At 32.9% G+C, this 72089-nt stretch overlaps 1 protein-coding gene across 1 annotated transcript; it reads left to right on the top strand.

The window, feature by feature from the left end:
* The first annotated feature begins 24759 nt into the window (after positions 1 to 24759).
* On the top strand, positions 24760 to 52169 carry LOC143042060 (uncharacterized). Its single transcript, XM_076214299.1, has 7 exons — positions 24760 to 25239; positions 45563 to 45734; positions 48040 to 48143; positions 48839 to 48964; positions 49974 to 50156; positions 50903 to 51015; positions 51487 to 52169. The coding sequence occupies exons 1-7, from the start codon at positions 25173 to 25175 to the stop codon at positions 51703 to 51705; spliced, it is 984 nt and encodes a 327-aa protein (XP_076070414.1). The 5' UTR covers positions 24760 to 25172; the 3' UTR covers positions 51706 to 52169.
* The last annotated feature ends 19920 nt before the right edge of the window (positions 52170 to 72089 follow it).

The raw sequence follows: 72089 nt of genomic DNA, 5'->3' as shown, positions 1-72089 counted from the left end.
TATTTATGTTGCTAGGTTGCTTTCTCATTTACGTTTAACCCATATTTCATATTGATGCACAATACACATGTAAATAATATATATATTTAAACATGAAGTTGAGGTGTTATGTCATGCGTAAATAAGCCAGAGAAAGAAAAAAAACAAAAGAGAGACTCAAAGAACTAAATAGAAAAAGACGAAATGATCTGATGTTAAGAATGACCTGTTTGGTCGCTCGTAATCGGTTGTCTATGAATATAGTTCCTGTCATTTTTTATGTAGGTAAGCTATTTTTGCTGTGTTTTTTTACACATACAAATCTACAATGGCTAAAAGTATTATTCGTGTTATTTCTTTAATAGTGAACTTTATGATATTTGTATTATGCTTTAGATCATTGAGCCATTGTGGAACTACATGTCAAAGTTGTACGAAGGGCAACTCTGCCTATTCAAGCAGCGACTTTTCGCATGTGTCTTGTGACTTTATTTCATATGTAACCAGTTCCGAATAAATACATTTTTGAGTATACGCCAAGACGAGCATCATCTTTTCAACTTTTGTTTCATTCTACAGACTGTGTACCTTAAATGTTTTAACTGGGAAAAAATATGTCTTCACTGGGAACCCCAGAGCTGAAACATGCACACTTCAGTTTAGCGGGGACAATACTCTGTACCCCCTTTTTTGACATTTTCGCACATTGGATCTTTATAGACATGTCAGTGGTTCACAGTATTGCTTGTCAAAGACATGTCTATTAAGATAGTGAATGCTGCATTTGAATAGGGACTGCTCGATTCATTCTCGGAAAATTTGCAATCGTCAAAAATATAAAACACCCTTTTCTATTAAAGAAAGATATTCTACATTATAAGGTGTCGACTTTAAGTTGGTAACGGAACTTAAATATAACATATATTTAACTTAGTACAAGACTTTTACAAAAGGTTGCCACATATGTAATATGATGGACACACCAACCTTCAAAAATAGGTCCCTTCTATGTTGCTTGGTCCTTGCAATTTTAAGGTATTTTTTAAATACTTAGCTTTCCTCTAGAATGTTTGATTAAAGTTGAAAGCTAAGTTGTTTTAACTTTCTCCCCATTCTTCTAGGTATTACAATGTTATAAAGATTAATATTCATGTCCAGTGGCACATATTACAGTCATATCGAGATTCATCATTATACGATGCTGGAAAATTCCTATTGTCAAATTCAATTTCAAATGCATAGATTCTGCTTCAATAAGGATAAGATCTGTGTGTGAAACGTGTGATATATACAATGATTGATTAATTCATTATATTGGTCTTAAACGACACTTTTATTATTATGTGCTATTTCATGGCGACCAGTTATATAATGGCGAAGAAAGCTGGTGCACCAGGAGAAAACTACGGACATTCGGCTGGAAAATTGTCAAACATAGTTTTTGAGTCGGACCAAGCTTCGAACTCTGAAATAAGCAATGAAGCAATAATTTGAACTACTGAAAGAAGCTTCTTTCTGACTTGATCCAGTTTTCGTTTGATAGATAGTTTTGTTTTTTATCTCTCAAATGGAATATAGCAAGAGGTTTTAAAAAGAGTTTAAGAAAAAAAAAAACAGTTGCCGAGTGCATAGTTCGTTTAAATACATTTTTGTCGTTGCGATGCTATCTCGTTGCGTGAAAAAACCTCGCATATATCTGGCTTCCATTCAAACCAAACATATATCTTTGGTTATTTATGTTGCTAGGTTGCTTTCTCATTTACGTTTAACCCATATTTCATATTGATGCACAATACACATGTAAATAATATATATATTTAAACATGAAGTTGAGGTGTTATGTCATGCGTAAATAAGCCAGAGAAAAATAAAACAGAAGAGAGACTCCAAGAACTAAATAGAAAAAGACGAAATGATCTGATGTTAAGAATGACCTGTTTGGTCGCTCGTAATCGGTTGTCTATGAATATAGTTCTTGTCATTTTTTATGTAGGTAAGCTATTTTTGCTGTGTTTTTTTACACATACAAATCTACAAGGCTAAAAGTATTATTCGTGTTATTTCTTTAATAGTGAACTTTATGATATTTGTATTATGCTTTAGATCATTGAGCCATTGTGGAACTACATGTCAAAGTTGTACGAAGGGCAACTCTGCCTATTCAAGCAGCGACTTTTCGCATGTGTCTTGTGACTTTATTTCATATGTAACCAGTTCCGAATAAATACATTTTTGAGTATACGCCAAGACGAGCATCATCTTTTCAACTTTTGTTTCATTCTACAGACTGTGTACCTTAAATGTTTTAACTGGGGAAAAAATATGTCTTCACTGGGAACCCCAGAGCTGAAACATGCACACTTCAGTTTAGCGGGGACAATACTCTGTACCCCCTTTTTTGACATTTTTGCACATTGGATCTTTATAGACATGTCAGTGGTTCACAGTATTGCTTGTCAAAGACATGTCTATTAAGATAGTGAATGCTGCATTTGAATAGGGACTGCTCGATTCATTCTCGGAAAATTTGCAATCGTCAAAAATATAAAACACCCTTTTTTATTAAAGAAAGATATTCTACATTATAAGGTGTCGACTTTAAGTTGGTTACGGAACATAAATATAACATATATTTAACTTAGTACAAGACTTTTACAAAAGGTTGCCACATATGTAATATGATGGACACACCAACCTTCAAAAATAGGTCCCTTCTATGTTGCTTGGTCCTTGCAATTTTAAGGTATTTTTTAAATAATTCCTCTAGAATGTTTGATTCAAGTTGAAAGCTAAGTTGTTTTAACTTTCTCCCAATTCTTCTAGGTATTACAATGTTACAAAGATTAAGATTCATGTCCAGTGGCACATATTACAGTCATATCGAGATTCATCATTATACGATGCTGGAAAATTCCTATTGTCAAATTCAATTTCAAATGCATAGATTCTGCTTCAATAAGGATAAGATCTGTGTGTGAAACGTGTGATATATACAATGATTGATTAATTCATTATATTGGTCTTAAACGACACTTTTATTATAATGTGCTATTTCATGGCGACTAGTTATATAATGGCGACGAAAGCTGGTGCACCAGGAGAAAACTACGAACATTCGGCTGGAAAATTGTCAAACATAGTTTTGGAGTCGGACCAAGCTTCGAACTCTGAAATAAGCAATGAAGCAATAATTTGAACTACCGAAAGAAGCTTCTTTCTGACTTGATCCAGTTTTCGTTTGATAGATAGTTTTGTTTTTTATGTCTCAAATGGAATATAGCAAGAGGTTTTAAAAAGAGTTTAAGAAAAAAAAAAGAACAGTAGCCGAGTGCATAGTTCGTTTAAATACATTTTTGTCGTTGCGATGCTATCTCGTTGCGTGAAAAAAACCTCGCATATATCTGGCTTCCATTCAAACCAAACATATATCTTTGGTTATTTATGTTGCTAGGTTGCTTTCTCATTGACGTTTAACCCATATTTCATATTGATGCACAATACACATGTAAATAATATATATATTTAAACATGAAGTTGAGGTGTTATGTCATGCGTAAATAAGCCAGAGAAAAAAAGCAAAAGAGAGACTCAAAGAACTAAATAGAAAAAGACGAAATGATCTGATGTTAAGAATGACCTGTTTGGTCGCTCGTAATCGGTTGTCTATGAATATAGTTCCTGTCATTTTTTATGTAGGTAAGCTATTTTTGCTGTGTTTTTTTACACATACAAATCTACAATGGCTAAAAGTATTATTCGTGTTATTTCTTTAATAGTGAACTTTATGGTATTTGTATTATGCTTTAGATCATTGAGCCATATTGGAACTACATGTCAAAGTTGTACGAAGGGCAACTCTGCCTATTCAAGCATGCAGCGACTTTTCGCATGTGTCTTGTGACTTTATTTCATATGTAACCAGTTCCGAATAAATAAATTTTTGAGTATACGCCAAGACGAGCATCATCTTTTCAACTTTTTTTTCATTCTTCAGACTGTGTACCTTAAATGTTTTAACTGGGAAAAAAATATGTCTTCACTGGGAACCCCAGAGCTGAAACATGCACACTTCAGTTTAGCGGGGACAATACTCTGTACCCCCTTTTTTGACATTTTTGCACATTGGATCTTTAAAGACATGTCAGTGGTTCACAGTATTGCTTGTCAAAGACATGTCTATTAAGATAGTGAATGCTGCATTTGAATAGGGACTGCTCGATTCATTCTCGGAAAATTTGCAATCGTCAAAAATATAAAACACCCTTTTCTATTAAAGAAAGATATTCTACATTATAAGGTGTCGACTTTAAGTAGGTAACGGAACTTAAATATAACATATATTTAACTTAGTACAAGACTTTTACAAAAGGTTGCCACATATGTAATATGATGGACACACCAACCTTCAAAAATAGGTCCCTTCTATGTTGCTTGGTCCTTGCAATTTTAAGGTATGTTTTAAATACTTAGCTTACCTCTAGAATGTTTGATTAAAGTTGAAAGCTAAGTTGTTTTAACTTTCTCCCAATTCTTCTAGGTATTACAATGTTACAACGATTAAGATTCATGTCCAGTGGCACATATTACAGTCATATCGAGATTCATCATTATACGATGCTGGAAAATTCCTATTGTCAAATTCAATTTCAAATGCATAGATTCTTGTTCAATAAAGGATAAGATCTGTGTGTGAAACGTGTGATATATACAATGATTGATTTATTCAATATTGGTCTTTTACGCCACTTTTATTATTATTTGCTTTTTCATGGTGACCAGCTATAAAATGGCGAAGAAAGCTGGTGCACCAGGAGAAAACTACTGACATTCGGCTCGAAAATTGTCAAACATAGTTTTGGAGTCGGACCAAGCTTCGAACTCTGAAATAAGCAATGAAGCAATAATGTGTACTAATGAAAGAAGCTTCTTTCTCATTTGATCCAGTTTTCGTTTGATAGATAGTTTTGTTTTTTATCTCTCAAATTGAATATAGGAAGAGGTTTTAAAAAGAGTTTAAGAAAAAAAAAAAGAACATTTTGGAACTACATGTCAAAGTTGTACGAAGGGCAACTCTGCCTATTCAAGCAGCGACTTTTCGCATGTGTCTTGTGACTTTATTTCATATGTAACCAGTTCCGAATAAATAAATTTTTGAGTATACGCCAAGACGAGCATCATCTTTTCAACTTTTTTTTCATTCTACAGACTGTGTACCTTAAATGTTTTAACTGGGAACAAAATATGTCTTCACTGGGAACCCCAGAGCTGAAACATGCACATTGCAGTTTAGCGGGGACAATACTCTGTACCCCCTTTTTTGACATTTTTGCACATTGGATCTTTAAAGACATGTCAGTGGTTCACAGTATTGCTTGTCAAAGACATGTCTTTTAAGATAGTGAATGCTGCATTTAAATAGGGACTGCTCGATTCATTCTCGGAAAATTTGCAATCGTCAAAAATATAAAACACCCTTTTCTATTAAAGAAAGATATTCTACATTATAAGGTGTCGACTTTAAGTTGGTAACGGAACTTAAATATAACATATATTTAACTTAGTACAAGACTTTTACAAAAGGTTGCCACATATGTAATATGATGGACACACCAACCTTCAAAAATAGGTCCCTTCTATGTTGCTTGGTCCTTGTAATTCTAAGGTATTTTCTAAATACTCAGCTTTTCTCTTGAATGGTAGATAAAAGTTGAAAGCTAAATTGCTTTAATTATCTCCCATTCTTCTAGGTATTAAAATGTAACAAAGATTAAGATTCTTGTCCAGCAGCACATATTACAGTCATATCGGGATTCATCATTACACGATGCTGGAAAATTCCTATTGTCAAATTCAATTTCAAATGCATAGATTCTTGTTCAATAAAGGATAAGATCTGTGTGTGAAACGTGTGATATATACAATGATTGATTTATTCATTATTGGTCTTTTACGCCACTTTTATTATTATTTGCTTTTTCATGGCGACCAGCTATAAAATGGTGAAGAAAGCTGGTGCACCAGGAGAAAACTACTGACATTCGGCTGGAAAATTGTCAAACATAGTTTTGGAGTCGGACCAAGCTTCGAACTCTGAAATAAGCAATGAAGCAATAATTTGTACTAATGAAAGAAGCTTCTCTCTGCCTTGATCCAGTTTTCGTTTGATAGATAGTTTTGTTTTTTATCTCTCAAATGGAATATAACAAGAGGTTTTAAAAAGAGTTTAAGAAAAAAAAAAAGAACAGTAGCCGAGTGCATAGTTCGTTTGAATACATTTTTGTCGTTGAGATGCTATCTCGTTGAGTGAAAAAAAAAAAAAACTCGCATATATCTGGCTTCCATTGAAACCAAACATATATCTTTGGTTATTTATGTTGCTAGGTTGCTTTCTCATTGACGTTTAACCCATATTTCATATTGATGCACAATACACATGTAAATAATATATATATTTAAACATGAAGTTGAGGTGTTATGTCATGCGTAAATAAGCCAGAGAAAAAAAGCAAAAGAGAGACTCAAACAACTAAATAGAAAAAGACGAAATGATCTGATGTTTAAGAATGACCTGTTTGATCGCTCGTAATCGGTGTCTAAGAATATAGTTCCTGTCATTTTTTATGTGGGTAAGCTATTTTTGCTGTGTTTTTTACACATACAAATCTACAATGGCTAAAAGTATTATTTGTGTTATTTCTTTAATAGTGAACTTTATGATATTTGTATTATGCTTTAGATCATTGAGCCATTGTGGGACTACATGTCAAAGTTGTACGAAGGGCAACTCTGCCTATTCAAGCAGCGACTTTTCGCATGTGTCTTGTGATTTTATTACATATGTAACCAGTTCCGAATAAATAAATTTTTGAGTATACGCCAAGACGAGCATCATCTTTTCAACTATGTTTTCATTCTACAGACTGTGTACCTTAAATGTTTTAACTGAAAGAAAATATGTCTTCACTGGGAACCCCAGAGCTGAAACATGCACACTTCAGTTTAGCGGGGACAATACTCTGTACCCCCTTTTATGACATTTTTGCACATTGGATCTTTAACGACATGTCAATGATTCACAGTATTGCTTGTCAAAGACATGTCTATTAAGATAGTGAATGCTGCATTTGAATAGGGACTGCTCGATTCATTCTCGGAAAATTTGCAATCGTCAAAAATATAAAACACCCTTTTCTATTAAAGAAAGATATTCTACATTATAAGGTGTCGACTTTAAGTTGGTAACGGAACATAAATATAACATATATTTAACTTAGTACAAGACTTTTACAAAAGGTTGCCACAAATGTAATATGATGGACACATCAACCTTCAAAAATAGGTACCTTCTATGTTGCTTGGTCCTTGCAATTCTAAGGTATTTTTTAAATACTTAGCTTTCCTCTAGAATGGTTGATTAAATTTGAAAGCTAAGTTGTTTTAACTTTCTCCCAATTCTTCTTAGTATTACAATGTTACAAAGATTAAGATTCATTTCCAGTGGCACATATTACAGTCATATCAAGATTCATCATTATACGATGCTGGAAAATTCCTATTGTCAAATTCAATTTCAAATGCATAGATTCTGCTTTAATAAGGATAAGATGTGTGTGTGAAACGTGTGATATATACAATGATTGATTAATTCATTATATTGGTCTTTAACGCCACTTTTATTATTATGTGCTATTTCATGGCGACCAGTTATATAATGGCGAAGAAAGCTGGTGCACCAGGAGAAAACTACGGACATTCGGCTGGAAAATTGTCAAACATAGTTTTGGAGTCGGACTAAGCTTCGAACTCTGAAATAAGCAATGAAGCAATAATTTGAACTACTGAAAGAAGCTTCTTTCTCACTTGGTCCAGTTTTCGTTTGATAGATAGTTTTGTTTTTTATCTCTCAAATGGAATATAACAAGAGGTTTTAAAAAGAGTTGAAGAAAAAAAAGAACAGTAGCCGAGTGCATAGTTCGTTTAAATACATTTTTGTCGTTGAGATGCTATCTCGTTGAGTGAAAAAAAAACTCGCATATATCTGGCTTCCATTGAAACCAAACATATATCTTTGGTTATTTATGTTGCTAGGTTGCTGTCTCATTGAAGTTTACCCCATATTGCATATTGATGCACAATACACACGTATCTATAATATATATATTAAAACATGAAGTTAAGGTGTTATGTCATGCGTAAATAAGCCAGAGAAAAAAAGCAAAAGAGAGACTCAAACAACTAAATAGAAAAAGACGAAATGATCTGATGTTTAAGAATGACCTGTTTGGTCGCTCGTAATCGGTTGTCTATGAATATAGTTCTTGTCATTTTTTATGTAGGTAAGCTATTTTTGCTGTGTTTTTTAACACATACAAATCTACAATGGCTAAAAGTATTATTCGTGTTATTTCTTTAATAGTGAACTTTAAGATATTTGTATTATGCTTTAGATCATTGAGCCATTGTGGGACTACATGTCAAAGTTGTACGAAGGGCAACTCTGCCTATTCAAGCAGGGACTTTTCGCATGTGTCTTGTGATTTTATTACATATGTAACCAGTTCCGAATAAATAAATTTTTGAGTATACGCCAAGACGAGCATCATCTTTTCAACTTTTTTTTCATTCTACAGACTGTGTACCTTAAATGTTTTAACTGGGGAAAAAATATGTCTTCACTGGGAAACCACAGAGCTGAAACATGCAAACTTCAGTTTAGCGGGGACAATACTCTGTACCCCCTTTTTGGACATTTTTGCACATTGGATCTTTAAAGACATGTCAGTGGTTTACAGTATTGCTTGTCAAAGACATGTCTATTAAGATAGTGAATGCTGCATTTGAATAGGGACTGCTCGATTCATTCTCGGAAAATTTGCAATCGTCAAAAATATAAAACACCCTTTTCTATTAAAGAAAGATATTCTACATCATAAGGGGTCGACTTTAAGTTGGTAACGGAACTTAAATATAACATATATTTAACTTAGTACAAGACTTTTACAAAAGGTTGCCACATATGTAATATGATGGACACATCAACTTTCTATGTTGCTTGGTCCTTGCAATCGTAAGGTATCTTTTAAATACTTAGCTTTCCTCTAAAATGGTTGATTAAAGTTGAAAGCTAAGTTGTTTTAACTTTCTCCCAATTCTTCTAGGTATTACAATGTTACAAAGATTAAGATTCATGTCCAGTGGCACATATTACAGTCATATCGAGATTCATCATTATACGATGCTGGAAAATTCCTATTGTCAAATTCAATTTCAAATGCATAGATTCTGCTTCAATAAGGATAAGATCTGTGTGTGAAACGTGTGATATATACAATGATTGATTAATTCATTATATTGGCCTTAAAGGACACTTTTATTATTATGTGCTATTTCATGGCGACCAGTTATATAATGGCGAAGAAAGCTGGTGCACCAGGAGAAAACTACGGACATTCGGCTGGAAAATTGTCAAACATAGTTTTGGAGTCGGACCAAGCTTCGAACTCTGAAATAAGCAATGAAGCAATAATTTGAACTACTGAAAGAAGCTTCTTTCTGACTTGATCCAGTTTTCGTTTGATAGATAGTTTTGTTTTTTATCTCTCAAATGGAATATAGCAAGAGGTTTTAAAAAGAGTTTAAGAAAAAAAAAGAACAGTAGCCGAGTGCATAGTTCGTTTAAATACATTTTTGTCGTTGCGATGCTATCTCGTTACGTGAAAAAAACCTCACATATATCTGGCTTCCAGTCAAACCAAACATATATCTTTGGTTATTTATGTTGCTAGGTTGCTTTCTCATTGACGTTTAACCCATATTTCATATTGATGCACAATACACATGTAAATAATATATATATTTAAACATGAAGTTGAGGTGTTATGTCATGCGTAAATAAGCCAGAGAAAAAAAAAAAACAAAAGAGAGACTCAAAGAACTAAATAGAAAAAGACGAAATAATCTGATGTTAAGAATGACCTGTTTGGTCGCTCGTAATCGGTTGTCTATGAATATAGTTCCTGTCATTTTTTATGTAGGTAAGCTATTTTTGCTGTGTTTTTTTACACATACAAATCTACAATGGCTAAAAGTATTATTCGTGTTATTTCTTTAATAGTGAACTTTATGATATTTGTATTATGCTTTAGATCATTGAGCCATTGTGGAACTACAATGTACATGTCAAAGTTGTACGAAGGGCAACTCTGCCTATTCAAGCAGCGACTTTTCGCATGTGTCTTGTGACTTTATTTCATATGTAACCAGTTCCGAATAAATACATTTTTGAGTATACGCCAAGACGAGCATCATCTTTTCAACTTTTGTTTCATTCTACAGACTGTGTACCTTAAATGTTTTAACTGGGAAAAAAATATGTCTTCACTGGGAACCCCAGAGCTGAAACATGCACACTTCAGTTTAGCGGGGACAATACTCTGTACCCCCTTTTTTGACATTTTTGCACATTGGATCTTTAAAGACATGTCAGTGGTTCACAGTATTGCTTGTCAAAGACATGTCTATTAAGATAGTGAATGCTGCATTTGAATAGGGACTGCTCGATTCATTCTCGGAAAATTTGCAATCGTCAAAAATATAAAACACCCTTTTCTATTAAAGAAAGATATTCTACATTATAAGGTGTCGACTTTAAGTTGGTAACGGAACTTAAATATAACATATATTTAACTTAGTACAAGACTTTTACAAAAGGTTGCCACAAATGTAATATGATGGACACATCAACCTTCAAAAATAGGTACCTTCTATGTTGCTTGGTCCTTGCAATTCTAAGGTATTTTTTAAATACTTAGCTTTCCTCTAGAATGGTTGATTAAATTTGAAAGCTAAGTTGTTTTAACTTTCTCCCAATTCTTCTTAGTATTACAATGTTACAAAGATTAAGATTCATTTCCAGTGGCACATATCACAGTCATATCAAGATTCATCATTATACGATGCTGGAAAATTCCTATTGTCAAATTCAATTTCAAATGCATAGATTCTGCTTTAATAAGGATAAGATCTGTGTGTGAAACGTCTGATATATACAATGATTGATTCATTCATTATTGGTCTTTAACGCCACTTTTATTATTATTTGCTATTTCATGGCGACTAGCTATATAATGGTAAAGAAAGCTGGTGCACCAGGAGAAAACTACGGACATTCGGCTGGAAAATTGTCAAACATAGTTTTGGAGTCGGACCAAGCTTCGAACTCTGAAATAAGCAATGAAGCAATAATTTGTACTAATGAACGAAGCTTCTTTCTCACTTGATCTAGTTTTCGTTTGATAGATAGTTTTGTTTTTTATCTCTCAAATTGAATATAGTAAGAGGTTTTAAAAAGAGTTTAAGAAAAAAAAGAACAGTAGCTGAGTGCATAGTTCGTTTAAATACATTTTTTGTCGTTGAGATGCTATCTCGTTGAGTGAAAAAACTCGCATATATCTGGCTTCCATTCAGACCAAACACATATTTTTTGGTTATTTATGTTGCTAGGTTGCTGTCTCATTGAAGTTTGCCCCATATTGCATATTGATGCACAATACACACGTATCTATAATATATATATTAAAACATGAAGTTAAGGTGTTATGTCATGCGTAAATAAGCCAGAGAAAAAAAGCAAAAGAGAGACTCAAACAACTAAATAGAAAAAGACGAAATGATCTGATGTTTAAGAATGACCTGTTTGGTCGCTCGTAATCGGTTGTCTATAATATAGTTCCTGTACTTTTTTATGTAGGTAAGCTATTCTTGCTGGTTTATTTTTTACATATAAAAATCTATAATGGCTAAAAGTTTTATTCGTGTTATTTCTTTAATAGTGAACTTTATGATATTTCTATTATGCTTTAGATCATTGAGCCATTGTGGGACTACGTGTCAAAAGTTGTACGAAGGGCAACTCTTGTCTATTCAAGCAGCGACTTTTCTTGTGACTTCATTTCATATCTAACCAGTTCCGAATAAGTAAATTTTTGAGTTTACACCAAGACGAGCATCATCTTTTCAACTTTTGTTTCATTCTACAGACTGAGTACCTCAAATGTTTTAACTGAGAGAAAAAAATGTCTTCACTGGGAAAACCAGAGCTGAAACATGCACACTTCTGTTTAGCAGGGACAATACTCTGTAACTCCTTTATGACATTTTTGCACATTGGATCTTTAAAGACACTGTCAGTGGGTCACAGTATTGCTTGTCAAAGACATGTCTATTAAGATAGTGAATGCTGCAATCGAATAGGGACTGCTCGATTCATTCTTGGAAATTTTGCAATCGTCAAATATCTAAAACACCCTTTTCTATTAAAAAAAGATAGTCTACATTATAAGGTGTCGACTTTAAGTTAGCAATGGAACTTAAATAATAACGTATTTAACTTTGTAGTACAAGACTTTTACAAAAGGTTGCCACATATGTAATATGATGGACACATCAACCTTCAAAAATAGGTCCCTTCTATGTTGCTTGGTCCTTGCAATCCTAGTAAGGTATTTTATAAATACTTAGCTTTGCTCTAGAAGGGTTGATAAAAGTTCAAAGCTAAGTTGCTTTAACTTTCTCCCATTCTTCTAGGAATTACAATGTCACAAACATTAAGATTCATGTCCAGTGGCACATATTACAGTCATATCGGGATTCATCATTACACGATGCTGGAAAATTACTATTGTCAAATTTAATTTCAAATGCATAGATTCTTGTTCAATAAAGGATAAGATCTGTGTGTGAAACGTCTGATATATACAATGATTGATTTATTCATTATTGGTCTTTAACGCCACTTTTATTATTATGTGCTATTTCATGGCGACCAGCTATATAATGGTGAAGAAAGCTGGTGCACCAGGAGAAAACTACGGACATTCGGCTGGAAAATTGTCAAACATAGTTTTGGAGTCGGACCAAGCTTCGAACTCTGAAATAAGCAATGAAGCAATAATTTGTACTAATGAACGAAGCTTCTTTCTCACTTGATCTAGTTTTCGTTTGATAGATAGTTTTGTTTTTATCTCTCAAATTGAAAATAGCAAGAGGTTTTAAAAAGAGTTGAAGAAAAAAAAAATAACAGTAGCTGAATGCATAGTTCGTTTAAATACATTTTTGTCGTTGAGATGCTATCTCGTTGAGTGAAAAAAAAAACTCGAATATATCTGGCTTCCATTCAGATCAAACATATATCTTTTGGTTATTTATGTTGCTAGGTTGCTGTCTCATTGAAGTTTACCCCATATTGCATATTGATGCACAATACACATGTAAATAATATATATATTAAAACATGAAGTTGAGGTGTTATGTCATGCGTAAATAAGCCAGAGAAAAAAGCAAAAGAGAGACTCAAACAACTAAATAGAAAAAGACGAAATGATCTGATGTTTAAGAATGACCTGTTTGGTCGCTCGTAATCGGTTGTCTATGAATCTAGTTCCTGTACTTTTTTTATGTAGGTAAGCTATTTTTGCTGTTTTTTTTTTTTTTTTTACATATAGAAATCTATAATGGCTAAAAGTTTTATTCATGTTATTTCTTTAATAGTGAACTTTATGATATTTTTATTATGCTGTAGATCATTGAGCCATTGTGGGACTACGTGTTTAATTGGTACGAAGGGCAACTCTGCCTTTTCAAGCAGCGACTTTTGGCATGTGTCTTCTGACTTCATTTCATATCTAACCAGTTCCGAATAAATAAATTTTTGAGTTTACGCCAAGACTAGCATCATCTTTTCAACTTTTGTTTCATTCTACAGACTGTGTACCTCAAATGTTTAAACTGAGAAAAAAAAATTGTCTTCACTGGGAACACCAGAGCTGAAACATGCGCACTTCTGTTTAGCAGGGACAATACTCTGTAACCCCTTGTTGACATTTTTGTACATTGGATCTTTAAAGACACTGTCAATGGGTCACAGTATTGCTTGTCAAAGACATGTCTATTAGGATAGTGAATGCTGCAATCGAATAGGGACTACTCGATTCATTCTTGGAAATTTTGCAATCGTCAAATATCTAAAACACCCTTTTCTATTCAAAAAAGATATTCTACATTATAAGGTGTCGACTTTAAGTTAGCAATAGAACTTAAATAATAACATATTTAACTTTATAGTACAAGACTTTTACAAAAGGTTGCCACACATGTAATATGATGGACACATCAACCTTCAAATATAGGCCCCTATTATGTTGCTTGGTCCTTGCAATCCTAAGTTATTTTCCAAATACTTAACTTTCATCTAGAATGGATGATAAAAGTTGAAAGCCAAGTTAACTTTCTCCCATTCTTCTAGGTATTACAATGTCACAAAGATAAAGATTCATGTCCCGTGGCACATATTACAGTCATATCGGGATTCATCATTACACGATGCTGGAAAATTCCTATTGTCAAATTTAATTTCAAATGCATAGTTCCTTGTTCAATAAGGATAAGATCTGTGTGTGAAACGTCTGATATATAGAATGATTGATTTATTCAGTATTGGTCTTTAACTAACGCCACTTTTATTATTATTTGCTCTTTCATGGCGACTAGCTATATAATGGTGAAGAAAGCTGGTGCACCAGGAGAAAACTACTGACATTTGGGTGGAAAATTGTCAAACATAGTTTTGGAGTCGGACCAAGCTTCGAACTCTGAAATAAGCAATGAAGCAATAATTTGAACTACTGAAAGAAGCTTCTTTCTGACTTGATCCAGTTTTCGTTTGATAGATAGTTTTGTTTTTTATCTCTCAAATTAAATATAGCAAAAGGTTGTTTAAGAAAAGAAAAAGGACAGCAGTCGAGTGCATAGTTCGTTTAAATACATATGTGTCGTTGAGATGCTATCTCGTGGAGTGGCTTCCATTTAAACCTAACACATATCTTTTGGTTATTTATGTTGCTGGGTTGCTGTCTCATTGACGTTTACCCCATATTTCATATTGATGCACAATACACACGTTTATATATATATATAATAAAACATGAAGTTAAGGTGTTACGGCATGCGTAAATAAGTGAGAGAAAAAAAGCAAAAGAGAGACTCAAAGAACTAAATAGAAAAAGACGAAATGATGTGATGTTTAAGAATGACCTGTTTGGTCGCTCGAAATCGGTTGTCTACGAATATAGATCCTGTCATTTTTTTTATGTAGGTAAGCTATTTTTGCTGTGTATAAAATTCCATTATAGCTAAAAGTATTATTCATGTTATTTCTTTCATAGTGAACTTTATGATATTTTTATTATGCATTAGATCATTGAGCCATTGTGTGACTACGTGTCAAAGTTGTACGAAGGGCAACTCTGCGTATTCAAGCAGCGACTTTTCGCATGTGTCTTGTGACTCCATTTCATATCTAACCAGTTCCGAATAAGTAAATTCTTGAGTAAACGCCAAAACGAGCAACATCTTTTTAACTTTTGTTTCATTTTGTAGACTGTGTATATGTACCTTATATGTTTTAAATGAGAAACAAAAGTTTTCACTGGGATGCCCAGAGCTGAAACGTGCGGGACCCTATGGTAAAAAGATTTGATGTTATGTCATGCGTAAATAAGTGCAAAAGAGAGACTCAAAGAACTAAATAGAAAAAGACGAAATGATCTGATGTTTAAAAATGACCTGTTTGGTCGTTCGTAGTCGGTTGTCTATGAATATAGTTACTGTCATTCAATGTAGGTAAACCTTTCTTACTGTGTGTGATTTTTTACATATTTACATCTATAATGGTAAATACATACAAATGTTTTCTTTTAGAGAACCACTGAATGAAATATAACCAAACATGACATCAATGTTCCTATGAGGCGCTGGCCAAATTTACTTACTTTTTAGTCAATCAATTATCTAAGATTGTTGCCAGCAGGGAACTCAGTTTAACAAAGGACCCTATTGGAAATACATACAAATGTCTTCTTTTAGATAACTATACAAAGTAGAATGAAACCAAACATGACACCAATGTATCCAAACCTTTATCATAGATGACCGCCAGCATGGAACTTAGTTTAACATAAGACCCTAAGGGAAATACATACAAATGCTGCTTTTAGAGAACCACTGAATGGATTGCAACCAAATATAGCATACATGTTCATTATGAGGTGCATGAAGAGTTGCTACCTTGTCGTCGATTAACTTTTGAAGATTTCCCTCAGGATTTTTTTTAAATTACGGGGTGAATATTAAATCAAATTTAGCCTCAATCATTATAAGGGTATCAGTAATGATTTTAATCTATTTTTACATGACTTCCAAACCACAATAGAATCAGGTGAGTGACACAGGCCTTTTGAGAATTTCTATTTTTATGTTTCCATGGTATTTGTCTGGTTCCGTTTTACATGATTTTGATATCCATTTGATGTCTTCGTACAGTTTTTTTTTCAACTTCACCGAATTTGCATTTATTATATATCTTTGAAATGCGTGTATACATTATATTTTTCATTGGTAGTTGGTCACGTTTCCATATTTTTCACCAAAAACCTTTATTTCTCATCCCATATGTGGAACGTTAACTGACTTGAAATATTTTAGAAAAAAATCATTTGACTGAGTATACATGTATCAACTTCACTGGGGTAAATGTGATCTCCGTAACTGCAGTTACGTATATCCAAAGATGGCGGACGATGTTTCTAGTCGTTATTTCTTCTGTAATAACTCTGTATTATTCTTCGGTATTTCGTGCCTTATTTAAAGTATAAATTACTTAGTTTGAAACTGAAATACAAAGCTTCTATTCATAGTTCAACCGCTAAATGGAGAAATCACCATTTCAAAAAATCGCGAGGATATGGGTAACTGTATAGATTGATATCCGTAACTATAATAAACGTTTAGAGGAGGATATCCGTAACTGTTGAGTTGCGTTGTTTCTGCTTCATTCATTATCCTCGATTTAATAGTTCGGACCATAATTTTTTTCGATCATAAATTCGTCAAAATACATGAAATCATCAGGATTTAAAAAAAAAAATATGCTCACAATGTTATAACAACATTAGAAAAAATCCACTTTGTATGATGTCTTCACACAGAATCCTTTGGATTTTGGATGTGTAAAATAACTGATAATTTAGTCTTAGATGCATGTTTTTTTTTTATTAGTTTTTATTGGCTTTGAAGTAGCTTTCAGTACTTGCGATTACTCTCAGATCGTTAATAGTGTCCGTTCAGTTTTTGGGATGTACAAGTACCCTTCCACGTTCACTTTGTTTGTGTAAAATTAATTTTTATTTGTATCCACCTGATGACTTAAGCCTTTTCAAGTGATTTTTTAGTCTGCTCTTATGTTGTTCTGTTACACCACTGTCCCAGGTTAGGAGAGGGTTGGACGACAGCAAACATGTTTTAACATCGCCACATTCTGAATTTGCCTAGGCCTGACACAAATCAGGAGCCTGCAATTCAGTGGTTGTCGTTTGTTGCTGTGTAACATATTTGTTTTTCGTTATTTTTTTGTACCTAAATAAGGCCATTAGTTGATTTGTTTGAATAGTGTTACATTTGTCTTTTCGGGGCCATTAATAACAGACTATGCGGTATGGGCATTGATCACTGTTAAAGGCCGTACGGTGACCTATAAATGTTAATTTCTGTGTCATTTGGTCTCTTGTGGAGAGTTGTCTCATTGACACTCTTACCACATCTTCTTTTTATTATATATATGTTCAGGACGAGAAAAAGTTAGAAAAAAAAAGATACAGTAGGTAAGTATTGCATCAGATGCCGTACTGGATGAAGGTCGAAGAAATTTGGACTCCCGTGGCAGATTGGATAAGGACGGAAATTTGTCTTTGCCACATGCAATCTGTGGACTCAAAGAGTTGTTTCAAGGATTATTACCACACAAAGAGCACGGAATTATCTCTACACGAGGCATCTGATTAAACGTCCCCATTCTGACCGAACGTGGATGTGAACTTGGGCATCCCACACAGCAAAACGGACGCCCCACTTTGGTTATGGTTTTAGGGGAGGTAGACCAATGAAGACCATTTTTTAACTCCCGAGTAACTTTTGGCGGTCTTGAAATGTAGTGTTTTAACTTTATGTACTTGTTGTTTATCATCTGATTTACGTGATATCGTGCTGTTTTGTTTTGTCATTGAATATTGTTAACCTTTACTCTATGTTACTGTTTGGTTATTTTTTGGGGTGGCTCAGTATTCATACATACCGCCTTTGTGTTACGGTGCTATGGTAATTTTGTACTCTTGCCTTCAAATTTGGTTTATGAACTTTATCTTTAACGTGTTTATCTGTCATTGTGTATTTCTCTGTTTAAATAGTTCTAAATTTTGTTTTATAGTAATTAAGATCTTGAAATAATGTTGACTGTGATACATTGTACCCAAATTGTGATATTTTGACCTATCATGTCTGTTTTCTTTGCTCAAAAATTGTTTTTAATATAATGGAATTCGAAGTGACCCTCATACAAGTGACAGTCTTAGCTGTCTATACAACCAGGTTTAATCTTCCATTTTCTACATAAGGAAATTCTTGTACCAAATCAAGAATATGACAGTTGTTATCAATTCGTTTGGTGTGTTTGAAAATTTAGATATTTTTTTTCATTCGCTAATGCCCGCGTCACACTGTCCCGATTTTTACGCCGATGGCAACACGATTATGGAAATTTTCAAAATCGGGACTGATCGTATCCAGATCGGGCTATTCGTAGTGCCATCTTTAACCATCGTAGAACCATCGGCCACTTTTTCTAGCCTTCGGGGACAACTTCGGGAAGGGTTCTAAATTTTTTAACAAGTTAAAAAATCCCCGAAGGTACGTCCGATGTTGATGGTTCGTATTGAGTTCGTATCACCATCCTCACCATCGTAATGTCACCGGGAATGCATCTTTGAACATCGTATTGCATTCGTGTTTCCATCGTTTCCATCGGGCAGTTTTGACATTACGATGTCTACACGAATGAATCACGAAGCTACCCGAAGGTCTTACGATGACAACACGACTTCATGAAGACCTCGTAATCCCGTCGTGTTGCCATCGAATAAAAGTACGAAGGCGACAAGATGGACCTACGACGGCAATAAATCCAGCTAAATGTAAGTTAATTTTCGCTCTAAAATACATTTAAAGTGCCATGCGCGATATGCACTGGTCAGTCTAATACGACAGTTAAGAAAGACATTCACAAAACATGGAGCTCATATCATATTCTATGAGAACAAGAAAGGCGACAGCGTTGTTTCTATTAATTCAAATGGAACAAGAAGAGCAGCTATTACAGGCACCACATTTTTAATGTTATTTCGAATAGACAGAAAAAATATTTCAATCATTTCTTATAATTTAATTCTAAATTCCATTTTAAACCGTAGAAAACCATAAAAAAAAAACGTTGATAACGTCACGGTCACATGACTAAATTATGTCTATGGGCTGATAACAAAATAACGTCAGCCAATCAGAAGACGCGTTACATCCAAAATTAAATTATTGCCATATAACTTTAACCATAAAGTTTGTGACATACAAAATAAGCAAAGAAATTAATGTATGAAGCAAAATTTTAAGAATATAAAGTTATATATATCTTTTTCCATTGACATACGGACTTACCTTTTAGCAATTAATCGACGGTCTGTGATTATTATTTTTTACATGATAAATTTGTAATAATTTTTCTGATATTGTCATATTCCATCTCACGAAAAAAATCTACAGAAAATGTTTGATTATTTAAACCCCTGCAATGGGCTGATAAATGGATTCAATTTTCGCTAGGAAGCGGTAATCCAGGCAAACACCACAGTCCCACGGAACCCTTTATGAATTTTCATAATGCACCTGAACATCTATAAAAATTAATCATTTCATATTCATTAACGTCATTTGAACAAAAGGGGTTTTGTTTGAGTTACTGCTTTGCGCTACGGTTCCTTATAAACGTTATTTTAAAGTAACTGGTTTGGATATTTTCTCTAACACCAATGACCATTGGATTCTAAATCAACACAATGGTCAATGCATTAATTTAAACATAAAAGATTAAAAAGATTGTCTCTAAAGTATGTTCAACTTGCTATTGATTGGGTTTTTTTTATGTCAGAAAAGTGCTTCCCCTCGAACCCACTACTAGTAGATGTTAGAACTTGGATTCGATTGGGGCCTTCAAACTTCTCGCCGAGGTTAGGGCGTACACTCAAAAGTAGCCTGGCTACGCCACTGATCGTAAGCTGTACACGACGTCTTTTAGACATCGTATGGCCATCGTGCCATCATCGTAATCCATCGTGTAGCCTTCGTAATCCATTGTGTAGCCTTCGTGATCCATCGTGTAGGCTTCGGCTGAGATATGAATTTTAAATACCCGTCTTCGGTTAACCTTCGTATATCCATCTTTTGCTATCGTATATAATTTCGGCACCATCGTATAGACTCCGTTATTCATCGTACTTGCTTCGGTCACTTTTTGGTATTTTAACGAGATCGGGACCAACTTCGTACGAACTTACAATTTTCGCATTCGGGTGTCCATCGTATATAAAAATCGGGACAGTGTGACGCGGGCATAAGGGACTGTCCGTTCTCAATTTTACTTATATTTTATCTGTAATAAGCTACTAAATCTCCGTCCTCTAGCTCACTATGGATGCTGCTAACTTTATAGAAATACAGAATTGGAAGCTTGATCAATATTTTCACATAACAATTTAAAGATTTCGAAGAACATTTCTGATTCATATTTATTACACTTTTAATAACCGGAAACATTTATTTCATTCGAAACACGATTGAATTATTTAGAAATAAAATCAGTTACGGATATCAATATTTCCAGTTACGTATATCATTGACAATTTATTTACGTCAGTTACCCATATCATCACCAGTGTATATAAAGTGCGAATCCAGCTAGTTCATTTTCACTGTCATATGCGGGTATGTCTATTGTAAAATAAAGGATCATGGGAAAACTGTATTTGTTTACGTTTTGAAAATACCAAATTAATTGATTTGAAGGAAAGTTTTTACATATTTTCATTGTGATATGTCTTTATTATGTACAAACATAGCATTAAAGTTCAAATAAGTGTTATAAAAGCAACATAATATAGCATATCGATTTATGAAAGCGATCCATTTTAACTATAGATGCGATGAATTATCACTGTTAGTGCAGTCATTTCTGATGTGGAATTTTCGAAGATGCGAGAAATTTTTATTGTAGAATTATGTGATAAATGCACTTGAAACAAATGAAAAAACTTAGTTGATGACTTTAGAATTTGTGATAAATGTATTTTCAAATTGAAATACAAACTCCTCATTCATTCTTTATCAAATATATAGCTTTTCAAACTTGTACCAAAAACGCTTCTCAAAATGTCATATTGTATTCTTCAAATTACGTTTTCCTTGATTTAAAAAAAAAATTAAAAGATATTTCTGTATTTTTTTTAAGTCAAAGATTGATATTGCGGAGTTTCAGTGCAGTCTGTGTAAAATAGAGACGAGTACATTTGAGGACGTTATCTTCCACGCAATAAATACACTTGGGAACAGAGAAATATGCATCTTGAAACGCAATGGTGACAGAAAAGCTTATAAAAGATTAACTTTCCCAAGTTGTACCCTCAACTGCTTCAATTTCCATATTCTGAAAAAGACAGTTTTGGTAGAACAAATGTTCTTGACTCGATTGTTGCTTGCATGATTTTAACTGTATAAGGTGAAACGGTATGTGACATAAATTATCCACAGTCATTAAAACATGAAGTGTAAGGTGTGGGCTAACTTTTTTGTTTGCATTGGTACGTGAAGTAGAGCACCCTTGATACAAAAAAAAATTATCCGTAATGAACAGCTCGATACCAGAGGAGGATTAAGGGGGACAGGGGGTTGCCCCCTTTTTGGGAAAACATTTGGTTACTTTTATATGGAATCACTGGAGCGGGCCCCCTCTTATGTAGTCATTGGACCCCTACTTATAAAAATGTCTATGCACATTTGGGTAATTGTACACAACATGCATGCTACAATTCATGTTTGATGATCTTAGACCCTTTGGACCTCTATGTGGGCTATTTCGGTAACTTGGTAAAAATCCCCAAACTGGATACAAGGTTAGATTCAGCATGTCAAAGAACCCCAAATATCCATAAGGTCTTTTGTCTATAAAAATGCATGCATGGGATACATTTGTTATTGGGGGCATGACTGTAACAATAGGATGAAGATAAAAAAAAAATATCTTATTCTGGGGTCTCATTGGAGGGGGGGTCTGATCCCTGATCCCGCTTACTGCTTTATCAGATTCCCGTATCCCGCTTATACTATGCAGTTCTCATTTTTTTAAATTTCCATGTCCCGCTATACTTTATTCCTCGTTTTCACGACACAATCATTTGACTATCACGTGTCACGCTTACAAAAAAATCGGCAATTCCGCGTCACGCTTATACCCCAACGCGACCCACTATTCTACTCTTTTCTGACTCATATTAAGCCCATTATAAATATATTAAAAAAGTGTGTTTTTTATTTCTTTTTATCCCGTCTCGTTTCAGGTTGAGCTACAGATAGATAAGATGTCATATTTGACAATGAGACAACTCTCAAAACGAGTCACAATTTATAAAAGTATACCTTTATACGTAAAAATACGGTCTTCAACATGGAGTCTTGGCTCACACCGAACAGCAAGTTATAAAGGGCCCCAGTGTAAAACCTTTTAAACGGGAAAACCAACGATTCAATCTTTATCAAGATGTACGTAATTAGTGGTGAAGTGTCATGGAAATGGATAAAAAACAAGGATATGGAAATGGATAAAAAAAAACAAGGATAAAGATCCCTATACGATTCATAAGAAATTTAAAAAATGGAATACATTTGAAATAAATGTTATTTCTATTGAATTTATTTAGAGTGTTTTAAAACCAAACTTTCCTCCGTAAGTTAAATTTTATCAAATCCGTCTCTTACTTTATCTATTGTTTGAGCAAGTCGGCTAAATTAAGGCTTTACAGCTAATTTCCTAATGCATGTAAAGCAAAACTTTGGTTGACTTGATTGCTTAGTTTGTATAATTGTTTATGCAAACTCTGTAAATAAGATTGACATCTTTAAAAAATATGTATCGGCATAGTTTAACCTGTATTTATATAATTATTATATTTGAATTAAATTGGGTGTAATCATAACGGTGCTTTTCATTTGCGCCAATTGGCATTTCATTTGCGCCAAAAAAATCTTTCATTTGCGCCACAAACCATATTTCATTTGCGCCAATATTACAGGTGAGTACAGGTAAATACAGGTAAATACAGGTAATAATAGTATAAAACATAAAAATTTTCAAAAAGTCTTTTAATAATGAAGAAACATACTCCTCAGAAATACATGTAATAAGAGTATAAAACATCATACAAGTTATGCTAAAACCTCGATAACAGTATAAAACATCATACAAGTTATGCTAAAACCTCGATAAAATCATACAAGTCATGCTAAAACCTCGATAAAATCATACAAGTAATGTTAAAACCTGAATAAAACCTTGGTATAATCATAATGATTGTACAAAAAAAACCAAAGCAAGTACGCTAACTAAAGTCTTGCTTTACATGCTTTAAAAAATACGCTGTAATAGATAAAAAAATAAATATATCATACAGTGAAAATGCGCCGCATATACAATACTAATGAATCGCTCTACAGTGAAAATGAAAGAATAGTATCATTATTCGACAGTAAACATGACTCGCATAAAGAAAGCATCATAGTGGAATTCAGTTCAATATGAAGAAACTGAATGACAAAACCTATTCTACGTTATACAACTTTAATAATTGTGTTGAAATGAATATTTTTCTGCAACAACATCTTACCTGTTAGTTATAAAACACCTGCACGATCTGTTCGTGAAATGTCCTAAATATTCACCTATTTTGGTATATATTTCACAGCTGTTTGGATTTAGGCGCGAAAAAACCCGTTCGCATCTCTTTTTTTGTTTTATTAGTATTATGTGTTTCTTAACATATTATACCTTTTAACTCATTTTCTTCAGTTTCTTCAAAAATAAAAAAAAGTCGTCTGTTTATTTATCATTCTACATCAAAAATTTCTGGCATATACAGTGAAAATGATATTATAGGATACGCACTTTACATACACTGATCACGATATGTTAAATGGCTGTATAGTCTCCATTTAACGGTTGAATTATTAAAAAAGCACTTAGTATTTCAGTTTTAAATTAAGTAATGCGTTAAACAAGACACGAAATACTGAAAAATACTACATTATTATTACAAAATAGACAAAAGAAATATTGACCAGAAACATCGTCCGCCATATTTGAATATACGTAACTGCAGTTACGGAGATCACATTTACATGTACCCCAGTGAACTTAATATATGTTTAAACGGTTTACAGTAATAAACTCCGTCCAAATGTTAATGAATCTGATATACAAACAAATAATAATTTATTAGAGTCTCGCCTCCATATATAAATTAAATCAAATCACAAATTGATAATTTTTCTAAATTGCAAATTCGTACCATATCAACCTAAACCCCGTTTTACTCTTCTGTAATCATAGCTAGCAAAAGATATTGTCAAAATTAAAACTCTTTAAGGTCACTTAATTACAGTGGGTGCGATAAACAAAATTTGCATAAACTTTCACAAACCATTATGTACATGACATTGGTATTTAAGAATAATACCTACGTTTCTATGTGAAAAACATCATTGTGCATTTAACATATAGGGATAAAGAGTGTACAACAATTCATTTTGTAAATGTGCTTGGTATTGCACCACTGAGTTTAAATAATGGGGTTCAAATTCGCTTTTATCCGCGGAGGTTTTGAAATGTGCTGTTAAATATTTAAGATTTTCTATTGAGTGTTTTATTAATTACAGAGGATTAAAGAATAAGAATATAATCATAATATTTAGTGTATTGGTTGTTTAAAGTGTATTGATTAATTTCATTTTTCGCGTTGGGAGTCTTATTTAATTATTAAAGATCCGTAATTTAAACCAGAAGTAATGTTTAGACTCATTAACTGTGATTTTCATTCTGATCATAATTTACAATGATAAAGCAAAGTTGATAAGTTGTGAAACTGGCGTGTTATTTTTCTGATTTCTGAAAAAGGAACAGAATCATATTCACGCCTTTCTATTTGAAAGAAATGAAATTTTACGACAAACTTGTGGACATTATTATTTTCCTCTTCATCGTCATCATTTCTTCTACTGGTAAGTACTTTTTTTTTAAAGATTATTTCCTATCGTTTTTATGTCTTTATACATCCCTGGCTTTCAACAGTGTGTTCTTTGGTGATGGTTAATCAAGAAAAGTGCATCGATCGCAAATTATCAATGCTATTTCTATTTCTAACAAATACAAGGAATTTGGATATATGAGCATTGTTCGCCACTGGACGTTAAGTAACCAACACCCAATACATAACCGTTGTTTTAACAACATTCATAAGTGATGTATAAATTAGATTTATTCCGAGTGGTTCATGACAATATCTGAACCTGCATCGCTTTATTTGAAAAAAAAAAATGAAAAAATAAAGATTCAAACCAAGAACTTTTTTCAGTGATTGTTCGTTACCCATTCTATTTACATATTTTGTAACTTTGTTTCAATTTAAAAAAGAATTTATGAACGCAAGACATGTTAGAATTTATTTTGTTCATCCTTGCCGTTACGCATTCTAACAAAAACAATAGACTGAAGATAATTTGCTATCTGTTTCTGAACAATTAAAATAGGAGGGATAGGTTGGATTTGAACTGAAACTACAAAAAAAAATTGAATACTAGTACGTTGAAAACTAGAAAACAGTCAATATTACTATTTTGGCGGATTCAAAACTTGTTGAATACCTTTGCATGTACACTTAAATTGGCGGATTTTTTTGGCAATTCAGTTCTATACGCGAAAACATTGAGTAAGCGAAAATTTGCACCCCGCAAAATTAGCTCGCTATACGGTATCAAATGCAATCTTATCATTTACGTGAAGGTTTTCAACAAGTAACTAGAAATATTCCACCATAGTGTACACCAAGACTCATAGTAAAAATATGATTATAATATACTAGTCTACAAATGTTAGTAACATTTTGGTCGCGTTTTCCAACGTTCGTTTACTTTTTGAGCCACTGTGTTTTTCATCAGTAGTATGCGCTTCTCCATTAATTTCACGGTTTTGGCCTATAAGCAAGTACGTGCCATACACCAACATAAGTGTAAGAAATAATTTTGTCAAACCTTATGAAATATGCTATAAAACGTTTTAATTGGTGCCGCACTATTGTTGAACATTTAGTCGTTGGTTTATTTTCAGTTCTTTGAAATTTCGAGAATACAGTATGGGTATCTATGATTTTGGTCATTTGTCAAGCGTGGTTTTAAAAAAAACTTACTAAATTTATAAGCTAGTACCTTTAATCTAATGTCTATTGATCATGTTTATTAAATTTTTTTATGTCCCACCTACGATAGTAGAGGGGCATTATGTTTTCTAGTCTGTGCGTCCGTCCGTCCTTCCGTCTGTCCGTCCGTTCGTTCAGGTTAAAGTTTTTGGTCAAGGAGGTTTTGGTGAAGTTGAAGTCCAATCAACTTCAAACTCAGTACACATGTCTTTCTAATTTAATTGCCAAATTAGAGTTTTGACCCCAATTTCACGGTCTAATGAACATAGAAAATGATAATGCGAGTGGGGCATCCGTAGCTTACTGAAAAATGAAATAAATTATTTGCCGGAGCTCGGAAAAGATCGTCTTAGGCGAGGCTACCAATTTACAAAACCCACTTATGAATTTTAATGACAAATAACCTCATTGTAATAAATGGAAATAAATTGAATAAACCCTTTTCATTTTGTCAAGTGAAGATAAATCCACAATGACAAATTTATAATACATGTAAAAAGAATATCGAATTTCCGATTTATGTGCATGTATTGTCTGTTTAAACGAAACTTTATTGCTCGACTAACTTTCTTGTATTTAAAAACAAATGAAACTATGAGGTTTTGAATGCACAATGCATCTTATATAGACAGATGAGTTGTTATGTTCTGATTCAGATATTTAACACATTGTTTAAAACGTGCATTATATGACATAATCAATTGATTGAAGAATTTCCTTCCAAGTTATATGGTTTCGAATACTTTGGTACACAATTTAGTCAAAATGAAGATAGTGAACGAGTTTTAAAGTGTTATTAACTTCTTACTTTATATATATAGTGTAAGGAATACTTGATTGAGTCTCTTCATTTACATTTCAGACACCCCCTTTTCCCGTCGGTATTCTGTCTGGTTCGTGTTGCTCATTCGTTTGTACTGAGTTTTATATGTTGTGTTTACTGCTGCTTATCTTTTTGTTGTTTTTTCCCGGTGTTTGACTTATGGATTTACTATTCATTTGGATCGTGTACGCCTTTCTTTTACAACACTTGACAGCTTTTTTAAAACTACTTCATTTTCAGTATTTTATTTAACTTAATATAGAGAGTACATTTTAAATCGGGAATGTGCTAGTTTCTTTTCAGCACCCCTCACTGGTCGGATTCCTGAGTTGGTGTCCTCTCCTAAATTCCCTTTACACATATTGACTGGCGGAATTTGCACGTCTGATTCTTGAACTAGTAATATTTTGTCGCTACTATCTCTCACCTTTACATTCAAAAGTCAATGTTAAGATACAGTTACAGGAGTGATAATGGCGTTTCTGACCTAAAATGTTATTTTCGCGACGTCAAACTGTGACATATCGGTAAAAGATGCATTTTCCGACTGGTTGTTATGCTTAAATTTACACGGATTTAACTTGAAAACGAGTTCATGGACCCCTCGTTTTCAAAATGGCGTTAGGTTTGCATGATTACGTATGATAATGATTTGTACCAATTTTAATGTACATATCAAGAGCATATTTAAGTAAATAAGATTTTCATAATGTTTCTACTGTAACAAAAATCCTCTGGTGTTTATTTGCTACAATAAAAAAGTTAGATGTGGTGGACTATCGAAAGGATAGAAATGTAAAAAACAAAATTTGAGTAAATGTTTAAATTTTCGACCCCTTTTATCTCTGAAAGTAGCACACGAAAGTATTTTTTATTATATATATTTGCATATTTGAATTGCATGCTGAATAATAGCTTGCATGCAAATTTTCGTAAAAAAAATCATCATTGGAACGTAACTATGGTATGCCCTTAAACAGAACAACTGTTGGTTTTATCTACAAGTACTAGAGTGTACGTATCAATCTAATAGGTGCTGAAAATATAAATATCATGTAAAAATAAGGAGATAATGTATTATTCCTAATTGACAACTATTCACCAGAGTTCAAATACGTTGATCTTAGCAATTATAGGCAGCAGTTCAGCCTTCAACAATGTAAAAAGCCTATGTAGTTGGTTATAAAAGGCCCTGATAAATTTCAAACTTAAAAACAAACTGCCTAATTGTTTATCTTCAAATTCAACTAACATTAATTTGGCTTTGTTACAGACTTTTCTGTTTAATATATACTGCTTAAAACCAATTATTATCAATAATTTGTATTATCAATAATTTGTATTATCAATAATTTGTATTAGCAATAATTTGTATTTTGCATAGACTTATTAAAAGTAGTTATTTGTGCAGTCTTTAATCTTGTAAATCTAAAATACGTTTCAAATTTTGAATCGATTAGTGTATTTCGTTTCTTTTTCTCATAATCCCATTACATAGGTACAAATAACAAAACTATTTCCTTAATCACTTAATCGTGTTTGAACTTTGTTTAAAAGATTAAATTGGTGGGAATGAAATTATTGCGAGTCATCAGATCTTGAAACCGAAGCAAGGTTTGTTCGTTTTCTATAGGGTGTTGATGATGATACATTTTTGTTTAACATCCAGCGGCAAATTACATACATATTCGGTACGAGAACATTTTAATGCGATCTGAACATGAACTCTGCGTATTACTAGACGGACACACTAAGCCGGATATTTAACATACTAGTCCAAGGAAGACCTGTAACCCTATCAGAACACTTTATTTTAAATCCAAATTTACTAATCTTTGCTCTTTCTCCTCAATGTCATGTCATGCGTACATTGTACTAATTAGTAGGGTGTTGATTTGAAACGAATACGGTTCAAACCCATGGCCTCCCGCAATCAATCGAGGGGGCAAGGCACTGCGGTGAAAGTGCTGGTAAAGAACAGATGTGGTATGCTAAATTTGTACTAACTTATAGATTTGTGCAGTTATTAAGCTTATAAAACAAATATCTAAATGGACCAGCAAAGTGGATGTAATGATATAAGAAAACACATAGGTGTTATTCTTTGTTTCAAGTACATGTAACTCCACTTCTACTTCTAGTTTCAAATGTGGTATTTTTCACGCTTTTTCCCCAAACATGAGAGAACAGTTTCTCTAAGCATCTTGCCTCGTTCTTTGTCCGTTATTTGAATGGTACAACTTCCGTCCTTTTCTTCTAACATACCTATACATGTAGTTTCCTTACGGTCAGTGAAACACATTGAATTACCACTGCATATCTAGGGAAAACAACAAAATAAATTATCCTTCCATTTATTCAGCTGGTTTGCATAGACTACATTTAATTGCCTATGTCAAGTTAGGAATATTGGTTAATTCAGTCTTTTGTAGTATCTGAAAGGATAGAAAATTTGAATGTTTTTTTTTTATTTGTATTGAACTCAAATGTGGCTCACTCTTTAACAAATCTTAAATACGAATATTTGTCGTTGTCAATGTGTCACTTTAATCCCTTCACATGGGTGCCACATGAGGAGATGAGTCTTTTTACCCTTCTGAAGTAACTGCTACCACCCCGAATCTTTGGTGGGGATAACGTGTTGCTCAGTCTTTAGTTTTCTATGTTGTGTTTTGTGTACTGTTGTTGTTTAAATGTCTATCTTATACGTCTCAATTTGTTTAGTTTATTTATGCCCAAATGACTATGCATACATGTATATATTTTGTAAATTAGTTACACAAAAGAGTTCTTTATTAAGAAATGGGCCTTGATGCTGGTGGAAAGAATGATCTCAAGAATCAATAAATATTTTCATATATTGCAATAGTAGTGGCTGAGTAAATATTTTTTAAACTTTAAAAAAATAAAATGAAGAAAAAAGTGAGTCAAAATAAAATTGATAAGGCACAAATCAATGATCTTTAAAACATTACTTATATTGTCATTATATATCGTATGCTTGTTTAGATGTGTATCACGAAATTTGATCAAGATATATTTAAGGTACAAACAAGTAAACAAATATATGTGTTAACAACACATTGTCTAAGGTGTTTAGTTTATTTCACGGGTCATTAGAACAACAATTCCTCATAAAATACAGTCATTGATAAAACTGACAAGTGACATGGATACTCGACTTCACTAGAACACGTTTTAAGTTGATGTGGTACAAACAATTGTTTACTTCATTGCTTATTTATTGACAAAGTATTGATGTCTAACTTATTTTATCTAACATCTCTCTTTGTTATATAAACGAACAAACAAAAACAAAAACAAATTTTAACAAAAATAAACATGTTTTCAAACATTTTAGACATGAAAAAACTGTGAAGTATGAATGTTAAAGAATTTTGTAAGAATATTAAGATAGCTTGACAGCCACCAAAACAACGGTTAATCAAGAGTGGCTACGAAAGATTTGCTAACGTCATCTTATTATGAAATAACATTTTGAATTACTAGTATAGGCACATTGACAATTGAGGAAAAACACTACGGATTCATAGCTCAATAGCTTTTTATGTTAAATTCTGCAAATAGCTATTTTGGATCTTGAAACAAAGTGACAGTCATTTCGTGTGAAAACTATGCCTTATTTTGACTATCCACACACGTTTGATTGAATATTGGAATGCACTGATTCCCGGGAGTCTGATAGTACAAATACGGTTACGTCTTATATGAACAATAGGACACTATGCCCTGCTATTTCAATTTCATTTATTTATATTTATTATACAAATGTTTTACTGTGGTCCAAAATCCGTAAGCTTTCGTTTGATACCAAAATTACTTGGATGTTTACTTATTGATAAAGTTACAGCTACATGTATGTTTAGGAACTATTTGGCTTAAACTGTGTACTACATTCCTTAAGTTCTTTCTGACAGGGCCGACTTGGTTCCGTTGAGGCCTTACAAACTGTGGATGCCCTGTCGAAAGGTGTGGAAATGGTAGTTTTTGTAACACTAAAACACGTTAAGAAAGACATCGCTGTCTGAAAACAAGATGAATTATTTTTGTCTAGTAATATTGAAATAAGAGCGTACTTGACATACTCTATAATAATGAAAAGAAGCGGTATGATTTATAAAAAAAGAAGATGTGGTATGATTGCAAATGAGACAACTATCCACAAAAGACCAAAATGACAGACATTAACAACTATAGGTCACCGTACGGCCTTCACCAATGAGCAAAGCCCATAACAACTATAGGTCACCGTACGGCCTTCAACAATGAGCAAAGCCCATGATTGCCAATGAGACAACTACATGTATCAACAGAGACCAAAATAGCATAGAAATTAAAAACTACAAATGTACAAATATGTATATAGTTATCTGTTTATGTGTGTTCTTTGTTTTAATCACCATTTCTAACCTTTTTTTTTCTCCTATTTGAATTCTGTAAAATTGTCACCTGTTGGGCCTAGACAAGTTATGAATGATTTCAACATATTGAAAACATGACAGTAAAATATTAAAGAATTTTATCAGCTACGTGACCTCGAACAAAATAAGATAAGATTGTAGTTTGCATGATTACACAGATAGCTTATGCTATTGTCATTTACCGAATCAAATTACATAGACTGTCAAAATGGGAACGTGAAGTCATTGTCTAACCCTTTGTCTACGATTTTTTGGCTTCGCAAATTTATTAGACCGGGTACTTTTGAATTATAAATGAAACCACCTAAATATGGTTGTTAATAACATTTGAACAAAAACACCAAAAAAAACTTATTACTCAGATATTAAGAACAATATCTGTTTATCCTGATATGATTAATAAATTTTAAAAAGTATGTCAGATCGTGATCAAGTATAAGGTACAATATCATTCCATAATTTCACATATGAAATTATTCATTATTATTACGTAAAAAAATAAATATGACTCTTCCATTATTACAAAACGCTTCAAATAATTATTAATTCATTATGATGATAATCTTTTGAAGACATATATGATAATGTATCAAATATCAAATAAATACAAAATTATCCGTCTATGATATATAAAGATCCAAATATTTTCCATTATATTCAAAATATCTTCAAGATCATATTAATAATTTTTAAAATTGGATCGTTATATAACTGCTCTGTGAACTGCTGCATTAGTATTGATTGTCGTGTAGCGAGTACATAGCCATGCTAAGATGCATTGCAATTTGATATATTCTCAGTTATGGTGTATTTCTAAAATGAAAAATAGTGAAATCATGAAAAAGAGTATTTATCAATTCCTGGGTGGCAATAACAAAGGGCCTAAAAGGGGGTTTCGGTTCGGTCCTACTATAAGTTATATGGTTCGCTACTGACCCCATATGAAACTTACTAACCCCATACGGTCTCATAGGGAGTCAACACGTGACAGCGTTTAACCAATCACAACGTGATAATTCATCTATGGTCCGATAAGTTTCTTTATTCCTATAGACCAATTTTCTCTTTGTATTATTGTTTGCCCATTACATTCTAATCGTTATATTCTAGCACCGTTTTTTATACCCTATGTTTTTCATACCTTATTCTTTTTACCAGATTTTCTCTTTTATTTTTTTGTCTTCCTACACTTACATGTAGTTCACTTTTAACCTCTCATTCTCTTTTCTGCAAACCACATCCATAAAAAGGACCCTAAAAATTATCAAAAACTTCTAAGATCATTTTTTCCAGAGAGAATTGAAATCTTAGTTTCTTTATAATCTATAAATTTATAAACAGACAATCTAAGAAATGTTGGTTATAGAAAAGCCTTAGTATTTCGAAAATTTAAAGTTTTATAAATAGTAAATTTATAATTATGACCGTAACAATGATAATTCATGTCAACACAGAAGTGCTGACTATCGGGCTAAGATTAGTTCTTTGTTTCGTACAAATCTTTTGTGCCAATCATTTCCCCTCTGATAACAATACAGGTTGTTCTCAACCCGAATAATGATAAGATCAGATACATGTCAAGGGGATTATTTCGTCGTCGCTTGTAGGCAGCAATTTCCCAATCAACAAAAGCCAGCCCTAGTCGGACTCTCATGGTCCGGAATGTTTTGTGCAAAATCACAATACACGTATACACATTTGTAAAGAAGTCTGTAAATGGCCATTAAAAATATCTTATTTACTGAGAATTGTGATTATTGTATCAAATGTATCGAATGTATGGTCGAAAACGTTTTTTTTTGGTCTCGACGAATGACGATTTTACATATAGCTTTTTTTGTACTGTTACGCAAATAATAGAGATGATTGAATGTAACTATTGATATGATTTAAATACTATAAATATTGTTTTAGTCTATTAATCTGCACTAAACCTTACCCACGTAATAATATTATGTATGTACACTGACCTAGCAGATTTAAGGGATTAATCATATATAAATCTTGCCTCACCCGTTAAAGGTGTACTGATTCGGGTCAGATATCGACCATAAAGTACCTTTGGAACTCCAATTTGTGCAAGATTTCATAATTCAAATAAGCATTGTGACAGACTTTTTACGTTGTTATAAACGTTTGATCCTTTTTTAACGGTGGCGTATCAGACTGCTTTCATATGTTTAAATATCATACTTCATATATACAACCAGATTAAATCCACCATTTTCTAAAAGAAATAATTATACAAACGGGATATGACAGTTGCGTTCCATTCATTTGTTGAGTTTGGGCTTTAGATTTTGAATTTTAGACTTTCCCTATTGAAGGTTCTTAGGAGTTCGGTATTTTTGATATTTTACTTTTTAATTTAAATGACAAAAGAGACTTCGATTTTTGTTATCTGTCAGTTTTGTCGTTTGTAAGAAATTGTCTGTTTCATTTTACTGATACTATAAAAATAAATCAATTAAATAATAATTTTCACTTATTCTAAGTTATATTATTATTAACCTATTTTTATTTTCGAATATGGAAAAACATTTTTTTAACATTGTGGTACAAGCTATTACATGACTTCCTCAATTAACAATATAATTTGGGTAGTTGAATTTCATCAATCAAGGGTTAACTTACATCGATACTTCGTCTTTGTCAGTGTTATGCAATAAAAAACACCGACTCTTCGTCTGTGTAAAGGGTTATGCGATGGTGATAATCGATCATCCGTCTGTGATAGTGTTATAAACATTGGTTGCGTTCAATATCGTAGCAGCTACATATATCTACATAGAGCTACGTAGATTTTTGACTACTGAACGTGTAGATAGCCTAGCTGCTAAATAGATCTCCACGTTCAGTCTAGCGTTCCCCTTTATAGCTGCTACGATATTGAACGCAACCATTGTAAACATCGATTATGCGTCTGTGTAAAGTGTTATGTAATGGTAACATCGATAATACATCCGTGTTAGGTGTTATGCGTTAATAAACCAAACTACGTTTGTGTTAGTGTTATGCGATGATTAAAAATACTGCTACTTCGCGCGCTTTTAGTGTTATGCGATGGTAAATATCCCATGCATACTTCAGCAGGAGGTTTCTATAAAAGTCTTATTGGAAGCACAATGATAACTTATTCGCTAGATATAAACAACAATGATCTGCTACTTTTAAATGTTGCAAGAAATTGTGCAAGAAATTGTAGACGCCCATCTATGTACTAATTAATCGTCTTAACATTGTAAAAGTCATTTGCACTAGTTAGCAAACTTTCAGATATTTATAAAAAAACAAGAAAGCATAGCCCAGTTTTGATTTGGGAACAACCAAAACGTCAACTTTTTTTTATTTTTTTTATTTAAGGATGTTTGCTTGTCATGTTTTGGAATTTTTGTCAGATTTTCGAAATCCTCTGGTTTTATCCATTTAAATGCCTTAACAATTTTTCCCATGGACCCCCATTTTTCTTTTGATTAATCTTTTACATGTATAATTATTTTTAATAGATTTTGAGAACTTTAACTGGTCAATGATAAAGGTATGAACAATCAAGAGAGAACATTTTCCCGCCAAAATTCCAAATGGCTAATATCTCGAAACAAGCACATTGACCCCTATTTTTTTTGCTTGTTTTTATTCCTCAATTACTACCCTATCAATATACACTAGTGTTATGGAAAGCTATTTATTTTGAAACTGAGCAGCGAATTTCCTTAAAAATGCTGTTTGTTTGTATTTTTTTTTTATATAAGAACAGTTGACCGAAAAGAGACGAACAGATGACTTCTTGTCTTGTGTACTTGTCAAATATTCTGTAGTCATGAAATTGAAAGTGGCTGTTTTTCAAAAAAACTTGCATAAGGCCACACCAATTTAATTTCTTGTTCTACGGATTTTTGGACTCCAAAAATTGGGGTGAGCGAGCGATTTGAAAATTTTAATAAAAAAAATTTAATTTGCAAATTTTTGAGGCTAAGCTTGAAAAGTAAAGGAGACGATTATATATTTTTTTTGTAAAAATAAAATAGTAGGTTTTGACAATATTTTTAAAAACTTGATTTATCACTTGTACTTTGACATTTCTTTAATTTATGAAGTATTTTTACCCTGTTCACCAAGAAATAATTGTATAATTAAATCTGATCTATGAATGTGTGACTGACAATGCGACAATTCTCCATCTAAGTCATAATCAGGTTGGGAACAACCGCTTAATGTTATAGATATCCCTTTTATGATGGGTCAATATAAGTTATGATATATTTCTTTGTAAAAAACACTTTTTAGTACAAAAGGGCTCATATTTTCTCATTGTATTATATGTCTCTGATATATTAAAGTAAGGGGGAAAGAAACCAATGTTTTGTTCTGTACAGGTATTTCCCCTGTTATCAATCGGAGCACTCCCACGTTGGATAAATCGCTTTCATGCTGAAACAAATATTCACACAGATATTTTCACAGTGTGATGGGGTGCTTATGGGTTTAAAATCGTTATATTCAGGTTAGACTGTGATTTTAAAAACAAATGTTGATATCTTTTTATAATATTTACAAAAAAACGGTGCGGGATATAGACATGATTACATTTCCGGATGCAGGAAGCGGGAACATAAAAATAAAATAAAAATTTTGTTTTGAAAAAAATAGGTGCGGGCGAGTCCGTCGAACAAGGAATTAAATTGGTGTGGCCTAAGGAAAAATTTGCAGTCTAGTCATTCTTGAAAATCAAAATTGAATAAAGACGAATACATAATACTTAAAAGTACAATGAAATAAAGTGATTCTTATACATAGTATACTGATTTAATCTGAACAGATAACAATCCTGCAAACATTACCATTAACTTTTCATAAACCACACCGAAATAGATTTGACTACGCCGTTTATCACCTTTTATGCATTTAAATTCGTTCATTTAAATCTGAAAGTGAACATTTAAATACAATTAGAATGTCTCAACACAGACAAAAGATTTAAAATTGCTTTAAATATATAATGTTGCATTCGAAATATATTAAACCACTTCAAGTTAACATATTGGATAATTTCTGATGTGTTGAACTTGCATTGACACAGTTCTTTCTCAAATATTAATGAATACATTTGTATATAGTGAAATATCAACAAACGAATGCATTATATGAAATCACATATATAACTAATGGGACTTTCGTAGTCTCGAATTATATCAAACATATAATAAATACTATATGCAAACCACTGGTTTTGAAAATAACAGATTGAAAAGTTCCTGAATGCAAAGCACCGATAATTTAGAAGAACAGCTCTTATAAAGCTGGCATTTCCTTTATTTAAACATTTACAAGATACTCTTCAACGAGGGACTATAATATATTGTGTCTAGACTAGAGAAACCATTCGTACTAACAATTGATTAGGGTAAATGTGTGACGTTTTTCTATTAATTTCATCTGAGTGCAAATATAGATTTAATTAAAAAAAACATCAATATTTAAATTAGTGCGGTGACTGAAGGTAGATTTTTTTGAATTTAATCTCCCCACCGAACACACACCTATATAATATATCATTGGAAAGAGGAAATCGTGTACTATAATAATATGCCTGTCGTCAGGATTTGGTATGGTCACAATTTTTTTAAATTGAGGTCAAAGGTCATACGTGAAAATCTGTGAAAATTTGGGAGGGTTTCAATTTTGACATTTTTTTCTATTTCTAAACTCTACATAAATACAAACGATACTGTTTTGGCTTTATTAATGTTTGTTATTATACATAAACCTTAATCATTAAGATTTATTTTATCAAAAAAATCCTAAAACGACGTTTTATATACAAAACCTCAAAAATTAAGTTTTCAACCTATAAAATGTTTAGAGCACCTTAACCTTTTGAAAAAATTTAATTTCAGGTAAAAATCAAGTGTCATGCAGGACAATACTTTAAAATTATTTTTTAAACTATCATATTGGGTGAGGTATCAATTCAAAGCAATAGAACCCTACAGTCAAATATGACCTCAAATTGAATTGCGGATACTTTACGTTTTATTATAGACTATTTGTTGCTTTTGGTTTTTTTCACAATTATTACTGCTTCCATATATAGTATTATCTGTTGTTGCGTATTTTACTCTGGTTAATATCTATTACATTATAACTTTTGTACCTATATCCCCCCTTTTTATCCTTGCAACGTACCACAAACTTCAAAAGTATTCCATATAAAAAAAAAGAAGATGTGATATGATTGCAAATGAGGCAACCATCCAAATGAGACATAAATTAACAATATGTCCTGTACGGGCTTCAACAATGAGTAAAATTTATACTGCATAGTCTTTAATTCACGAAATGAATATTGTAAAACAAACGAAAAATCTATCGACCTGATTAATGTACAAAATGAATAAGAAACAAAAAAATATATTATAAAGAAACATACGACAAACACTGCATTACCGTCTCGTGACTTGAAACAGACACAAACAAAATGTGGCGGGGTTTGACTTTTTCAAGGGCACGCCAACACTCCCCAAACCCGGGGGTGGGACCGTGTGTATCAGTTCAACAAGCTATATACCTAATCAACCGTTATCTCCATCATCTTCATTTTCACCAACCGTCACAAGACATGTTTTTAATATTTCTATACATTTCACTCATGGCCACAGGTATGCACATGAAAGGTACTGTTCAAAGCAAACACGTTATTTTGAGATTTTCTTATAAGTACAGACAAGGTATTGTAGGAAGTCCGAAGACATTTGTTCCCAAAGAAATACCAGCTTCAAACCATCCCTTTCAATTCATCCAAGATTTAACAGAGATCTAAAATGGGGAGATGACATCCATATGCTTGTCTGCAAAGATGATGGGGGAAACATTATGCATGAGACGTACACACTGTCTTCATTTCGCTCAATTTCATGGTTGGCAACACATTAGATAGCGTCGCACTCTATTTAGAAGCATAAAATCCATTGGCATTCAATATTTCAACAAGGTGTTTCGAACCAAACTCATTGTACATTTATAAAGCCAATATGAAATGAAAAGCAGTAAAAACAAATGGCAACACAAACGGTTGACGCAACAACTGCTTAGCAATTAAGAAATTTCTGTGATGCTATTTCCTGAGAATAGTTTTGGCTATGCAGTTTCATTGAGTTACCATAAAATTAGTTGCAATAAAGACGAAGGCATTGACTGAATTGAAGAAGAACAAGACAATTCTTCCGAAGTTGGGTATACTTCTGTACAGTTTGTAGATATGTCTTTTCTATTGTATACTTGCAGCGGAATGACATATCTGTCCGTTATTTTTGTCTATTACATTTGACATTAAAATTTTGAGTTCAGTTTTCCATTGACTTGCAGCTGATATGGCATCTTAAATAGTTATTTTGCTACAAAATATTGTTATATTTGCCTTGAACTTGTTGAAGTTGTTTGACAACTGAATTTCTATAGAAATCAATGAATTTAGACTGCATTTTACAAGTAGAATATTTTAAATTAGAATCAGCTGGAAGAAAAGATCTACTACTAAGTAATATATTTATCTAGTAACGGTGTCATGAGGAATGACCATAACATCGTTGTCAATAGCCAAAATAAAATTAGTAAAAGCAGTATCGTGATCTGAGATATCTGCTTTTTTTTCGATTTTAGCAAATAATTTGTAATGCAACCAAAATGACAGAGTGCTTGAAGTTTAAAAGAGGGACGGGAAACTATTTTAACTTTAACTTTATCTGACACGGTTAAAACATTTTTAATACGCTCATCTGATTCAAACTTGAGTAGTTCTTGATCTTTCTAAAATGTTTGGTTGCAACAAAATATACAAGCGCTCCAGTTGAACTACTGCATTCTAGAACGCGTACACATACCGAAACAGAGGGACAACAGTCCGAAAATTGTATGTCGTCATTAAATATCAGATTAGAAGCTTCCTCGCTCTAAAAGGGGGAACAAATATGTTTACTTGTGTAACTTTTGTAGCATGAACAACGATAAACAGCCGGCACGGACTTCTGTAAATTAACAGCTTCCGCATGAAACATCTTGATGTTCACCTCGTCTAATCTTTTATTCAATGCAGATACAAAAATCGACTTTCCAATACTGGTAAATTGACTCAAAATGTCAGTCCATTTTTTCTTTTCTTTGCATATTAAACACTGCATAAAATTTAACAACGTTTGTCTTTTCTTTGGACTTAATGGGGCAAGTTGCAACGGACTTGACGTATCACGGAATATTTACTGAAACTATCCGTAAATTATTTGGATTTTACAATTAGACTTTTCTGACAAAGTATATTTAATGTTTTATAACAAAAAAACATAGAATATAAACACATACACACAAAGATTGTAGCATATATCAGTGCAAATATGTGTATATAATAGCGAAAAGGTAGTAATGTCATATATCAGTTGAGACCAAATTATTGACTAATACACAAAATGTGACGGAAGGCAAGTGATTAAGTTCCGTGTTGAAATTGAAGTTTTTTATTCCATTCTTTTTCCATTGATTTCTTAAGGTTTTTTTCATATTTTGGTTCCGAATTTTTTATCACTGATTAGTTTTATGAAATACTATATGCTAAAAATATTACGGGATAATTTGTTTTACTACGATGAAGAAGAAACTAAAGTTTGTGTCTGAATTTGCGATTAAAATTACCTAAATTTTTAACAGTCTAAACTTCGCAAATTTTATAGATTATAAGAAAATGAAATACTAAATAGAATATTTCGATATCTGAAAATAGCGTCAGGAAAAACTATTTCAGTTAAATGTAAGCAAACATACACAATTTTTCATTTTGAAAAAGGGGGGTTGAAACTCTCCTATATACTACTAGTCATTAAAACGACTTTTTAGAAAAATGTGACCGTACGAAATTCTGACGACAGGGCAAAAACTAAAGAAGACATATTTGTCTTTAAGTTAAGACCATTTTTAGCCGTGTGTTATTTGGGGAGATTAAACTCGCGATCTAGACGACTTTTTACACTTCTGTCACCGCACTAAATTGATGAATCAACCCTGAAGAGTAACTCTTTTACTCCACGCCATCGTCCTGATAAAAAACGAGGGATTTTTGTTTGTTTGTAGGTCATTTTGTTTTCAAGTGTTTATTGGCGATTGCGTTGAAGGTTTTCATAGGTCTGTCACATATGGAAAACTTGTCTTCCAAACATTGTACAAGAGATCTCAAACTTTCATCAAGAGATATTGATTTGCGATATGCGATCTGTTGCAGTCAAAAGCAGAACGTTCATGTTATAAAAAATACTTGTGATAACATTGTTTCTTTCAATCTAAGATACACATGCAGAACCTTTGAGGAAACTAATACCCCAGTCCCACTAGGCCACGATCGCACTACGATCTGTGAAAAAAAATGCAAATTTTGATGATCGTAGTGCGGTCGTGTAGATCGCAGTAAGGTCGTATCACGGTCGTGGTGTGGTCTTCAAGATCGTGAAGAGCGTGGCCAACTTTGAACATGTTCCAAACAATCGTGGTGCGGTCGTGGCGAAATCAGATCGTAGTAGAAGCGAAGTGAGAGCGCACTAAGATCGTAGTAAGATCGCAAAGGTCGCTGTACAATCGTAGCGAGAGCGTAGCGAAAGCGTGATTCTATTCGGAGAATCTGTGCTACGATCGCACAGTGACGTTATCACGACCTCACTACGACCATCACGTTCTCACTGCGACCCAATTACGCTTCCACTACGACTACAACACGCTGTTCACGACCATAGTACGATTCTAGCACGCCCTTGCCGTCCTCATCACGCTCTTCTTACGACCTGACTACGTTCACACTACGACCATCATTCTCATTGTCATTTTCACATAAAATATATAAAAAAGCTCCCTAGATTTTGTTTGTTTGAATGTATTTATCATTTGCTCTAACGACTCAACTATGCTTCTCGTTTTTATATAGATTAGACCGTTGGTTTCCCCGTTTAAATGGTTTAACACTAGTAATATTTTGGGTCCTTTATAACGTGCTGATTGAAGTGAGCCAAGGCTCCGTGCTGAAGGCCGTACCTTGGCCTATAATGGTTTACTTTTATAAATTGTTACTTGGATGGAGAGTTGTCTCATTGGCACTCATACCACATCTTTCTATATATATTGATACATCTATGTCATCTCTGCTATCGTTCACTAAATATCGTCATTAAGCTTTATGGACCAGCAATAGATTGTAATTTAGGTTGGATTGGTCGGTCCGATATATCTGCTTGATCAGGATTCGTTACTTTGCTCCCTCTGCCTCTACATCAACTCCTACCACCATGCCAACGTGTTCTGGTAGATTTTGAAGGCATGACTGTATTGTTTCCGAGAAATCTACGATTTAATCAGAAATAGAAGGAATTGAACTGTATTGATATGGAACACGATGTTGACGTTATTGCTGAGAACGTAGTAAGATCGCGCTATGAACGTAGTATAATCGTGGTAAGAACGTGTTATAATCGCAGTAAAGCCCCAGTCCCACTAGACCACGATCGCACCACGCTCACTGCAATCTAAAATAAATTCAGATCGTGGTGAGGTCGCGGTATGAGCGGCATGAAAATGTTAATTTTCGTTGCTTTCTCGATGCTACTACGTCCTAATTACGCTTCTACAACGATCCCGCTGCGATTAAACCACGTTCTCACCGCGCTTATTCTGCGACCTCACTACGCTTATAAAGATCTTTCTACGCTCTTCACGTTCTCACTACGACCATAGCACGATTTATCCGATTGCAACACGATCTTACTGCGATTATAGCACGTTCTTACCACGATTATACTACGTTCATACCGCGATCTTACTACTTTCTCAGCAATATCGTGTTTCATATCAATATAGTTCCATTCCTTCTATTTCTGATTAAAACGGAAATTTCTCGGAAACAATACAGTCATGCCACCAAAATCTACTAGAACACGTGGGCGTGGTGGTAGGGGTTGGTGTAGAGGCAGAGGGAGCAAAGTATGAACGTCATACTAAACTCCAAATAGTACACAAGAAACTAAAATTAAAAATAGTACAAGACTAACAAAGGCCAGAGGCTCCTGACTTGGGACAGGCGCAAAAATAGTGGGGTTAAACATGTTTGTGAGATCTCAACCCTCCCCCTATACCTCTAGCCAATGAAGAAAAGTAAACGCATAACAATACGCACATTAAAATTCAGTTCAAGAGAAGTCCGAGTCTGATGTCAGAAGATGTGACTAAAGAAAATAAACAAAATGACAGTAATACATAAATAACAACAGACTACTAGCAGTTAACTGACATGCCAGCTCCAGACTTCAATTAAACTGATACTATACACATAAGTAGTGTAATACTTGTCATCAAGAGATGTCGGAACAACCAATCAAACCTAAATTACAACCTATTGCTGGTCCATAAAGCTCAAATGACGATATTTTAGTGAACGATAGCAGAGATGACACAGATGTGTCAATATATATAGGAAGATGTGGTATGAGTGCCAATGAGACAACTCTCCATCAATGTAAAAATCTATAAAAGTAAACCATTATTTGCCAAGGTACGGCCATCAATACGAAGCCTTGGCTCACACCGAACAGCACGCTATAAAGGGCACAAAAATACTAATGTTAAACCATTTAAACGGGAAAACCAACGGTCTAATCTATATAAAAACGAAAAGCATGGTTGAGCCGTTAGAGCAAATGGATAAAATAAATACATTCAGACAAACAAAATCTAGGGAGTTTTTTTTATATATTTAATGTGAAAATGACAATAAAAATGATGGTCGTAGTGTGAACGTAGTAAGGTCGTGAGAAGAGCGTGATGAGGACGACAAGGGCGTACTAGAATCGTACTATGGTCGTGATGAGCGTGGTAAAGTCGTAGTGGAAGTGTAGTTGGGTCGCGTTGAGAACGTGATGGTCGTAGTAAGGTCGTGATAACGTCGCTGTGAGATCGTAGCGCAATCTCTCCGAATAGAATCACGCTTTTGCTACGCTCTAGCTACGATTGTACAGCGACCTTTGCGATCTTACTACGATCTTAGTGCGCTCTCACTACGCTTCTACTACGACCATATTTCGCCACGACCGCACCACGATTGTTTTGAACATGTTCAAAGTTGGCCACGCTCTTCACGATCTTGAAGACCTCACCACGACCGTGGTACGACCTTACTGCGACCTACACGATCGTACCACGATCATCAAAATTTGCATTATTTTCACAGATCGTAGTGCGATCGTGGCCTAGTGGGACTGGGGTATAAGATCTTGTTGCAATCGGATAACTTGTGGTATGGTCGTAGTGAGAACGTGAAGAGCGTAGAAAGATCTTGATAAGCGTAGTGAGGTCGCAGAATAAGCGCGGTGAGAACGTGGTATAATCGTAGCGGGATCTTTGTTGAAGCGTAGAGAGGACGCTGTAGCATCGTGAAAGCAACGAAAATTTACATTTTCATGCCGCTCATACCGCGACCTCACCACGATCTAAATTTATTTTAGATCGCGGTGAGCGTGGTGCGATCGTGGTCTAGTGGGATTGGGGCTTTAATAAACCTTAAATTAAACACTTCCTTTTTTTAAACATGTAGTACCAAAATACATATTTATCTTAAATTAAGTACTTAGTAGCATTTTCCGCCGTTAAAACACGAACTTTGTTAAATACCAAATAAAAACAATATTGTTTTAATCCATATTAACCTTATACAGGAATGCCATGATCGAATTAAACTGAATTGTGCACTTCTAAGCGGTTTAAACCAATACATGTATTAAAAGGATCAGACGCATACTAAATTATAAAAAAGAGTGAAACTACAGCAAGGGGGCGTCGAAACAGTGTTAGTCAACAAAACACAGACAACTACGTAGCCATAAGAACATACATAGAGTGAATTTTTTAGACTATTGTTTGAATTAAAGGTTGCCGTGAGACAATGAATTAAGAGAAACACTTTTAAGGAAGAATTCGAGTTTAATGCTCGTTTAATGAACACCTATATTATAAAATCAAGTAATTATTTTGGTTTTGGTTAGTTTCCCAGTATTTTATATTCCTCATATTTGAGTTATTAGTATTTCATTGCCGCAGTGTTCTTGTAGATTAGTGTTATTCAAAGGAAAATATTTCACTGGATGTGTTTTATTTCTCCACTGGTCGAAAGTATATATTAAAATGAGCATTTATCAATTTGCAAATTTATATAGGAATCATCAACTGCTTCACCGTCCCTTTGTATGGTTTTTATCGGTTTACGACACCTGTTCATAATATGTATGTTTTGTCATTGTATCTTACAAAGTATGTATCTCCATTACTTTCCTATTATCGGTTTGATGACGTGCATGCATGGTTTTGAATATACGTACATCGATAAAGTCTTATTCATGTTCTTTAAAGTGTTTTAATGTCTTGTTATGTCTCGTTAGCGCTAATCTACATATTTCACACGTTGGGTCGAGGCCACTGCTGGCGGACGTTTCTTCCCTAGGGGTAGCACCAGCCAAGTACAATGTAGTCCGCACTTCCGTGTTGATATGAATATCAAATATATGTTTATTTTTATGGATTTACTGTTTGCAAATATATTCATTATTTGAATTACAAATAATTTTCTTATTCTAGGCATAGATTACCATAGCCGTATTAGGCACAACTTTTTGGAATTTTGGGTTCTCAATGCACTTCAACTTTGTTCTGGTTTGGCTTTCTAACTTTTGTTTTATCTGAGTGTCAATGATCAGTCTTATGTATACGAAACCCGCGTCTGGTGTATTAAATTATAAGCCTGGTACCTTTGATAACTACTTTCATTACTCTTTTTTTCTTCAATTTTTCAGATGCAAGTTGTTCATTTCCTAGTGAGATATCAGGCGTATGGCACAGCGCCCACAAAGGGGCATTAACATTCAACGACACCCATCTAAATGGGTATCCTATATATATGTCTGTTGCAGTGCAGTCATTAAACTTTTCATGCGAAGAGAGTAGCGGTGATTATTATATGCTGAAGTATGTATAAAACACATGTATTAACACACAATACCGTAATTCAAGGTTAATTCAAATAATGGAGTTCATAAAACATGACAAATTCAAACGCTCGACTACATTTATGTCAAACAACGGAATGAATATAAGAAAACCAAAAGTCATATTCATGACTTTGTACAGGCACTTTACGAAGAAAATGATGGATTAAACAGAGTTTTATATCCAGATAAAATCTTTTCCGTTGATAATACTGTTCCGTTATTCAAATTATCCGGCAACACTGAAATTTTGTACTTACTGTCAACATAAGGCAATCATTATACTATCAAAATTATAATTATGTACTAGTATCAGTCAATAAGCCAGTAACTCAACAACACAAAAGCAAAAAGCAGCATAATAATAAACGAAATAAAATATTCAACTTCCTACAATAAAACATGCATACGTATTCACAAAATGATAAGCCTTAAACAACCCTGATGCTTTAATTACAAAAGAGGTATGATATATCAAAAGTACATTACAAAATCGTATTATGTCGAGGAGAAACCGACACCAACATCACAAGGAACCACAAGACGAAAAGACAAACATCAGGCTACATAACACCACATACAACTAAAGACTGAGTCGAAGGAACACAACCCAAAACTGGAGGTTATCTTATGTGCTTTCGAGGAATAGGCATAACCTGCTCCTGATGTCGTACCGACCGGGTCGCATAAGTAACCATTCGTTGCAACGTCACATTCGTTGATGTCAATATAAGGCAAAAGAACGGGATTGTGAGAAGTCTAGCTACATGTAGCTATAAAACCAGGTCAAATCCACAATTTTCTACCTAAGAAAATGCCTGTACCAAGTCTGGAATATGAGAGTTGTCAATTTGTCTGATGTGTTTGAGCTTTTGATTTTGCCGTTTTGAATTTTCCTCGGAGTCCGATATTTTTGTGAATTTACCTTTCGTGCGTACAACAATCAGAAAATATCCTTGGTCGTCTTTTGCACAGATATTACTGAACTATCTGTCATAATGGCGTCTATAAATGTTTGACGGCATGACGACAACTTAACCATTGCTTCACCATAGCAACAACCTTTCATCAAAAGTTAGGCATACAGGTGTAACACCACTAATTCGGGCCCGGCCAGAAAGCACATACCAGAAAGTAGTACATATTTAACACAAAATAGTTCCTACGCATGGACATAACTTTCAAAATATTTAGAGTATTTTATTAATTTTGATATCAAATGAAAGCTGCATGACTGGTGATTATTGTAGAACAATTTTTGACTGATAAATTTGAATAATAAAAAAATGGCATGAAATTTAAAAAGGAGGGTACATTTTGCCTTTTTGTCAGATCGGAAGTACCTGTTTTGGTACATCCGAAGTTCAGGGAACCAGTTCTTTCTTATATGCAATGTAAGGTATGTTGATTTTTTCAGTACAGGACACCAGAAGGTGTTGCTTTGACATGCAATGATTGTCACTTTATTTGAACTTAAGATAAAAGAGCTGTGACCACTCGAAATTGAGGAATTTAACATAGAAAGCAATAGGGCCATTAATTAGTGGTGTACTTCCTACATCCAATATTTATTATCATTGATCTGCCATCAGCCAAAGACAACTGAAGGCAAAGAAATGCATACAATAAATAAAATGTAGATGTGACAAACAACCAGCCAGACTTCTAATTGTAGCGGGCTAGCTATAGAACAGTTCTTTTTGTCTTTTAAAGAAGCTATTTTGTACTATAATTGAAAACAAAACTGAATGGAAATTTATCTGATCTAACAAAGTACACATTGCATTGATTATTAGCAAAACCAAATCCGTGATTATTTGCAGAAGGTATTCTGGTTTCGTTCTGTAAAACATTTTTGTATATACAAGCGTAACATATTACATGTTTAGTACAGTATTAATAATCTCAATGTCCATTTGTTTTATTTTATTCATAGCTTACTTCAGCAAAGTAAGGTTTTTTCCTTTTTTTCGGGTCACGCGAATAAAAGCGCCCACAAAATTTCATGTATCTTTTGTTGTTTTGTAAATTTGAAATTTAAAGAACAAACATTCTTTGATCACATGGTATATTGAAATTTCAAAATAAACACACAACAAAATAAACTAGTAACATTTTCAATAAAACAAGACCAAATTATATAAAATCGATACTGTTGATTCGCAAAATTACCCATGTTAATCATTATTTAGTTATGACATTTTTTGTTGTTGTTTATCATCAGTTTCAAATTAAAGTCACCATTTTTTTTATTATCATAATTCTATATTTTCTTCTGTTCACAGAGCAACAGAAACAGCTTTTATATTCAACAATGATATAAGAGCATACTTGTGCTTGTATTTGAAAAGAATATCTGAATATAAATATTATTACCAGTTGGGTACAAGTAAGTAACACTATATTCTACGAAACTTCACAAGAAAGATTGAAAACTATAAGAAAAAAATTATTCAGACACCTACTAATTCAGAGAAAAATTAAGAACATAAAGAAAGAAAGAAAATGATATTGGTTTAATAATAATAATAATACTTTATTCCAAAGACAAGTACAGCTTATAGAATATATATAATACAATACAAATTAATTATACATGCACTATATCACATAATACGAGAAATCCTCTCAGAAAAAAAATCAACAGTACAAAAAAGTCATTCATCATTTCAAACAACAAAATATCAACAGCAAAGTTTGCGCTGAATGACACGAAAGGAAAATCAATTGAAAAAAAAAAATTGACTATTGTAGAAAAACGGACATACAATAACTAAGTTTTTACATTTTGATTGAAAATTATTGGAAATGAATCAAATTCATGTATAAATCTAATTGTGAGACTGAAATATTCTGGTCGTCACTCTATATATTTCCCATCTCCTCTTCACATTTAAATAATCTAAAGTGGAGAATGTAGTACATGTGAGATACACACTAGCACATTGAACAAGTGATGAGATTAACAAAATAAAAAAAAAAAAATGATTATGCAATTATTAAAGATCATGTATTTATCTAGGAATTGGTCATACTAATATAATTATAATTATAATACAATTGTATACCTAAATCCCTTTGCAGCTGTGGACCTTACAAATAATGATCATATCAAAGGTACCTTAGAGGGTTCAACTGTAGTAATGTCTGATGTCTGTAATAGGGCAACACCTTATGAAGACAGTACTTATATAGTACTAGTTAAAGATGGTAGGTCACATTCAAATCATAAAATTTAACCTTATAAAGATATCAAAAAGGATTGATCATATGATGCAGCTTAAATGTAATTGTTCATATTACAGATGTTATATACAGGCTTAACTCCGCCTACTTAATATATTGTTTGCAGATATCAATCCTAAATACATTGCTTGACAAAACTTCAAAACAAACAAAGCAAGCAAGCAAAACGAACCTTTAACTAGCTAGCTTTAGGCTAACAGCTGTAAATGTAAGAGGGATGTTCGATCTTCTGTTAAAAAAGACAAGCATTTAAAAAATAAAAAGACTGTTGGTAAAATTTGAATCGATAGTATATACATACCAGAACTTAAAAAAACAAAAAAAGAAGAAAGGCTAGTGTCATTGTTTGTGAGATATTATCACTTGAAAATTTGGCTGGGAAAGATTCTCTCTAAACTATATATAATAAAATTATGAAGATGAAAGTAGAGGTTAGGAGAAAAGAAACATATAATGGCACTACATGGATAAAACTAGAGGATTCCGAAATATCTGTCAAAAAGTCAAATTAAGAGTAGCTAACATCATTAAATAGATCAGTGGTTTAAACACGAAGTATAAAAACACATCGAAACAAATTATACTCGTAATAGTTTATCGATATTCAAAGTCGTGAATTGCGTAGAAAATGACAAATACAAGTAGCAAACAAAAACTGATAGAATCACATGAACTCCAAAAGGAACAAAAACGAGTGCGTCAACTGAATATTTGTCTCCTGATTTGCACGATCCACTACCCCTGTGAATACACACACATTGTTAATGTGTCAAGACGACTTTTTTAGTATCTAAGCAAGCATCAACAACAGCGACTACATGTCGCTAGTGAGTTGAAACACCGAAATATCGTTTAGTCAAACGATTCGTGATGGTGACCATGAAACGTATGAAGTAACGATTTCAAAGAATTTTTTTCAATATATTGTATGATTATTTACATGTAATATGTATTTTTGTTTTTCCAATTTTAGGTGCCCCTGCTTCAGGAATGGGTGAAGCCACATGTTCGAACGCACTATTGGCTAATTACGGTTCTGTATCAATAACTGCTGCTTCTGGAGCTTCTTGTACCAGCACAACGTTCGATGGCTGTACTGTCAAAACTGGACAGACTTATACCTACGACGGAGGATGCTCTACAATCCCATTTTCAAGTGAGTCGGAAAATTACTAAATGGAATTTTAACTCATTGAAGACTTCGTATCAAAGACCAAATATAGCAGATATTAAATCAATATAAGATATTTATTGCTGGCCATTATCGTCATAATTGTGATTCTCTTTGATGTTAGTATCTTTTCAACAAAGAGCAGCAATGAATTAATCATTTGATTTGCCTTTGCCTTTGCCATGTGATTAGGGACTTTCCGATTTGATTTTCCTTTGAGTGCAGTATTTTTGTGATTTTACTTTTTAATCAGATTAAAGTACATCTTCTTCATATTTCTACATTTTGATTTATTGAAAAAGAAGAAAGGATAGAAGATTGTCATACACGTAAGAGGTTTTGTTAGCTGTAAAACCGGGTTTAATCAACCATTTTCTACATTAGGAAATGTCTGTCAGAAATATTATAGTTGTTTTCCATTCGTCTGATGTGTTTGAGCTTTTTATTTTGATTTTTAAAAGAGACTTTTGTCCTTGAATTGTCCTTCGAGTTATGTATTATTTTTACCTTTTTCAACACTTAAAATCATATCAAATATATTACAAAGATCTTAATTTATAAAGGTGTTTTAAAATTTTGAATAATACATGTATTGGCAATATGTAATCACTTTAATGTCAACATTGACAATGGTAACATTCTTAGTTTTCCGTTGTCAAGACAAATACTCAATGCATTTAGGCTTTGATGGTGTAACTTTAATGTCAAAATACATTTATTTTATATCCTAGGTAGTGGGAACTTTGTATGCATGAAATCTGTTACAAGTAATGGGTATGCATATTTATCTGTATGGAACAACGACACCAGCGTCGCAAATGGAGACTATCAGTTTTCCTGTCTAGTAAGTTCTTTTTTTTTATTTTTTAAATACATTTATTGAAAATCCCCTGAATATAATTTACATTTTATAACCAAGGAAAGTATACACAAGGGGCCCTGTGTTTACAATGAACCATCGTCCAGGGATAAACGGTGGACTCTAATATAAAACATCTTTTTTTATATTTTTTGCATACATAAGTTATACATGCATATCAATTACACAGACAGAGTTTGCGTATAAAAGATTTATAACATTCTACAGTAAATAAAATACATCAAAAGTCCTAAAAAGACACACTACAATCTACACAATAATTTACCTTTACTTATAATTGACATTTAATTTTTTGTACTTTTAACACCTGGATTACCTTGTTATGTGTCTATTTAGTTCGTTTTATATAAAATGTACAATTTATTTTAGAGAGAATAATCTGTTTTTTTTTAAGAGATTAACTTATTTGCATCGAGCGTCTTTTTTTCCTTGTAGGTAATAAGTCAATCATCATCAGGAACAACTACGTACGCTACAGAAGTACCCAATTATTGTTCCGATACAACACAAACTTCAACGGCTCTTCCTTCAGGTGCAACAGAAGGGAATATATATGTGTTTTCAAGTCAAACGGGTATGTTTTCCCACAATAAAAAAACCAAGATATTCACGCTATCCTATGAATCTTTTAAAGTTATCAAAAATGCAAGGTAGATAAACTCATTATAGATACCAGGACTAAAATTTTACACTTACGCCAGACGCGCGTTTCGTCTACAAAAGACGCATCAGTGACGCTCGAATAAAAAAAAAATGCTTAAAAGGTCAAATTAATCACGAGGTTGAAGAGCATTGAAGACGAGCATAGCCGCTTGTCGGAAACAGTGAGTAAACTATATTTTAAATAAAACTAAAGAAACTATTACCAAATCTCCCATATTCTTACCATCCCTTGCGTCAACTATTTGACATACATATATCTTAAACATCTATGGTGTGCAAGGGTAAATTCACTCACAAATATGAAACATATGAGACCTATGCCAGGTGGTTAAGTCATTCAGCGGCTGGTAAATTTTCAGAAATTTTTCGGCTGTTGTCTGCTCATTGGTCGGCTTGTTGTCGCTTCGACACATTCCCCATTTCCTTTCTCAATTTTATTATAATTTATGTAAAAAAGTATTTAAGATGGTTTAGTCTCCAGCCAAAATGCACACATATTTGTCTCACGTTTACACTTAGATATAAATAAGTTACTGTTAAACACACATGTGTTTTCAAGTCAAACGTGCATGTCCGCAGTCAGTGAAAACACAATGCAAAAATAATAAAAATGTAGATATATCAAATTCTGAATTCATAAAAAACATTTGGTTCAACATTTTTAAAAAGGGTATTTAGTCTCAAATATAATTTTGTTTGTCTTATACAACAGACCTCTTTTACGAAACAAGTATAGCTCTTCAATGACATTTATTCTCTACTACATGTATTTTATAATTTTCAATAGAACTTGAAATATATTGAACTTTTATAAACTCTCAATATGTTTATTATTTCAGAAACCTGTGGTAAGTGTAACTATATAGCTACATTGATGAGTTCTCATACATAATTTCATTTTTGAATTATTCAGATACTGAATAAAGGACTTCGTACGGATATCATTTTACTATGTCGACTTTAAATATGCATTTTGTTCAAAGTTTTGAATCTGATAATGATATAATGGAAACATTCTTAGAATATCCTTGATCTCTGAAAACCAGATTGTATTTCATATTTTTGTGATGATGTATGTTCACAAAAACAAATTGTCTTGTCTTTCAAAGATAATTTTATTTTTCTGTAATGCAAGAGCTATTTAACTGTTTACATTTTCAAGCTTAAATAATACCTCCTCATTCATGTGTGCATGTGTCAGGTTAAAAATGATGTATATGCTGCGTCCAGAAATAACTAGACTCGATAGTTATTATTATGAAACTTTTTGAAAATATTTGATCGTACCCGATCTCACAAAGTCTATCTTAATCTTTGTGAGAACAATTCTTCTCACACCGGTGCACGGAACCGTTTTAAAATTAAGTTGAGGTGATAATGGTTTTTTTTGTTCCATGATGACGGCCTCAGTAGCATCCATAGACATAGAACATTAGTTAAGGCGCTGTTCCTTACTACTTTTGTAGTCTTTTTTTACTGTGCATGTACTGATATTTTATTATCAATTGATACCTGCTACTCTTTGATTGTAGCTTTTTAAAAATAAATAGAATACTAGTAATCTACATATTATATAATAATCTCATTTCAGCTACGATTGTTGAAGGGCAGTCAAATGCAGTGTTTTATGCTACCATATTTTTTGGAGCTTTGACATTGATTGCCGTCACGGTGTTGATAGTTGTTCTCTTGAAAACAAAAGGGTGTCCGAAATGTTGTTGTCCACCATGTTCTTGTTGTCGTCCTTGTCCGTCATGTCCGTCATGTCCGTCATGTTCCTGTTTCCGATGTAAATCTTGTAAAAGAAACAAAGTTGGAGATAGTGGTGAGCACGATCCGGAATCTGGCGAATACACACAAGATGACGGTAGACCAGATGACGTGGCAAATACAATATTTAGATTGCCACCATTTGATGCTTTCAAACCGAAAAGACCCATTCCGATTGGTCCAGTTGTGGAGGCAAGTATAATGCCGTTGCCTAAGGTTGAGCCATTGTATGCTAGATATACAGACAATAGAATAAAACGAACTGCTTCAATGAGGTCCATTGGAAGTATTTTTAGTTTTAAAATGAAGTTTTGATACAAGAAAACATATTTGGTGCGCTTCAAGTACCCAGTTTTATTTGCATTTTGTATTCTGTGATAAAATATATTGCTGTACTCTCAACTTAAGCCTTACTGTATATTAAGTATGTTATACGACAATGGCATTTGTTTACTGTGTGTAAAGATGCTTGCTCATCATTCTATGCATTTACCAGGAGACTCATTAATGTGCAGCCATATATTGCATATTATGTGTTTTGAATAGAGCCAATCATTTTGTTGAGAGACGTAGTTAAAAAAAGTGTTAATTTCTGAAATGATATAGAATATTATAGTGTTACTTTCGAATTAATTGAACGGAACTCACCTTGCAAAATATTCTTTTATCGTTGAATGAATATTCATATGTTCTTTCTTTGAACTTTGAAATAATAAAAGGAATATATTCGAAAAATGAATGGTTTCAGATTGTAATGGTTTATTATTTTTAATTGATTGTTATTTGTTATACATTTGAGTTGAACATTGTTGTATTATTATTTTGATAATAAAATATTAATTCAGATTTGTTGTTCTAATATTAAAATTGTTTAGTACATTGCAATACAAACTACAAGTTTAATATAAAGTGACATTATCAACGATATATCTAAATTAGTACTAGATGATGTAGATGTGAGTTATAGATGCACTATCCAGGTCATAATGAATAGTTGATCGTATAGGGTTCTGGATAGTTTTATTAATGACTTATCAACCGAGACTATGCACTATAATGATGTAATTATTACATGGAATACTGATATAAAAATATTACAAGCAAATTATTTCAAAACATATACAAAAATGTATACTATCAATCCGATAATTACAATTACATTGTAATGTGTGCACTTATAAAACATGAAAAAGGTAACCAATACACTGAAAAAAAGTGTCACCGTAAAAAAACAGGAATAACATACAGTTAAAGTTGATCTTAGGAAAAGATGTAAACTTTGAAATAGTAATGAACATGGTTAATATTCGTATAAACATTTAAAAAAAAACTCCTGACAATAATAATTCGGGCCATATCTTTCGTATCAAATAGAAGCTAAAACAAATCGCCAAGGAATTTGTTTTTGTCCCGTATGAAAAAACTGCGAATAACATCTTAATTGTAAGACATAAAATTTACATTGAGGAAAATCACGAATTCACCAAATACAATGAGATTTCTAACTATTTTCTGTGTTCCAAAACTGCAACAAAACAACTTCCAAATACAGATTTGTTTCGTCTTTCATTCATTATTCCACGTCTAAACTGCCTATTCTACTTAAAAGTATACTTTTTACAATCAAAATCCTTTTAAAAAATAGTTCAAATAAAGCCTTTGAAATAATGAAATCAATCACTTTTGGAGTGTGAAATATCGTTGGAAGTACTTGATAAATTGCATGCCTTTTTTCAAATCTGTTCGATGTTTTCATTTTTCTACCCTTTATATACCTCTTTGCCTCATAATTTTATTGAGAAAAAAATCACACATCTAATTAAATGGGAATTTAAAAAGTCAAATCATAGTCGTGCCATCAATTTGTATCTGGTATAAGCAGCTGTATATTTTAAAATATCAACGTCTTGCTAAGATCTCTAGCTCATTTGAACACAAACAAGTTTTTTAAATAAGATTTTCATATATTTGTTTGGCAACCATAGGTCATGTTACTAAGTAGCAAAAAAAACAAGCAAAATGACGTTGTTTCAATTTGTATTTGAAAAGTCGGAACGCGAATATGTCTGTTCCAACTCTTTTAGGTATTTTTAAGTAACAACAAACAAAAGACTATGTCAATTGGACCTGCCTTAATACGATAACTGTCCTTGAGTTGTACTAAATACCATTTTTGTTTGCTTTGAAAATTCCTTATATCGACAAGTTATCGGAATTCCAATGGGGACTAACTGTGCACCACGTATTACAGTCCTGTTTCTGGATTGTTAACGTTATAACGTAAATCAGGAAAGAACCATCAAAACAACATCTGATACAAAAAATTAATAACAGGTTTGAATGTTAGTATTTGGATGGTATATTGGCTGTAAATATTGACAACTTCAGTGTGTACACCAAAGAGATTTATCCTACTAAACTGACTCTAAATTATGCTTATATTAAAAACGAAAACTGCCCTTTCTTTAATCTTATTATCTATATATTTAAATGGAAGCTTTAAGAAATTAAAATGTATGATACAAGAGATGATTTTCAGTTCCTATTGTTTATTATCTATTTTGAAATGGTGACGTTCCCTTGTCATCAACAATTATATATCTCATCTTGTTGGATTCGCTTGTGTATGTAGCAACTTAATTGATTTTAACGAAAGAACTATGTCTTTTACTGAAAAATTATAACACCAGGGATTTCAATATCACAAAACTAGTCAAACCATTTACTAAATTTTATTATCGGAAGGATAATTCGTAAATATAAATCATCATGCACGTTCATGCATTTTACATCCAACCTTTTATGGTAATATTATATTCTATATAAAGCATTAAAACGTCGGCACTCACCTCAAAAGCTTACCAAACCTTTAAACAGACTTATTCGGAAGGGATAAAGTTACGATACAGTATATTTTTTGGTATTTATATTGATTCACTCACAGGGTCTTTGCTTCGGAAATAAACAAATTTATTATAAAACCAGTTTGTTGGCATGATAAGGGTCATGTTCTTCTTATTTATTTTATGATTGCATGATACTTAACCCCTAACGGGAGGGATTGTGCTTGATTTTCATTTGATAAAGACATACTATTTCAATCAGATTAATAGAGGTCTGGAGCTTGCATGTCAATAATATCAGATTATTACATGGCATTTTTCATATCGCATGTATTATCAGCCCTAGGTTCAATATCAGCCCTAGAGCCGCATGGCTCAAGGGCTGATATTGACCGAGGGCTGATAATACATGCGATATGAAGATGACATGTTATGATCTTTTTATCATATGCTTCAACAATGGAGAAAAATCACAGATTCATATATTGATCCTTTTACGTGGTTCCGAAAAAGAAGTTCAAATCTAGTGAAAAGTTCACGGACGTCGGATCCCAAATTTAGTACATTCGATATGAAATCTTTCTATCAGATGCCTCAACAGAAAAAAAAAACCATTTTAATATGGACGAAACGACAAAAGAAATGATTCAAAAATATACATAATGAACACTGTTTGAAAAAGTAAACTTTTTTAACGTAACTTTCTAAATTATTTTTGAAACTTTTAAAAAACGCATTTATTTAATAATTTGATTTGATTTTTTTTAAATTTTTTTTAAATTATTTTACAAAAAATACTTTCCAGTATCAAAATAATTGTTTTGTTAATAAAATTGAGATTGTACGCTACTTTGTAAGTTTTTTAGTGAAAATGTAGCATAGAGGTATATTTTCCGGAATTTGCCGAGTATCACCGGAATGCCATGCGATAACGTTACGGAAAGGCATGTGATAACACTCGAAGCATGTGATAAACTTTTCATATCAGCCCGCTAAGCACCAATTCGAAAAATATGGAATTTACGTTCATTTAATGCTATTATCATACAGTAAAAATCATATGTTATTTAGTCTAAGTATATGATAACTACTATTAATCCTTGGTTAATTTATGTAATATTTTTATTTTGATTAGTTTCTTTTGCTACTTTTACTGACATTGGACTCGGACTTCTTTTAAACTGAGTTTTGTTGTGCGTATTATTGTGTGTTTGTTTATTTTATAATTAGCTAGACGTCAAGGGGGAGGGTTGAGATCTCACACAACATGTTGAACCCCGTCGCATTTTTGCCCTTGTCCAAAGTCAGGAGTCTCTGATCTTTGTATGTTTGTTTAATTGTAGTTTATTTATATGTGTTGGAGTTTAGTTTGACGTTTATTTTCAATGAACTAGTACATTTATTTTGTTTATGGGCCAGCTGAAGCACGTCTCCGGGTGCGGTATTTTTTCGACATGTCTGTTTTCTGTTATTTGGTTGAATTGATGTCTTTTTGACATATTCTGCATTCCATTCTCTATTTAATCACTCATATTTCCACAAAAACATTTAAAACTAGACATAAATACTATCATTAATAATGTTGATTCAAATTAAAATTTACTATAGTGTCCATACGTTACTTCTCATCATATTAAACTTGAGGGAAGCGATTATACTAGGAAGGTGGTTATTCACTTTAGGAATTCTGGCTTTCTTGTCAATAATAAAACGCTGTGCCTTGAGCGTATGATTTGCCCATCTTCTTTTAAGATCGAGTTTTTATAGTAAAAATTAATGTTTATGATTTGATAGAAATACTGTAATTTTTGACGATTTTTCAACAATTAAAGTCCCGTTACTCCGCATTGTCAAATCAGAAGTTAAAAAAAGTAATCAAAAACCAAACAAAAACCTAAAAATGACCATATTTCAATAGATATAGATAAGTCACCACCGATTAATGAAAACTAGAGCGCTTTTAAGCAAGTGTCTGAAAACTGGAACCCCCCGCCAAAATCATTTTTTTAATAAAGTCCCAATACTCAAAAATGTAGAAATTCAAGACAATTTGTCAATAATTTTCATCAAAACTTGCTCGTAGTATTTTGGAGTTATGGTCAAAAAAGAGGAAAATCCAACATGATTTGTTGAAGAAAATTATATACAAGTCAGAAACTTGAAACCCATGCCTCTACAATAACTTTTTTTTCAACTTGTCCAGTAGGACAAGTACATACCAAAACTTACTTGTCCGAATGAAATGGTTACTTGTCCAAATTTTTTTTTTTATCAAAAATAACCTTTTTACATCTTTAGTTGATTAAAGGAACAAAACGAATTTAGACAGTAGAACAGAATTTGATGTATTTCTTTTGAAATACTTTTCAAAAGTATGAGTCAAGTACAACTGAATCTAGTCATGTCACAGGACTCAGGTTCTAGTTTTCATCAATGCTAGTCTCATCAGACCCTGCACATGAGGCACCATCTGATAGGCCTGTACACTCATTGGATTTGTATCCTGTTTTTTTAAGTTAAAAAAAGTTTATTCAAATGCAATCCATAAAAAGAAGAAGATAAGGTCTGATTGCCAATGAGACAACTCTCTGCAAGGGACCAAATGACAGAGAAATTTACAACTATAGGTCACCATATTTCAAGTATTGTTTTTTTCTACTAACTTATGATCAAATATATGGTTTTGTGAATTTTATGGTAAATAAAAAAAATATTTTTGTGATAAATTACCAGATTACCGGTATGGTATTTATTAGAAGGAACAGAATAAGGTAGCAAATGAGGTACTGATTTGTCTTGGTCCCATAATGTCTCCTGCCTTGCCAAACTGTCTTTTTCAATCATGTCTACTAAATATGTCTCCTACATTGCCAAACTGTCTATTAAACTTGGAGCTAAACCTTTCAAGGTAACGAACTGTCCTGTAAAGTTTCCTTATCTACAAAGAGCATCACTGATTCGGATCAGTAAGACTGGATTCCGAGAATAGTATACCTTTTACCCTTTAAAAAGTACCTGACAAAGAACCAGTTAAAAATTATCAATTGCAAGTAAACATGTTGAAGAAAAAGGTTTTGCATTTGAATAAACAGAATACAGAAACATGTCAAATTAATATTTATTTTCTTGTTTCTTGTTTATAATTACTTTGCTCATCAATGTTGGAATAAATGTATTTTCTGCAGAATAATTGTACTTGTCCCGACGGACAAGCTTGATACAGCTTTTACTTGTCCGACCTTTTTTCCCTCTGGTACCGGACAATCGGACAAGCGTTATTGTCGAGGCCTGAAACCTATTTGAAAAATAAAAGAGAGCTTGCGTCACAAGATATAAACTATTAACTTAAATTTCATGAAAATTGATTCAACCATTTTTGAGTTATTATCTGACGTGTTGACGATAAAAACGGTATATCATTATACATTATGTCGTAGACGGGCATATAATAATTGTCCAACACGATGTTAGGAAAGGGTTTAATACTAACATCAACAAATCAATCCTGAGTCGGTAAAGTTGTACACAGATACATTTGTTTTTGCTTCATTATAAATATATGCTGTAAATTGCTAAATTTAATTTATTCCACAAAAGAAACTTTCTTGGATGATTTAAAGTTGTCTATGTGATCATGGTGATGTTTAATTTGTGGGTGATACTGAGCTTTATTTTTTATCCTTTGCATTTTCCTAATGGTTTGGTACTTTTTTTTAAATATGTAACATGAATGGATGCAAACTATGTAATAGTAAACAAATTACCGCTGCTATATACAACGTTTGATTGCTAGGGAGCAATTAATACGTTTGAAAAAACAAACCTGCATTACTTTGTAGTATAGTTGATCAGTTTATAATATATACATTTGTACCTTTGCTGTTGAACAAGCTGAATCGGAAATCTTTATCGGTCTAGAGTTAAACCAGGCAAATTGCTGTGGATCCTTTTATTTCCGTTAATATCAATTTTCATGGATTGGGGATTTTTAATTATGTGGGTTTGCTAGTCTGCCTACCAGGCTATGGAAAATTCATATTTCTTTAAACATTCAAATTTGTGAATCCTCTGTACCCATGAAAGCCAGGAATAATGGTATCCAACGAATGATAATGAATCCACTGTGTGGGGCTATGAATTCCTTTTTGTCGAAGGATTCTTATTTTGTATGTACGTATAATTTTTTTTTAGCGAATATTAATATCCCAATAAAAGGCCTTTGATTTATACCCCAGTCCCAGTAGACCACGATCGCACCACGTTCAACGCGATCTTAAATACATTCAAATCGTAGTGAGTGCGCAGCATAATACTGCAGTCCCACTAGGCCACTATCGCACTACGATCTGTGAAAAAAATGCAAATGTTGACGATCGTATTGCGACCGTGTATATCGTAGTAAGGTCGTATAACGGTCGTGGTGAGGTCTTCAAGATTGTGATGGGCGTGGCCAACTTTGAACATGTTCAAAAAAATCGTGGTGCGGTCGTGGTGAAATCAGTTCATCGTAGAAGCGTAGTAAGGTCGTGCTAAGATCGCCGTACCATCGTAGCAACAGCATAGTGAAAGCGCGATTCAATTGGGAGAGATTGCGCTACCGTCTCACAGCGAGTTATTACGACCTAACTCCGACCAGCACGTTCTCAATGCAACCAAACTACGCTTCCAATACGACTTTACCACGTTTACACCACGGTGTTGAAGATCATAGTACGATTCTAGCACGCACATGCCGTCGTAATCACACTCTTCTTATGACCTGACTACGTTCATACTACGATCATTGTGCTCTTTCTCATTGTCACATAAAATGTATAAAAGCTCTTCGTGTTTTGTTTGTCTGTATGTAATTTGGACCTCTTGTCTTTTTTCTTTAATGGCTCAACTATGCTCAAATAAGTCAATTAGTTTTCTTGTTTGAATTGTTTTACATTGTCATTCTAAGGCTTTTTAAGTGTAATACCACCATTGATTTTTACATAACATTTCATTGCATATAAGAAAATAACCATCACTTTCTCCCCTTATTTTATATGTGTACAAGATTAAGTCACCATGTAACCACAAGATTACAAAATATTCTTTAGAAATCCCAAATAAAACATAATGGTGTTTTGAAATACCCGAGACATATGTTTATGACACAGAAATGTTTTACTGCAATAAAATGTAAAATTTATTACCTACAACTGTCAAATTCAAGGGAATATTTTTTAGACCTACTTTCGTATACAACCTGATGTGACGTACCATGATTTGGTGTAATTATACCTTTATAGCACACTATGCGATATGGGCTTTGTTTATTGTTGACGACCGTACAATGACCTATTAATTTCTGTGTCATTTTGGTCTCTTGTGGAGAGTTTTCTCATTAGCAATCATACCACATCCTTTTTCAAAGTTTATATTGACATGTCTGGGTCATCCCTGCTATCTTTCGTTAACATATCGTCATTTGAGATTGATAAGCCAGCAATAAGTCTGTGATTCAGGTTGGATTTGTCGGTCCGACATCTCTTCTGGTTCAGGATTCATTACTATCAAACCTCCCTCTGCCTCCCTAACCCTACCAGTACTCTTAAGTGTTCTTGTATATTTTGGTTGAATGACATGTTGTTTCCGAAAAATTTAGGTATTAATCAGAAATAAAAAAGAATGGAATCGTATTGATATGGAACATTATGTTGACGACATTGTTGTGAGAATAGTAAGATTGCGGAATGAACGTAGTATAATCGTGGAAAGAATGTGCCATAATCGCAGTAGAAGCGTGGTAAGATCGTGTTGCAATCGTATAACTCGTGGAATAGTCGTAGTGAAAACGTGATGAGCGTAGATAAACGTAGTGAGATCGCAGAATACATGGAATAAGCGTAGTGAGAACGTGGTATAATCGTAGCGGATCGGTGTAGAAGCGTAATGAGGACGTAGCAGCTATGATCTAGTGGGACTGGGGCTTAAACGGCATGAAAATGAAAATTTTCGTTTCAATCACGTTGGTACTACGTCCTCATTACACTTGTACAAAGATCCCGCTACGATTATATCACGATCTCATCACGCTTATTCTGCGAACTCACTACAATTACCACGATCTTTCTACGCTCAACACGTCCTAACTACGACTATACCACGATTTATCCGACTGCAACACGATCTTACCACGCGACTACTGCGATTATAGCACGCTCTTACCAAGACCATACTACGATCATACTACGTTCCTACCGCGCTTTTTCTACGCTCCCAGCAATAAAGTCAACTTCGTGTTCCATATAAATACTGTATCATTCCTTCTACTTCTCACTGAAACGTAGAGTTAGGGTAGAAATAGTTATCAAAGGTACCAGGATTATAATTCAGTACGTCAGACGCGCGTTTCGTCTACATAAGACTCATCAGTGACGCTCATATCAAAATATTTATAAAGCCAAACAAGTACAAAATTCAAGAGCATTGAGGATCCAAAATTCCTAAATATTGTGCCAAATACGGCTAAGTTAATCTATGCCTGGGATAAAAAAAATCCTTAGTTTTTCGAAATATTCAAAGTTTTGTAAACAGGAAATTTATAAAAATAGAGATAGAGGTAGGGGAAGATCTGATAGTAACTAATCATGATCAAGTATATATGTCTGACCGACCATTAATCCAACCTTTATCACAACTTATTGCTGGTCCATCAAGCTCAAATGACGATGCGTAAGTGAACGATAGTAGGGTTGACACAAATGTGTCAAGAATGATTGAGCCATTGTGGAAAAAGGACAAGACGTCCAAATTACATACAGACAAACAAAACCTCGAGAGCTTTTATGAATTTTATATTACAATGACAATGAGCATGATGATTGTAGTATGAATGTAGTCGGGTCGTAAGAACAGCGTGATGAGGACGAAATGAGCGTGCTAAAATCGTACTGTGGTCTTGTATAAGCGTTGTATAAACTTGTTAAAGTCGTAGTGTAAGCGTGTTTTGGTCGCGGTAAGAACGTGATGGTCGTATTGGGGTCGTATTAAGGTCGCTGTGAAATCGTAGCGCAGTCTCCCAGACTAAATTCGCGCTTTCGCTACGCTGTCGCTACGATGGAACAGCGACCTTTGCGATCTTACCGAGACCTTACTGCGCACTCACTACGCTTCTTCTACGACTTGATGTCACCACGACCGCACCACGATTATTTTGAACATGTTCAAAGTTGGCCACGCTCATCACGATCATGAAGACCTTACCACGACCGAACTAAAACCTTACTGCAATCTGTACGATTGCGCTACAATTGTCAAAATTTCATTTTTTCACAGATCGTAGTGCGATCATGGTCTAGTGGGACTGTGGTATAACTTAATCAGCATTAAGTCATTGTTATCGATAGTCGATGACATACGAGTTTAGAGATAATGAGTCTGTAGATAGAGGTAACAAAGTACGGGTTCCGATGATAAAGCTTAAAGATAACAATTTTCTTTGAATAATTTATTGAAAACAGTAACATTTCATTTTTTGTTTATATATTTTCTATTGATTTTTGTTTACGTCTGCATGAAAATATGCCTTTAAATCGCAAAGACAGATGTTTAGTAATCAGTTAATGCAATTATGGGAACATTAACACTTCTTTTAAGACCATTTCAAATTTTGCTGATAGCAAAAATTCAAAACTGCATTTGCAAATCAACCCCTCATGGGCAATTATTTATATATGCCCCTGGAAAAGTCGACGGGTTGCCTTTTCAAGTGGAACTGACTAACACAACCTTACAATGTGCCGGAAAATGCCTTCAAAATAGGAAATGCAAAGTAGCTAACTTTCATTGGGAGACCAGACTGTGTCATTTCTTCAGTTTATGCTACAACGAAACGGAAGATTTTGATGGATGGGAGATACTGAGAGTTATAGACGACCAAAGTAAGTAAAACATATATATATATATATATATATATATATATATATATATATATATATATATATATATATATATATATATATATATATATATATATATATATATATGTTCGCGGCTATAAGTGAAATTAGGCATTAAGCTTAAATCCTAGGCAATATGCTAACACCTAGGCATTAAGTTATTGCCTGAAATTATCAGGCATTAAACTTATTTCCTGAAATCTGATGATGATTATTCATCCTATTGACAAACATAATTTTAGGCAATAAGTAAAATCTGGAATGTATGCCTATATGGTGATTTATTCTTGATATAAAGTCGTTTCTTAATTATATTTCTAATATTACATTTATAATTAAACATGTTTCATTTGACAGATCTTCAGATTTAGTAAGTTTATTTAGTAAATTTAGCAGTTATAAAACAGAATAAACTCATACTTTTTTCATGTTTTTGTGGTATTTCAAAATATTAAAAAAATTAAAAAAAAAATATGATTCTATCCAATATAAAAGGGGAGATTCTATAGAATTATTTAAATATTTATTTGAAAATCTTAAGTCATCACTAGTCGAGCTGGTTTTAACTGGTCGAAAGTTGACAAAATTAAGATGCGTTTTTTTTACTCACACCATTTTCCATTTTTTATTGGATAAGTAAATTTTCTTTGTTAACAGTTCCATAACTTTTGATAACAAAATAATTTTAACACAATTTTCTATCAAGTTTTCATATTTGAAATTATTATTTGATGCGTTTTATTATAAATTATATTATTATAAATAAAATATTGTATTAGTAAGTTTATTTCCGCTCCTTGTGGAGAGTTGTCTCATTGGCAATTAAACCACATCTTCTTTTTTTTATATTTAGGATGAAACTTGGCCCTGTACTTTTGCATTGATAACATTTGATTTCTTCCTCTTGTTCATTTGCAAACGTATGTTATTTTCAGTAATAAAATAAAATAGTTGAAGTACTCAGTATTTATATGAAAGATGTACGAGATTAGATTTTAAAAATAGAAGTATAAAACCGGGACAATTATATTTCAGCTCCCTCAAAACATATAATGATGTCACCGATTACATATTTAACATGTTTTATTTTACCTATTAACATTTTTTACTTATGTTTTTATTTCAAAGAGTTTAAATGAAGTATCAAAATTATTTATTACCTTTAATTTAAAACTGATAATTATTTTCTAATAATTAATCGGCTTTTAAATTAAAGTTGTTGATTAAATTTCAGACACTATTTCAAGTTTTTAATTTGCTATTTTCTTTCACGCCAATACTAAGAACAGCTGTTAGGACATCCTAGCTAAGATAATCCTCAGATAGCTTCAATGTGCATGCTGAGACGTTTCGTAATTTGGACCTAACCTTATTATTATTTCTGTCCTAAGACTATCTAAAGGACCGATCTTAGAACAGTTTCGATAAAGAGGCTCTAGTTCTCATAATGTTATTATGTAACAAATATATTTTTATTTATATGAATAAATATCTTTTATTTACTCGCATATATATTTTAGGCATTAAGCTTAATGCCTGCACATTTTTTTCAGGATTTAAGCTTAAATCCTAGGATTTAAGACTAATGCCTAACATCATTTAGGCAATACACTTCCTGCCTAGGCATTAACTTATTGCCTAGGATTTAAGTTTAATACCTAATTTCACTTATTGCCGCTAACATATATATATAACCTAGTTTGCCGTGATTTGTTTAAATCTGTAGATATGTAGGAAGAAAATGATATAAATTTCGCGCTTTATTTCATCTCCCAAAGGCAAAACTAATACTTTGCACTTCGAATTCTCTCTTTGATCTATTCATATCTGTATTTCAAAGAGAACCCTGTTTCTACCTCATTCAGCAGCGACAAAAACGTCAATTGGGGCTTCATAGAACCTAGCTATCTAGATAATTACACCACTTTCATCTGATACAGTACCATTCCTATTCATATATCAGTATACACAAACAATATATATAAAATTGAGAATGGAAATGGGGAATGTGCCAAAGAGACAACAACTCGACCATAGAGCAGACAACAGCAGAAGGTCACCAACAGGTCTTCAATGCAACGAGAGATTCTCGCACCCGGAGGCGTCATTAAGCTGGCCCCTAAACAAATATATACTGGTTTAGTGATAATGAACTATATTATATATATATATATAAACCTTACAAAAGTAACGTCTTATCTGTTTAGGCTGTTATCTGGTTTGTACTTTTGTATAAACATATTTTCTTAATTAATTCTCATTTCTTTGGTGAATTGGTCATCACATGGGTAAAATGGGAAAACATAGTATTTGGGTGATTTGTTGCTAGCGCATAGATCCAAGTGTTCACTTACGTTAATCATCCTAATTTCTTTATGTCGGATTTGTTGACGGTGAACAGTAAATCTTTTCCGTAAAGTGTTTCCTGTTTGTCCAATATAATCTTTTTTACACCCATTACATTTGATGACATAAATTAAATTTCTCGATGCACACGTAAAAGATTTTTTAATAATGAAAATCTCTCCTGATTTAAATTCATATGACTATCCTTCCATAATATTTTGACAAACACTGCAATTTGAACGTCCGCATTTTTTACAGAAGGAATTGTATCATCTTTGCTTAATTTCGTGCTGGTGAGTAATTTCTTCAAGGATTTTGACTGTCTTTTACTCTTAATAATGTTCTGTGTAGCAAGGGCTCTTTTCATCAAAGTTGGTACATTTTGATATATTATGGTATATGCCTCTGTATTTCTTGGGTTATACGATGAGACGTATGGTAAAATTTGATTCGTATCAATTACTGTGTTTTTCGGTCTTCTTAGTTCTTGAATTTGTATAGCCTTTGCACATTTTATTCCATTATTACTCAAAGTTTTTGGATAGTGTCTCTCTAATAGTATTTCGTTAAGTTGTCGAGTCTTTTCTTTCTCAATTAAATTCTAGAAGACAATAGTACATATTCTTCTCGCCAAATTGAACGGTATGTTTGTTCTTGTGTGTTTTGGGTGACAAGAAATAAAAAGTAAGTATTGTTTAGAGTCTGTCGGTTTATAGTAAATATCGGTTTCAATTTCTGTTTCTTTTTTTATTATCAAGATATCTAGAAATGGTAATTGTTTATAGCTAAATTCCATAGTAGAAATTGAAACCGATATATACATGTATATATCTAAATAAAAAAGTCCAAAATTTCCGGATAATGCATATATTATTCAATATTCACTAGTACTTTCATGTTTAACAAATTTTTCAGGTGACAGGCGATTAATTGTAACTATGAGACGGAAGTTATATACAACTCGTCTAAACATCAACCCAACAATGTTAGATCTGTAAATTTGCTTTTGCAAATTTTTTTCTTCTTCCCTCGCCGGGATTCGAACCCATGCTGCTGAGATATCGCGACACCGAATCGCCTGCACTGTAACCAGCGCGCTAGACCACACGAACACCGGGGCTTCATAAAAAATGAAACTTTCGGTGGCCGGGTGTTACTTTTCCACGTCAGTTTTAATCTAACGTCGTACTACAGAACATGATATATAAAACATGTAGATGTTATTTTTTCAGATCAGCTAAATGATCTATAGTAAAGGATCCTACAAATTAATGTAAGATACAGTCACATAAATAATTATATTTATAAGTACGTCTGAACCAGTGACAACAGACGTGAACTTGAACATTTTTGTAAATAGCAGTGAAATAAAAACGTTGACATTTCTAGATTATCCAAGAACTTAAATTATTTTCACAGAAATAAAGAAATGTACAATTATTTTTTTCACAAAGCCATTCTACAACGATTTTAATGTTTTCATACAACATTTTGGAAGCAAACTTTACAAACAACTGGCATTGGCAATTTTGTAATATGTTTTATTTCACACATTTTGATTGGTCTAACTGTATGCTATTTTGTGATACCAAAGATTTCCTCCCGCCCAGATCATTGGTGTCAAAAAGAATTTTTAGCCAAAAAAGTCATATACGACATTTTAGAAGCCCAGGGACGCTATATTTGATCAGCGGTAAATTACTGTCGCCTTAATGTGTCTTTTCCTAATTGATAACCGAGATTTGATCAGTGGTAATCTACTGTCGCCTTAATTTAATACTTTCATTTTTTTCGGCAAATCAAACCTCATTAAAAAGATTGTCATCCTCTTCACTCAGAATCAAGAGGTATAACTACCATAAACGTTCCCACTTCGAAGAAACCGCGACGTAACAAAACGTTGACGGCATAATACTACTATACTTGTATGTGTGCTAAAACAATAATGGTATTTGTCTTCTATTCATTTGTTTGCTAAAATTGAAAACCACAGTACTGCTAACTGATGAATATGTTCGTTTATCTATCTTTTGATGACATCTAAGCTATCGAACTTGCTTTACTTTTTCACTTTCTTGAGTTAAAAGAAGACCATTTTTGACACATTTGTAACGGTTTATATTTATGTTATTTGTCTAAAAGTCTTAAAGTTAAATGTGTCAAGAAAATTAATTGTTTTAAAGTGAATCCCTTTTAATGTATATATACTGTTGAATCTACGAGAAAGATAATTTACCTATCTGATTATTCACTAAATATTAATGTTTAAGTATTAAACTATTTCAACCAGTGATACATACAGATTTTAATTTGTCATTCATTCGTATCTAGCATAAGAAGAAGTATAATTCAAAATATCTACGTCTTGAAAATATAAGAACTTTAGCTTATTTCAACAAATACAAATTTTAAAAAATGTGTTTTACTTATTTGAATGGCAAACATATGTCATGTTACTAACTAGCCCAAGCTATACTAAATGATTTTGTTTTAATTCATACTTTCCTATTGTTTAAAGGAACATATTTTCAGAACAAACAATATATTAATAAAGGCACGTTTCAAAATATAATTGTAGACACAAGTTTTATTGGACCACCATTCACTGTTCACAGTGTAATCAATTACACGGAAAATGATTGCAGAAATCCCTCGTTGGCAGTTTTTACATGTCCGAAGATCACTCCTGGAAAATCTCAAGATCATTGTCCAATTTCGGTATTCAACAACAGCATGAACACCTGGTCTGACTACAGTTTGTCTTGCACAAGTAAGTAATGTTTTCAGTGGTTAGAAATATGACTGAGGTGTCTTGTACATGTAAAGAACGTTTTCATTGGCTAGAAATATGAAAAAGAGGTACAAAATACGAAAGTCCAATAAAGAAAACCACTCATGATTATGTAGTAACTCAATACGAAAAGCTTTAACTGATAAATATGTTTTTTCAATTCTTTTTGACAACTTCAAAATTGTCGGTCAAGTAAATAGATACACAATTTGCTAGTAACCTACCCCATAGTCTTTGTTAATAATATACGCGGAATCAGCAAATGCTATAGGAGCTTGAGCTTTGATCACTATCGCCACTTTTGGAACTGTTTGAACCCGTATATATCACAAAAGGTCACTTGCACATTGTTGTAACTAATAACATGATTTTGTTAGTAACAATGCAAATTTTGAAATTAAAATACCACTACTTAACTTTAAAAATATACAGAATAGTCAAAGTGAAATTACCCTTACTGAATGTTAAGGTTCTTATTTTAATATGTTATGCCAATCCTAATACAACCGCATACCAAATATCATTGACCTGTTAGTATTTTTCATTTGAAACTAACCTTATTACAAACTTCAGCATGTAGAATTTGCAAAATTTTCAAAGTATATAGATCATGAGTGATTCGACAAGACTTACTAGTGACAATATGCATGGAAATGAGATTTATACAACTGCATGCCAACTATCATTCATTTATAATGAGTGGTTCCCCTTAAACTGACATAAACACAAACTTTAACATGGAAAATATACAAATATTTCAAAGTCAGTAAACTATGACTCTGGGGGCAATACTAACATATCTCCATTAAAATGAGCAAAAACTGCATACCAAATATGATTGACTAATTATAAGTAGTTCCCCGTAAACTGACCTAATCAAAAACTTTAGTAAATTGGTGACGACACAGCCGATGAACTGGCATACCGTTAATTTGATTCAATCAAGGCCAGACAACATTGTGAAAATGTAATAACTTTTCTTAATATTGTATACAATTTTACCACTGTACTATGCAGAACTGAATAATTCTTTTTAAAAGAAATACCTATGGACAAAAAACGTCAACACACGTATCAAGTTTTTTTTGCGCAACTATTACTATTCGAAAGTATTCAATTTCTGTTCATTAAATCATATAATTCTACAAGCTAAACAATTATATTTTACAAAGTACACGAAGTATCCAAATTTGTCTCATAGTGAAACGTTGATGGACCTTTTAAAAGAAAATGAAATAAGCAAGTAGTTAATTTTAAGGTTATCCAGTTACCAGAAATATAATATTATTTTGTAGTTTTTTGTATTGCTGTCACATTTTAAGTGACAGCAATAACCCAAATTACTAAATAATTTGGCATCCTATAAGATCAATATAAAATTACGATATCTGTATTGATTGATGAAAATCCATGTTGAATTTGAAAAATTAAAGAAATAATTAAATTGATTAAACATGACTATCTGAATTTCATCAAAACTGAAAATTCTTGATGTTTCACCTATTGATTAAATGCAATGAACCTAACCACCAAATAACCTGAAATTTTGTAGATCAATATGTATTTTAGTGAGCAGGGCTAACTTAGGCAAGTCAAGACTAAATGTGATGGCCAAGACTAGTCGAGCCTTGGTCGAGTTCAAGTACTGAATCAGACTTATTAAATAAAGTTGAAACCAGAGTCGCGTACAGTTCAGTACTATCGAGATAATGTCGATTCTAGTCAATTGTAATATGTGCTGGACTTTACTTGTCGAGAACAACACATAGTCTTTTAGACTTTGCGTAGTTTCTAGTGTTATGAAATGTTTCACATATTGCAATGGTTATGTACCAGTTATTGTAACCACAATCACATTACCGAATTCGACTTTTCACCGGGTTTAAGTTTGTATGAACAACACGATGGTTGTGACATCATGTGAAAAAAGGTCATCGAATGCTATTTGATGTACAGAAAGCATCTACCGCTGGTAAAAAAAAAAGATAACTAAGTGAAAAATAACCTGAATATTCCTGACAATTATCCTTCTTTAGAACGCAAACAGATCATTGTCAAAGCGTTTATTAGGAAGGTAGTTTTCCAAGGGGAACTAATTGATATTTTATAAACTACATATAAGAGTACTGTTTCTGTAATAAGTTCAAGAAAAGACTAGTCTTCGTAGTGTATCATTAGCTCTGGTACGTAAGAAAGGAATACATTGCAGATGCTGCTTAACACAGATTAGTTCGTGTTGTATTTGAGAAATTATATCAAAACTGTAAAACTGAACATTTTTTACGCACGTTTACAAAATATAACAATGAAGAACGAGAAATATATAAATGTATTATTAAATATTAGCAACAACTCATAATAAATAAATCAATATATAATTTGTTTCTTAAAGTGTCACACATTGATTGCAAAAACAATAATTCATACACACTATATATACAAATTAAAACCACTAATATCCTCCAACCAAAAACCCACTTACGAGACACTATAATTTTATAATACCAAATAATACTCATATATGAAGCTTTCTATGCAGTTAATTGAATGAGCATACAAAATAAACTAGAGGCTCTAAAGAGCCAGTGTCGCTCACCTTGGTCTAAGTGAATATTAAACAAAGGACACAGATGAATTTATGACAAAATTGTATTGGTGATGGGTCTTATTTTACTGAACATTTTTGCTGCTTAC

Source organism: Mytilus galloprovincialis, chromosome 8 (genome assembly GCF_965363235.1).
Source record: "Mytilus galloprovincialis chromosome 8, xbMytGall1.hap1.1, whole genome shotgun sequence".
In the NCBI taxonomy this organism is placed as follows: Eukaryota; Metazoa; Mollusca; class Bivalvia; order Mytilida; family Mytilidae; genus Mytilus; species Mytilus galloprovincialis.
This window is presented reverse-complemented; position numbering and strand designations above follow the sequence as displayed.

Bases quoted from the DNA above. Each gene is read 5' to 3' on its own strand.
- LOC143042060 (XM_076214299.1), top strand. From the start codon at position 25,173: ATGAAATTTTACGACAAACTTGTGGACATTATTATTTTCCTCTTCATC. The intron at 45,735-48,039 runs GTATGTATAAAA...TTCTGTTCACAG, and splicing joins GGTGATTATTATATGCTGAA to AGCAACAGAAACAGCTTTTA. The intron at 48,144-48,838 runs GTAAGTAACACT...ATCCCTTTGCAG, and splicing joins TTATTACCAGTTGGGTACAA to CTGTGGACCTTACAAATAAT.